Source organism: Mobula birostris, chromosome 19, assembly GCF_030028105.1.
Source record: "Mobula birostris isolate sMobBir1 chromosome 19, sMobBir1.hap1, whole genome shotgun sequence".
NCBI classification, from domain to species: Eukaryota; Metazoa; Chordata; class Chondrichthyes; order Myliobatiformes; family Myliobatidae; genus Mobula; species Mobula birostris.
The window spans coordinates 48881851-48953939 of NC_092388.1; the positions used below are offsets into that span (position 1 = coordinate 48881851).

General features: G+C 42.0%; 1 protein-coding gene across 1 annotated transcript; it reads right to left on the reverse strand.

Moving 5' to 3' along the window:
* Positions 1 to 46458: 46458 nt before the first annotated feature.
* On the reverse strand, positions 46459 to 56333 carry sox4b (SRY-box transcription factor 4b). The gene is made up of 2 exons (XM_072283561.1): positions 54804 to 56333; positions 46459 to 48579 (listed from the first exon to the last, which is right to left on the reverse strand). The coding sequence occupies exons 1-2, from the start codon at positions 55875 to 55877 to the stop codon at positions 48337 to 48339; spliced, it is 1317 nt and encodes a 438-aa protein (XP_072139662.1). The 5' UTR covers positions 55878 to 56333; the 3' UTR covers positions 46459 to 48336.
* Positions 56334 to 72089: the final 15756 nt, after the last annotated feature.

The following is a 72089-nucleotide window of genomic DNA, read 5'->3' on the forward strand; positions in this document are numbered from 1 at the left end:
GAGAGAGAGGTATTTAATGCCGACATCTTGTTTTGAAAAGAGAGAGAGAAAGAGAGAGAGAGAGATGAAGACTAACTTTTAGATTTCTGCTGAGTTGGAGAGAGAGGGCACCGAGCAGCTCATAAGTCACTATGGTGACCGAGGGCGGTGTTATTTGATGGACAATCGATGTTATAGTTTCTCTGGAGTATGTTTATACTTTCTCCAAGGACATTTACCTGCTAGTACACTCTTACACAGACAAAGAAAGGAGGAGTTATTTGAATGACAGTTGGTACTCAGTACAGTGAGATAAATAGGAGGTCAGATGATAGACCTGCAACACATGTTTCTAGACACTGAATGAGCTTTGTTGTGCCCACAGAAAAAGTGGGTTTTTGGAGGATTGATCAGGCGGATCGATCAGTGGCTCTTGTAGTGTGAAAAGGGAGTGACCGGTGGGGAGTTGTCCATGTGTCCACCCTTGCCTGGGTTGATGATTCCACCACAGAAAATGGTCCCCTTTGTTGAAGTCATAGTCAGTGACTTTTAAAGGATTTAGGAGGACAACAGGAAGATTGACGGCATCAGCTCATCTGAAGACACAAATCTCTCCCTCTCTCTCTCTCCAACACTATTCAACTCAATACCACAAACTGAACTGAACTTTACTCATCATCGTAAGATTGTATCTATTTACCCATAGACTTGAAGAAGCTTGGTTTTCATATATATTCCACACTTACTTATATATAATCATTGCTAACCTGTTTGATATATTTGTATTTAAATTACTGTATTGTGTAGTTACTAATAAATAATATTAGTTAACAGCAATACTGGACTCCAAAGTGTTTTCCATTACTGCTGGTTCTTTAACCTGTCACTGGGTACGTGACACTGGGACCAGATGAGATATACCCCAGATTACTGTGGGAGGTGAGGGAGGAGATTGCTGAGTCTCTGGCAATGATCTTTGCATCATCAATAGAGATAGGAGAGGTTATGGTGGATTGGAGGGTTGTAGATGTTGTTCCCCTATTGAAGAAAGGGAGTAGAGATAGCCCAGGAAATTATAGACCAATGAGTCTTACGTCAGTGGTTGGTAAGTTGATGGAAAAGATCCTGAGAGGCAGGATTTATGAACATTTGGAGAGGCATAATATGATTAGGAATAGTCAGCATGGCTTTGTCAAAGGCAGGTCATGCCTTACGAGCCTGATTGAATTTTTTGAGAATGTGACTAAACATATTGATGAGGGTAGAGCGGTAGATGTAATGTGCATGGATTTCAGCAAGGCATTTGATAATTTGATAAGCTACCCCATGCAAAGCTTATTGAGAAAGTAAGGACGCATGGGATCCAAGAGGACATTGCTTTGTGGATCCAGAACTGGCTTGTCCACAGAAGGCAAAGTGTGGTTGTAGCCGGGTCATATTCTGCATGGAGGTCGGTGACTAGCGCTGTGCCTCAGGGATTTGTCCTGAGACCCCTACACTTTGTGATTTTTATTACTGAGCTGGATGAGGAAGTGGAGGGATAGGTTAGTAAATCTGCTGATTACACAAAGGTTGGGGGATAGTGTGGAAGGCTGTCAGAGGTTACAGTGGGATATCAATAGGATGCAAAACTGGGCTGAGAAGTGGCAGATGGAGTTCAACCCAGGTAAATGTGAGGTGGTTCATTTTCGTAGGTCAAATATGATGGCAGAATATAGTATTAATGTAAGACTCTTGGCAGTGTGGAGGATCAGAGGGATCTTGGGGTTTGAGTCCATAGGACATTCAAAGCTGCTGCGCAGGTTGACTCTGTGGTTAAGAAGGCATACAGTGCATTGGCCTTCATCAATCATAGAATTAAGTTTAAGAGCCAAGAGGTAAAGTTACAGCTGTATAGGACCCTGGTCAGACCACACTTGGAGTACTATGCTCAGTTCTGGTCACCTCACTACAGGAAGGATGTGGAAACTATAGAAAGGATGCAGAGGAGATTTACAAGGATGTTGCCTGGATAGGGGAGAATACCTTATGAGAATAGGTTGAGTGAATTTGGTCTTTTTTAAATCGGAGCAAGCGGCCAAGAGTGAAGGAGTAAAGAATCTCGGAGAGAAGCGTTTTTTTTTGCTCCACTGCTCAGGGAAAAGAGGCTAGACTGCACAGGCGTGTGACGTAGAGCACCAAAGGTTTAAAAAAAAAACACCATTTACAGCTGGCAGCGCTGAGAGCGGGCAGCGGAGGGAGAGGGAGCAGAGTGGGAAGGTTTTGGCTCAACAGGCTTCGGCGTAAACAGGCAGAGGCGAGGGTAGGTTCCAAATTTCAGTCCTGGGTATGACTCTATACTGCAACCAGTAATGAGGCTCTGATTGGGGACTTTCAAAGCTTTGGGGAAAGTGGAGTCATTCACCTGCAAGGGTTCCTGCTCAGGATACAAGCGAAGGCCAACAGCAGATCCGGCAGGTTCAGTAACTGAACTTATGATGGAGAAGGTGGATGAGCTATGACCTCAAATGTCAATGGCTATAGTATAGGCGGATGAACATTTGGGAACAGAAATGGCGATTTCTTTAGTTCACCCAACGGTAGGCAATAGCAAACCACCGTTGCAATTTTCTAAGAAAACTCACAAAATGTATCACACAACAACAGTGTCAAGAGGATCTTCAAGACAACTCTAAAGATGTTTCGCTTGGTAGGGTTGATTCTGGCCAGCAGGGGATCCCCGACCGTCATCAAGCTACTGCTCATAAAATTAAAGTAACACAAAAGAAAATTATTGTCACTTGGAATGTAAGAACCCTATATCAAGCAGGAAGATTGGACAATAGGATAAATTAAATGGAAAAACTAAAGATTAACATCATGGGAATTAGCGGGGTTCGTTGGATAGGTGCTGGAACCTGTCAGATTAGAAATAAAATACTAGCTTATTCTTGTGGAACATCCCATACTAATGGAGTAGGAATTCTTATGGATGAAAACATGGCAAAAAGTGTTTTAGGACATTGGGCAATATCAGAAAGAATGCTCCTTATTAGATTCAGAGGACAACCATTTGATTTAGCAATTATACAGCTTTATGCACCAACAACAGATGGAAAAAATGAAGATATAGATAAATTCTCTGAAGAGCTTGAACAAGTAAAGAATGGATGCAAATCTCAAGATACTGTTATTGTCATGGGAGATCTAAGTGCTAAAGTAGGACAAGGTGCTGATGGAAATACCATAGGAAAATTTGGACTAGGGGAAAGAAATGAAAGAGGTGAGAAATGGGTAGAATGGTGCAAAATAAATAATCAGGTCATTATGAATACCTACTTTAAAAACCATTCAAGATGCTTGTGGACCTGGAAAAGTCCAGGTGATAACACTCGAAATCAAATTAATTTTATTACTATAAACCAAAGATTTAGAAACTCAGTGACTCAATGCAAAACATATCCAGGTGCAGACTGTAATAGTGACAATAACCCAGTAGTATGTCATATAAAAGTAAAACTTTAAAAAACTAAAGAAACAAATACCTGAACAATCCCTTGACTACTTGCGATTAGTTAAAGAAGAAAACTTAAGACAAAAATGTACAATTAAAGTAAGGAATGGATTTCAAAGTCTACAAATAGAATCTGTTGAAGATGATAGCAATCATTTAGAAATGAAATTTAACTCTCTAAAGGATGCCTTGGTAGAATCAGCAAAGTCAGTGATTCCTAAGAAAGAAAAAAAGCACAAAGAATAAATGGATGACAGATGAAATCAAAAATCTAATGGAAGAAAGGAGACTGAAGAAAGCAAATCCAATAGAATATAAGTCCTTAGATAAAAAAGTTAAAAGCTTATGTCAAAAAGCCAAAGAAGAATGGTTAAACCAGGAATGTGAGCAAATGGAAAGAATCCCTATTATGGATCCAAGAAAGTTACATCAACAAATCAAGAATATCACTGGTGAAAAGCTCCTCTGTTCTTCAGGTGGATGTTTGAAAGCAAGGACGGTACCATTGTCATGAAAAAAGATGAGGTTATGAACAGATGGACTGAGTTATTCAGGAATTGTTTGAAGAGGATCGAGGCAAAAAACCAGAAATTAAGAAAAACATTGAAGATCCAAGTATTTTAAAATCTGAAGTTCGTAATGCAATAAATAAGATGAAGAAAGGAAAGGTAGCAGGTCCTGATGAATTAGTAATAGAACAAATTATTGCCCTTGAAGATTATGGAATTGAAAAACTTACTGATTTAATCAATGACACTTATGACACTGGAATAATAGCAGAAGAGATGAAAAAAATCAGTATTTGTCACTCTTCCTAAGAACTCTGGAGCAATAGAATGTGAATTACATAGGACCATAAGTTTAATGAGTCATATCACCAAGATACTTGTAAGAATTTTGATGACAAGAGCTAAAAGTTAAGATACAAGCTGAAATAGGCAAAGAACAATGTGATTTTGTGAAAGGCAAAGGTACAAGAAATGCAATATTGATGTTAAGGATACTATCAGAACGAGCTATTCAAGTGCAAAAAGATTTGTTTGTTTGTTTTATTGATTACACAAAAGCATTTGATAAAGTGAAGCACAGTGAGTTATTTGAAATATTACAGAAAACTCTAGATCTAGATTCGAAAGACCTCCGCCTAATCAGAAATCTGTACTGGGAACAAACTGCCGCTGTAAGAATAGATGGAGAAGTGAGTCAGTTTATGAAAATCAAGAGAGGCATTAGACAAGTGTGTGTTTTCTCCCCTGATTTATTTAATGTGTACAGTGAAACAATATTACAAAACATAAAAGACATCTTGGGAATCAAATTTGGCGGTGAAAACATCAATAATTTCAGATATGCAGATGACACTGTGTTAATTGCAAGTACGGAGGAAGAACTACAAAACTTAATTGATATAGTTGTTGAAGAAAGTGCAAAAATGGGTCTATCTATCAATTGCAAAAAGACAGAATGTATGGTGACATCCAAAAAGAAGGAGAAGCCTGTCTGCAGGCTGAGAATAAACGGGGAGGACATAAAACAAGTACAGAACTTTTGCTACTCAGGAAGCTGGGTGATATCAGATGGCAGGTGCGACACGGACATCAGAAGACGAATAGGGATGGCAAAAGACAACTTTATGAGAATGAAGAGCATACTGACCAATACTAAACTAGGCATGACAACCCACCTCAGAGTACTGAAATGTTATGTTTATCCAGTTATGTTATATGGCTCAGAATGTTGGACAATATCTAGTAACATGAGGAAATGAATTGTAGCAGCAGAAATGTGGTTTTTGAGGAGGATGCAAAGAATATCATGGACGAAACGAGTATCTAATGAGGATGTCATAAACAGAGCAAACACAAAAAGAGAAATAATGTATAAGATTATGAAAAGGCAACGTAACTTCATTGGACGTGATTAGGTAAGAGGAGTTAGAATGCACTGTAATTATGGGAAAGATTGAAGGGAAGAAAGCAAGAGGAAGACAAAGACAAATGATGATGGAGACAGCAGCCAGAGAACTGGAAATGAATACCAATGAATTGATCCACTTTACCCGAAACAGGAGTGTGTGGGCCATGGCAGTCAAAGCTCAAACTGGGCATGGCACCTGATGACGATGATGATGATGATGGAAGTAGGTACAGAGGAGATGTCAGGGTTAAGTTTTTTCACACAGATAGTTATGTGTGCGTGGAATGGGCTGCCAGCGACGGTGGTGGAGGCAGATACAATAGGATATGTTAAGAGACTCCTGGATAGGTACGTGGAGCTTAGAAAAATAGAGGGCTCTGTGTAACCCTGGGTAATTTCTAAGGGGAAGACATTTCAGTATAGCATTGTGGGCCAAAGGGCCTGTATTGTGCTGTAGATTTTTTATGTTTTCTATGTAAAAATCTTCAACTGAGATCTGCTTTTAATTTGAATGAGACACTAAACATCATAGCTACAAGAACCAGTGCATCATTTTGGGATTTTTAAAGAAACACTATCGTCATGGAAACCTCCTCCTATTGTTTCTGCTCATGCTGTACTGACATAAATCACATAGAAACATATCACTATGTAATTTGTGTGTGATGTCATAATCTCATGAGTCTACCACCAGTATCCCCTTATTCTCCTGGCGAAAGCATATTCGGCAGCCAGGTTTTTCACTGACCATGCTTGTTACTAAGGTATATAATCTGGAGGAAAGTAAAGGAACAATGGCACAAATTTCAAACACATCCCTACCAAATTACTGATAATTAATTTCAATAGCTGAAAACATTTGAACAAGTAATGAGATGAAACATTTAGTCTTTGTAGAAATCAAAGACTCAAAATGTAGCATTTTTTCAGTGTAACAGATCCACTGAAGTACATAAAATACACCTCTAATTCTGTTTAAGAGTGCTGGCCAGCTCAGGCTGTGCAGAAATTTGTGTAATTGGGAGGTAGTGAGGTTAAACTTTGTGACACACCAGAACTGTTAAATTTAGTTGATGGAGGTCAATTGTTGGTGGGAGGCTAACTCTGCCCCATCCCAACCCCTGCGTTCAGAGTGATCTTCACTGGCCAGATGCCTGCTTGGTAAAATTCATCGTGAAGTGAATTGGCTGGGCTGATTAGGTGCCCGTTTCATTGCTCAGAAACCACTAGAATTTCAGGACTCCAGGTTTTAGATGTGGCTTAAGATCTAAATGAACACACAACAGTTTCATCCAGATGTGGAGCAGCTCCACAACTAGTGGGGGGAGAAAGACAAAAGTATTCAGAGAGCAGTCAAGGGAGGAGGAAAGGTAAACAGGATCTAATCAAAATTTCCCAGGAGAGCGTTCTGTATATTAGCTTGGTAGGTAGAACAATGCTATACTTCTCCTTGAGAAGATCAATCTAAACCTGTAGCTGCTCAGAAGGGTCAGAACCATCTTGCCAGTAACACTGCAGTCACAACTTTGTGGACTCTCAATTCCTCTAGCTCTTTCCTAACTGATGCAGTGGAAATAAAATCAGTTCTAGCTACTTGCGCTGAATGAGCAAGGTCACGGCTCCCCATTCATGTTAAGGAGGTTTGACTCCTTGTACTAACCTGAATGGTGACTTCCTCATGCCACCTCTTTGCTACAGGCCTGATTGTTTCCAGGAAGAGAGCGCCACTCAACTTTAATCCATGGGGACGTTTACAAAAGAGAGTGTGAAAATAGTGAAAATAGCCACTCTTTTCAATGCTCCCTTCTGGGGAGGTCATAACGTTCCCACTCTTCACTTTCACTGCCAAGATTTCCAAATAGAAGTTAAAAAAAACAAGGCCTGTGCGGTCTTAAGGAATGCAAATCTTCATGTTCTTTCAACGCAGTTTTGTTGTGGCACTCACTCCTCCCCAGATGTTTACTTCAGGGGGTATAAGAAGCCTGTAAGCATTGCAGATCAGCATTCAGCAGTGCAGGATAAAACTGTGCAGCTCTAACTACTCATGAGTTTGGCTGTCCAATAATGCCTGCAGCCAATGTTTCTCCCATAGCTCCAAGCTAGCTTGCAAGACATGATTTCCATGATACACTGGAAGCTGGAAGCACTATCCTCTTGGTGCAGTGGGTATAAATTCTATCAGCACTGAGTTCAGCTAGAGATAGCCATTCACAAACCAGGACCTTTGAATCAACCAGGGCAGTTGAGAACTAATATGAAAGTTGACTACTGATGTCATTTTATTATAGTTGCATTTGCACAGGGTTCACAGATTACTATCTACTAGAGACTTTCCTTGTTGTTCCTTTAATTCTTCCCTAATTCCTCCAAAGGTTGTTTTGAAAGGAGTTATTTATGCATCCAAGAAGCAGAGTTTAACAACTCAATCAAAAGATGAACTTTATGTCAGGGCAGTTGAGAACTACATATGAAAATATGTGAAAGAGATATCTGCACCCCCTCTCCACCGTCCCCACTTTGAAAATGGAGATTCCTTAGCTTAGTTGCAAGAGCCATGATGAACCCTTTGGCCGGATCGTGCATGCAGCCAGTACTAGCTACTGGCTGCATTCACCAATGGGGAGCCAATACCGTGAGTGGCCAGCCCTGAAGAAAAGCAGGATGTAATAAAGATTGCTTTGCACCCTTAAAGGAGAGCAGCAGGATCTCAAAAAAAAAGCTGAAGCTGAAGAATATAAAGAACTGCACGACATAAGACAGTGTGGGCTCTGTGGCTTATGTGCAGCCCAGGACTCCAAGTTGCTGGAAGCGAATAGCAGGAAAGTTGCAATCTATCAAGTAGAGGCCAGCAATTATGACTACTTCACAGATTTGGCATGCAGCACCAGTGAACTGCACCCATTCGGTCACTGACACCCTTCATTTTGGAAATGTTAATAATCCTTACAAAGCTGCAAGCACACTCAGCTCATTTTCTCTGTCAAGGAAGGGTTACACCTAGGGTGCTCTTTTTGAATGAAATGCTGTAGTTTGTGGGGAAAAGGGCAGAAAATTCAGAGATTTTCCAAAAATCTTCAGAAACAGTGATCAAGCAGATGACAGACATCAATGCCAGCATTCCTACTGAAATTTCAACGTCTCATTCATTGTCCTCTACTGAGATTCAGGTCAGAATTGGTGAGGTCAGAACTCACTTGACTGTCAGCAGAGAGACCTCTCCCATCAGGAGTCTTATGTATAGACAGAACCACAGTCCCACCACACTCTGTCCTTGAGATCCAATTATCCACCTCCACTTCCTATACATTTCTAAACAAGGCTTGATGCAGACTGCAGTGGTCCTTGTTGAGGTGTGCCTCAAGCAGAAGATTCGCTGACCTAAGGGCTGTTCCCTGGGACATCCACTGAGACAAACATCAGAACGTCATCAGCTTGGTGAAAGACCCACTTCAGTCTGCCTACAGCTTTTTGCTCTTCCATTTAAAGGAGTTGTCTGGTATATTCTAGGGTGCAGGAATATGTGCTGAGGGATGCAATGAAACTCAGAACAGCCACTGGAATCACTTTTTTGGGGAGGGCCTCATACTCGGGTGCTTGGTCCTTAGTAACAGTATCTCAAATGCTTCCTGGTCAGAAACATAGTGGTGTTGATGCATTGTAAGTCAACATATTGAATTGAGGGTATGACAAATATAGAGAAAGATGTGACCCAATTGTATACACAATATGACTAAAGTGTACATTTGAAATTTTAAACATTAGATGAGACATTCCCCAAACAGACTTGGCATCCTCCTGACAACATTCTCCTCTCTCTTGTTGTCATGAGCCTTGCAGGCCTGTGCTGACAATATGCTCCTCTCTCTTGTTGTCATGAGCCTTGCAGGCCTGTGCTGCAAGCCACAGAGCATTGTGCTCCGAGGTTTCGAGAGCACGTATATTTGTTAATTGTTGTCTTAACTATGGTCATTAAGCCTTTGTGCTTTCTGTTAAATCTTATCAACTTTATTTTGACTAGCACAAGTTTTCTGCATGCTGTGATTATTTAAAGTGGACTCCCAATTAGTGCTTATCGCAGGGTCCTTGTTTTGAGAATGATTTGTCTCATAGTGTCGCTCAATCAAGCCACCAATTTTCTATTGGAATTCCTACGAATGAACTCTTCTTTCCATCTCTACATGGAGTCTGGTGTTACTCCTCATTGGGATTCAGTTGTTGCCAGAGCACACCATGACCACAATCAATGAACCCAAAGGAGGTTCAGTAGTGGCTTGGACATTGGTTAGCTGGAGGTGAAGATGCCTTCTATTGCAAGTTTCCCAAGTCTATATATACAGTGCTCTGAGTCTGCGTTCTGAGTTCTGTCATTCCTCCACACCTAAATTCAGTCATTGGCAGCACACACAGTGATGTTTGTAGATAGCTGCTTTCTCTCTGTTTCCAAGGCTCATTCTCCCAGAAGTGTGCACTCCAGGGAGAATGACTACTAATTCATTCATAGCTGTGTGACAGTCCTGAGATTAAAACAAGTTCCTGTCGCTGAAACTAACACCTGTTGCATGACTCAGTGCAGGCTTTCAGAACTCTTTGTTCCAAAAAATACCAAACACCTCCACATTTAAAGCAGTGACCAGTAGAAATTAATCAGCAGCTGTTCTGCTTGCAGCTAATGAGCCATTTACTTCCCAAAAAAGGACACCAAATGGAATCTGATGAACCAACTATAAACGCCAGACAAAATTTTCACAGAATGTTACACATGCTAAGTGCTAGTTTTGTATAAATGCATATAAGTTTCATGTCACATATACTTGTTGGACACCATATAGCTTTTAACGATAGCAATAAATTGCAACTGTGTTAGCTGAGTTTCCCAAAATATTCCTGAGCAAGTAAAGGAATATGAATGAACAAACATAAATTTACATAGATTTACATTCTCCCAAGCAGTATGGAAATGCAAAATAAATTTCTGTTCATTTCTTTTCATCTGTCTTTTTGCCTTTCTAATTATTCTAACTTAACTGTGATAGGACCCATTGCATTATCTCTCTGTTGTGTCATTAAGAATTCTCATACTTCCCAAGAATCAGCCTACGTAATCCACCAACGCAGTTCACCCAATATACTTAAATTCACTTTAACTTTCTTCCCCAATAGTCTTATTCTCCAAATACTAGTTCAATAAAATCTACTTTGCGGTTTCACATAGAAATAGACATTAAGGAAATTAAGCAGTAATATCAGTAAAGCTATTTTGCTAGGAGTGAAACAGGACATAAACAAAAACAGAAAAGGAAGAATAATTAAAAGTTATTGAGGATTTCCTCTATGAAAGAACATCAATTCCTGAATACAAGATAAATTGTGCAGTTGCTTATTTATCTGTTTTAATGTATAACTAAATTCTTACACAATTCTACATTACAAACAGCAGTTGGTGATAAAATTCTGCATCACCCACAGCTGACTGTCATATTTACACGGAAGATATATGAAAATGGATTTTCATGATTATCATATGAAGATGTTGTTAAGCATATAGAAGGCATACCTCATATTCATCCTGAATCCAGCTCACTAAAGTTATACAGACAAATAATATTTTCCATTTTTGAAGTTAAGAATATCCCAGATTCTATTTCCAAAAATAGTTGGAAATGGGGCAAGTTCAAATATATTCCATTTTTGGTCAGCTATCCTGAGTCCAAAGTTCTTCATATATATACTGAAAGCTAAAGTAAACCAAATGATATGTTTTGGAAATTCTTCCACCATCTTCCAAGTGTACAACAGCAAACATTTAAATCCATTTGTCATTAGGCTCTCGGGATTTGTAAAGATCCATTCTATTCATCCAAATTATCTTCCGGGACTGAGTAAGAAACCTCCTATGATATCTCCCTAGCAGAAGAAAAATATTTGTTAGCTTCTTAAATAATTTGAATGCATTTTAAGTTATCTAAAGGTAAAACTTATTTTACTAATGTTTTCTTTCCAATGAAAGATCATTGACTTGAAATGTAAACACTGCTGAGCTCCTCCAGCATTTTGTGTGTGTTTCTTTAACCAAACCTGCTACTTGTTTTGTTGAAGATTTCCAACCTTTTCCTTTTTATTTCAGATTTTGGAACATCTCCAGTATTTATTTAACTTGTATATGGCCTAAAGTTCAACAACATCAATAAATCAATGATCCAAAGCATCCTGTGAAATGATTAATAAATAATGCTTTTAAATATGTTGATCCAGCATTATAAAAACTTGTAAATATACATAATACATTCAGGGAGAAGCAGCAAAATCTCAAACAAGCATTAGAAGCTATAGAATTTATTACTTTTAGTGAGGATATTTTTTACAAGGACTTCCAGAGGATAAAGAATTTGCTACATTTAGTTACAGAAATTCAAGGTAAAGTTTGGAAGCAGGTAAGAAACAGATGATGTGACTGATTTTGATTAGTGGATGAAATAAGGCAGGTCAAAGAATATTGTATATGCATGCATACCTACATAATATGGAGAACAATATCCCAGATTTATTTACTGCCCAGTAAGTAATACTTGAATGATATCTAGTTATAATGCATTGCAGTAACATTTCCTCCAAGAAATTTGGATACCATTATCAAGGCTATCCAATCTTTCAAAAGTGTTTTCTTAAGCAAGAAACTATTCAGATTTTTTAACTAACTGATGACTTTTACTTAGTCAGGCTGATGATCCTCTTCAGAAATACACTTATCATTCTCAGTTCTGTAATATATAACTAGAGTTGGTGAATGATTTACATATTTAAAATAGACTGTCATAAACATTAGCGTTAGATTTTGACTGCATCACACGGAAGTGCAAAGAAACCCCCCTCCCCCCCAAGTCCCCAATGTCCAATGAAACAACAAATGAATCCTTCTGCTTGTTAAGGGTTAGGTCCTACATCCACCTGACCTGATTCCCTGTAGCCTTAACTTCTCCAAGATATTCATATTATTTGCATTCCCAACCTCTGGGAGCATTAATATTCTACTATTTTCATTAACCTTTCAAATTAAGATTCCCTAGGCAGAGTAAACGGTTGTATTGAATTACAATTGAAAGCAAAGAAAAGTGAGAAAGGAAGAGAATCGGAACACTGTAGAACAAAGAGAGAAGAGGGGAAAAAAACCAGAGGAATAGAAGACTTGGATAATCTCCGTTTTGTCTTTACTGTACCAAAATGGATGAAGATAAATATAACTTTTGCTTTTGTGACTATAAGTACGCCTAAACAAAGAACATTGTTGTAACTTGAATACCCTTTACTTCAAAGTTATCAAACAATTTACCTCCACGCAACAGGTAGAAGGCGAATTCAAACCAAATTCATTGGGCGCCGGTATAAATGGGTAGAATTTCCCATTCTGGTTGATAGTTTTATGATATTAGTGAAGTACCACGAAATCTTTAAAATTCGATGGCAACAAAATGAACAGCACAGCAGCAAGGATATACTGTAGTCAATCTTTTCTTTAGCAGATGCTAAAGAGAAATATTGCAAATGCAGTTGATTATTAGCTTGATTTCATAATGGATATCTATTTGGAACGTTTTACATAGATTCTACAAGTAAACCTCTTCAATTGAAACTTCTTTAAATATAGTCCAAAAAAACAGGTCCCCCACCCAAAACTTTCTGTCATACAGGTATGTAGAAGATCGGAAATACAGTATGCAGTATTTGGTATATTGTAATGGGAAAAAACACTTTCTTTGTTTAAAACTTTTTTTGTGGCGAGATTAGTTTGAAACGGTAGATTTAAAATATTCTGAGGCATAAAAAGTGAAAGAGAGTAAAACAAGAAATAAACAAGTAGAAAAGGGACATTAAAGAATTAATCAAATAGACACGGTGCCACACAACTGTCCGTTATCACGAGGATTCCCTGGGTAACAAAAGAACAGGGAGTGGCTGAACTTACTTTTTAAAAAAGGCGAAACTGAAGAAGGACCAAATTTCAACAAGAAAATACATGGTAATGGATTTACCCCAAGTCCCATCAACTCGTACTAATATCAGGCTAAGTATGCGACGTATCGTAACTCCGGTCGCACAATAAAATCTAAAGCCTGTAATTAATATAGTGACCCCATAATCTATTGTGTAACTCTGGCATTATAAACCACGCCTGAGACAATGCATACAATCATGTTTGGCTAAATTTCCAAAGTTTCGTATAACCGGCTGAGTTTTATAATAAACCAGAAGGTTAAACATCACTGAGTGAGAATGTGGCTGCTAGAAGTTGCACTTATGCACACTATTAACTCTAATCCCACCTATTTAATAACATCACAAAGTATTTTCTTACACGAAGATTACTGGGAACGTGCTTCCAAACTTCTTGTTGAAGATGCGACATATGTTTGGATAAGTTCAAACTACGGTTCGTTGTCTATAGAGAAAAGCCAAATATTCTTCCAGTACGAGTGCCAAAACTATTTAGGTCGCTCTTTGTCCTCAAAGAAAAGCCGCACGGGCGGACAAAGCCTATGAGGAAGCGAGTATTAGACAAAGGCTGATAGTGATACGAGTTAAAGTAGTAAGATTCGACCCACAACACCAAACAAAGAACTTTGATGTCCTGGATTGGTCCTGGACGATATTCTATCCTCAAATTGTCCAACACAGTGCTCAAACCCCACGGAAAAGAGATGCCTATAAATGTTTCTCCTGTTGCTATCTCCGCATTCATCGCTAATACGAATAACATCGAATTTGATGCATCCCAGATATTAAACCACCCCGTTATATCCCAATCTTTTGGAGTAGACAAGCTATACTTAGAAGCTGGAATGTATTGACAATCTGGAGCATTAACTATTGCTCGAAGGAACACGACCCAACTTTTGTTCAAACCATTGTAAATGGATTGTCCTCAAAAGAAACCGGAGCGTTTAATTGAAGAGAGGGTGGGGAGACCGAGATAATGAGATTTTTTTTCAGTCCTTGTTAAACAGCGGCTGCTAGCTACTGTAAAGGTCCCAAATGCTCGAGAGCAAATACAGTACTTGTTTTCACAAGTTCGATCTCATAGTCAGTTTTGTTTTAAATTTCCGAGTTTTAAAATGATCCGCCTGTGCGATATTCCCCATCTGAAACAGAAGCGAAACTGTCAGGAACTCCTTCCGAAAATCCCAAATACAGGTCAGCGATAAAACCCAGACCTGAGATTTCTGCAGATATCATCTTTGTCTCACAACATCACCTCCTAAATATCAGCAGTTAATCACCTTGCAATTTGATTTAAGTGCAATTCGATGCCAGTCCGTGTTCGATGCAGACATGGTGAATGGATATTGAAGGCCGTGGCTCTTTCAGAAAAAGAATTAAGGACCTTGTTTCAGTGTGATGAACCTAGACAGAGAACAAAGACTTTCTCGGGCCTCCCGAGTACATTATCAGCAGCTACAAAGGAGGCAGCAGTTCGCACTCACTTCCTACCTGTTGCACGCCTACAGTGTATAAATATAAAACAAAATGTCTCTGATTCCCACTTTATTTTAGCGACGTCTGGCGTAGAATCAAAACGAATCAAGAAAGAAAAGTTTATCAGGGACCGCTTAACATCACCGCCCTGGAAATAGAAAGAGAGCCATTCCTTCAACTTTCGTTCCCTGCAGCGCCTTTTCTTTTTTAATTTTTCATTTTATACCGAAAAGATGTCAAGACATTAGAAATAAAATGTCTTTAAAATGAAACTTACCCCGGGGCATAGAAACGGTTATCACCTGCAACCCCAGATCGCAACCCCTTCAGGAATGTGGGGAGTGGTGTTTGAGGGTTAATTCTCTCCGATCTCTTTCAAGCCTTTGACTAGAACAAAGGAAACTCCTCTCGCCACTGCGTAAAAGGCTTTTGTATTTAACTTTGGTGCTGACGCGCTCACGCACTCTCTCCTCTCACAGCCGTTCACGACCCAACTTCTCGCCATCCTATGGCAGTAACACTCTCATCGGGTCCCATCTCACCCCTCCCTCCCACACATAGCAGGACAACACGCATCGTTTTGGAGTAGGTTGGGTTTTTTAGCTTTGAGTGTTATTTTTAGTGGGTCGTGGATTCACATATTTTAAACGAAGTTTGAAATTCTTGACAACAGTTTTCCTTTGTGCTCGTTTCTGAAGTAATTATGACCGCGCCCCTGTTGGCTCTTGGACGACTTGTACCTCGCCCTGGAAAGGGGAGGGGGTGAACACTGAGAGATCACTCGGAGAGTGAATGAGGGAGTAGAGACAGCAAAGGGGGGCGAAGTTCAGATCAGAAACCTGTAGGCTGGGAGGAATGATCGTGAAGATTACAGTCAGCTCTTCTGAGGAGCATGAAATAGAGGTCGATCGAAAGCAATACTGTGGCGAGGGACAACAGAGGCCATCCCGACATCACCTCATAAAAGAAAGACACGACCCGAGTTCCCGTTCAGCGCGCACCGCCACTTTAAAAACAAGGGTTCTCAAGAGAGATATTGCCAATGTAAACTGCTGCACCACGTAGGAGAGCCTGGACCATTCACAGAAATCTCTCTGTGGACTTTCATGGGATTACAGGATCCAGCATTTGGCCAAAGACCCCAGGAAAGCAATAAACTCGGAGAGCGGCTGGAGGGATTGCCACAATGCCGAGTAATGCCTTTGTTTAACGTAATTGCACCAAGAGATAAGAACAATGACAGTTTGCTTCGGATTGATTGATCCTGCCCCACTCATTCCTTCCCAGTGCTCCGGAGAGGAAACACCGCAAATCCAATACTTGCTGACACTCTTCCGCAACCCACGTATTGGAATGTAACACATAGTGGAGGAAACTTCGTGTCATCAAATGAAAAGTGACAACTGTAATAACTTGTATTTAAATAGCTTCCTCCCTGTTGTAAAAACAAAGCCCCACCGTGTTTCACGGGGGCATCATCAAGCCGACGAGCCGGTGAGGAGCTATTAGACCACTTGACCAAAAGTTGGGATGTAAAGGTAGGATTGAAAGACCAACTCGCAGCGTGGAGATGTGCACAGAGGAAAGTAGAGTAGGGGAGCTGAAGACACCGGAGCTAGTACGGGAATAACGAAAGTCGGGTTGGGTAACAGCACGAAAGGGGTTTAAAACAAATGTGAGGATTTTTGTGGCTGGATTGATAGATAATTTTAGGCTAACAAGCACGCAGGCAAGGCGCGAATGGAACAATGTGAGGTAGGACATGAACCGGGAGCTCTAGAGTGAATGAGCGGTAAAGGGATGGACAGTTGAGCACACAGAAGTGGAATAATAAGGACGAGTTAAGGGCAAGGAGGAGGCTGGCAGGAAATCCCAGTGATGGAGAGAACCTGGGTTCAAATGGCCAGATAAGGATCAGATGCAGGGCTAGATCACCCGAGATGCAGGGAGAATTGGGGTGGCTAGGACTTTATTCATTAGAGCGTAGGAGACTGAGGGGTAACCCTCAGATGTGTATAAAAATCATGAGGGGCACAGACAGGGTGAATACACACGGACAAGAGAAAATCTGCAGATGCTGGAAATCCGAGCAAGGGATTTCCTGACGAAGGGTTTCGGCGCGAAACGTCGACTGTCCTTTTTTCCCCAATAGATGCTGCCCGACCTGCTTAGTTCCTCCAGAGTTTCGTGTGTGTTGTTCGAATACACACAGACATTTTCCAAGAGAAAGTGGGTCAAAAACTAGAGGGCCCAAAGGAGTAACGTTTTTACGCAGATGACGAAGGGTATATGGAACGAACTGCCAGAAGAAGTCATTGAGGCTGGTAGAATAACAACATTGAAATGACAGCTGAACAGGGATGCATGGATAGATATGATTTAGACTCTAAACTTTAGAGGGATAAGGGGAAACTATCTTCTGGGCACCTTGGTCGGCATGGACCATTTGGACTGTTACCGCGCTGTATCGCCCCATGCCAAGTTTGGAATTGTCTGGGCTCCAGTCAGGGAGGAGACGGAAGTTCAGGGCCAAGGAATGAAATTTGCGTTATGTCGTTCCCAATATTTAATTGAAATCATTAAGAAACTAATTAAACGGATGGCGATCTAATCAAATAACTTCAAATGCTGAACTAAGTTCTTTGTCTTTAGCAACAGATGTAAAATTGCTGACGTTATAATTTTGGTTCCCATCTCAGAGATTCGTGATCCTTTAAGCTGAAGTCCTAGGAGGCTGGCATCCAGTAGTTCGGTTGTGGACTGGAATTACACTGTATACAACCAATGCCAAAGGTCAACCACCGCGCTGAAGAACTGTCATCAATAAAGCAGAATTCATAACTAACCAGCTATTTACACTGCTCTGCCGATGTCGCCCACGAGCCGTGATTGATAAAGTTAATTTATTTTTTTATTACTTTACTAATGGCGACAAGGGTTTCTTGACCAAAGTAATCGACCATGAGACTCCCATCGTCCCCTCTCATTTATACTCAGAATGATACCCTTGGCGCAATTCCCTCAGGCAACCATGACTACACAGCAAACAGAATCATCAATCACCGATGCCGCTGGTAATGTCCGACAGGGCCAAACACCAAGCATAAATGATAGCCGGAGTACAGGTATAAATCAGGTGAACGGAGGGATAAATAATTCTCTACACGGAAGTATGAAGGGCACAAACCAGCTGCAAATTACTTGTACATTAGTAGGGAGCAATGGTACCATATAAACACAAAATAGGGAGATAAGATTAAATATGATATGTAATACCAGTTGAAATATCCAAATATGACATTGCACTGAAGCGCAAGCAACTAATGTCGAATTCGCGTTCATATTTTTCCAGATGTCCATATAACAACACGTGAATATTTAAATTCTGATTTCTTCTAATGCCTCGGTAAGACATCACTCCACTTGTTAGTGGATGCATATAAAGTGCCATTTGTAAGTATTCCAGTCCAAAATTGAAAGCAGTACAGCAGAAGAAATTAGTTCAGTGAATCAATAAGAAAAAGTAAATCTTTTCGGAACACTCCGACTCCTGGAAGGAGCTGAAATTCTATTCAAATGTCTCATCATGATTGTCATATTGTTTGAAATATCAAACTTTGATTAGACATTAATGTTATCCCTTCATCCAAACTCTACTACATGGGAGATCCTCAGGACAATTCAAAAAACAGCGGGGAGTCCTTTAAGTTTTGTCACCAACACTTCTCCTTTCCTTGGGATAAAAGGAAATTAAGAAGACAAGGAAATGATGATCTGAAATTAATGTCAGCAAGGCAACACAAAACAAAGCTGAATGACTTACTCCCTGTCCTATCAAACAGCCAACACCAAATAAACTAGTAGATTATCTCTTTGATGCTGCTAGGACCTCACTGTCAATAATATGACTGCAATGTTTGTGAAATAACATGTTATGCTTCAATGTATTTGGAGCAATTTGAGACAAATCTAAGATCTGTAAAGAGTATTTCATACTCCCAGAGTAAGCAAGTAATAATTAATGGTTATGCCTAGTGTGATACGTTGCCTATTCCAAAACTACATCCACCCTCCAAATAGATGAATGTTGCTCCTACCTCTCCTAGTTTTTCATTCTTCTGGATTGTCCATCTCCTCACAATTCTGTCCATCCATCCATCCTAAATACTGGCCTTCATCTTACCAACCATACTCTGATTGTGACAAGCACCATTTTCTTTTGAAGCCATCAGAACCTCACCCAAATGGACAAGACCTGCTTTGATTAAGTAAACCGGTGACCAGTGGTGTGCATCAGGGATCTGTTCTGGGACCCATATTCTTTGTGATTTTTATAAATGACCTGGATGAGGGAGTGGAGGGATGGGTTAGTAAATTTGCTGATGACACAAAGGTTGGGGGTGTTGTGGATAGTGTGGAGGGCTGTCAAAAGTTACAACAGGACATTGATAGGATGCAAAACTGGGCTGAGAAGTGGCAGATGGAGTTCAACCCAGATAAGTGTGAGGTGGTTCATTTTGGTAGGTCAAATATGATGGCAGAATATAGTATTAATGGTAAGACTCTTGGCAGTGTGGAGGATCAGAGGGATCTTGGGGTCTGAGTCCATAGGACACTCAAAGCTGCTACGCAGGTTGACTCTGTGGTTAAGAAGGCATATGGTGCATTGGCCTTCATCAGTCATGAGATTGAGTTTAAGAGCCGAGAGGTAATGTTGCAGCTATATAGGACCCTGGTCAGCCCCAACTGGAGTACTGTGCTCAATGCTGGTTGCCTCACTATAGGAAGGACATGGAAACCATAGAAAGGGTGCAGAGGAGATTTACAAGGATGTTGCCTCGATTGGGGAGCATGCTTTATGAGAATAGGTTGAGTGAACTCGGCCTTTTCTCCTTGGAGTGACAGTGGATGAGAAGTGACCTGATAGAGGTTTACAAGATAATGAGAGGCATTGTTCATGTGGATAGCCAGAGGCTTTTCCCCAGGGCTGAATTGGCTAGCACGAGAGGGCATAGCTTTAAGGCGTTTAGAAGTAGGTACAGAGGAGATGTCAGTGTAAGTTTTTTATGTAGAGAGTGGTGAGTGTGTGGAATGGGCTGCCAGTGACTGTGGTGGGGGCGGAAACGATAGGGTCTTTTAACACATTCCTAGATGGCTACATAGAGCTTAGAAAAATAGAGGGCAATGGGTAAAGCCTAGGTAGTTCTAAGGTGGGGACATGTTCGGCACAACTTTGTGGGCTGAAGGGCCTGTATTGTGCTGTAGATTTTCTATGATTCTACGTTTCTAAATACTAATGTGCACTGGGGTGCAGAGTAGCAGAGTGAGTGTAGCTGTTTGTCTCACAGCTTCAGTGGCCAGGGTTCAATTCTGACCTGTGGTGCTGTCTGTGTGGAGTTTGCAATTCCCCTGTGACAGCATGGATTTCCTCCTGGTGCTCCTCTTTCCTTCCAGAGATGTGTACTGGTAAGTTATTTGTTCACTGTAAGATACCCCCAATGCATGGTGGAATCTGAAGGGTTATTAAATTGGGATTTGTGTAGGATTAGCTTAAATGTGTGATTGATGACGTGTGCTATGCAAAGTGCCAAAGGGCTAAGCTAAGACATGAAGCTACAGGTGTGTATGTATATGCATGTGTACCTAAGCTACCCGGTAAGCTAATCTAAATTCCACAGAGGATACCATATAGACCACCTATATGTTTTTCATTTTTCAATGATAAGATGCTTTATCCATTGTTTGGCAAATGTCGAAATTCACGTTATTACCAGCAAAAATAATTCCTTGCTGCTAAAGTTATGATTTGGCCCATTTACTCTGCAGATTGGATTATGCAACTTGCACAGTAATAAACAATCACTTCAATCTATTGCTTTAAAACAGTGCAATAAGTTTAGAAAGGACCATGCTTGAGGATAGATGCTTATCATTATACTTGATGCTCCTAATCAACATGTTAGTTTCATATTTCCCTGAGCTTAATTGGAGGAATCTAGTTTCAAGTAATTAGTGTCATTGTAAAGATCCAATAATTAATCTCAAAACCCAATGAATAATGTAACAAGTCTATGGAGATTACACGTTATGTTCTACAGTGATGATATCCTGTAAATGCCTTTAAGGTTGTGATTTTCAGTCCTGTCAATATTGTCCAATACTCAGCAGTGCCTAAGTGATGCTACTTTAAAAACATTTAATCTACACTCAGTCACAAGTAGCATCAATAACTCTGGAGGTGCAGGTAAATACCGTCATTTGGGGAGATTGCCCAGTGCTCCAACATTCACCCTTCAAAGAACTTGGTCAAAGGAGAAGGTGAATTTCCCTTGAGATCAAATTGAAGTCATGATTCCATGCCAGACAATTGAAGCCGAGAAAGATGTTCAATAGTGCATTCTGCTATACGATAGCAGAACAAAACAGGTTTGTAGTATTCCAATGTGCAGTTGAAAAGTGACTGATGCAATACGTTCTCTGAAGGCACCTGAGGATATAAACTAGTCATAAGACATTAGGCTTCCCATTAAGCCACTGGATATCCTGTAAGCATGTGATTAAGAAAATTCCAGTTCAGAACCATTCGTACTTTTTGGAGGTTGTAAACTGATTGCTAGGATGCTTCATAAGATCCAAGAAAAGGTATGTCATTAATTTATAAACACTCAGTGGCCACTGTATTAGGTACACTGCTTGTTAATACAAATATCCAATCAGCCAATCATGTGGCAGCAACTCACTGCATAAAAACATGCAGATATAGTGGAGAGTTCAGTTGTTGTTCATACCGAATATCCAGAATGGGGGAGAAATGTTATCTAACTGACTGACCGTAGAATGACTATTGGTTCCAGAGGGATGGTTTGAGTATCTCAGAAACTGCTGATCTCCTGCGATTTTCATGCACAACATTTTCTAGAATTTACAGAGAATGGTGTAAAAAACAACAAAAAAGATAATATTCCAGTGAGCGGCAGTTCTGTGGGCAAAAATGCCTTGTTGATGAGAGAGGTCAGAGGAAGATTTCCAAATTGGTTCAAGCTGACAGGAAAAAGACAATAACTCAAATAATGACATGTTACAACAGCGGTGTACAGAACAGCATCTCTGAATGCTCAACATGTCGAACCTCGAAGTGGATGGGCTACAGCAGCAGAAAACCATGGACATACACTTAGTGACCACTTTATTACGTGCCTCCTGTACCTAATAAAGTGGCCGCTAAGTAAGCTTGTATATTTATGTTTGTATATGTGTGCATATTTCCAAACTTACTGTTCTGATTCAAAATTGCTTCAACAACAAAGTGCTCTATAAACAACACAGCCAAAGCTTCAGGATCCAAGTGGGTCTATCTTCTAGAATTTGAACTCCCATTTTCCGAACAGCAAGAAACCCGTATGGATAAACTCTCTAGGTCTAGTAATGGGCCAAATGGCGTAATTCTACTCCTATATCCTATGGTCTAACTAAAGTTTTTCAACATCAAAACAGGCATCAAAGTTTCCCAGTAGTTTAAAATTAAGTTGGTCAGATTATTAAAAAATAACAAAATCAAACATTGTTAAAGATGCTATCTCTTTACATAAAGATTAGTGGTTTACATCAACTTGTCCTTGTTAAATGATAGTTGTGATCATGATAGTAGTAGTAGGCAGCCACCGATCCCAGGGGTTCATGGGATTGCGCCCCTGGTGGACTGTGTCCTCTCCAGGTTGCAAGCCTGGGTGGGAAGATTTGAAGAACCGGCTGTTGCCCATACAGTGGGATCCCCCTCTCCACGTCACTGATGTAGTCCAAGGGAAGGACAAGCACCGATTCAGCTTAGCACCAGTGTCATCGCAGAGGTTGCCAGACTGAAGTTGTAAACAACATCAAACTGCCCGGATTTCTTCCTCGGGGTTTACTCCCGAAGCCTTTCCCATGGGTGGCTATGGCCACAAAGCAGCGGAGGTTTAAGATCAGGTTTTCATTCTCCGAGGCGGGCTGCTGTCCAAGGCTGACAAGCCCCACCAGCCCGTTGTGATCATGATACTATTACCATAATAATATTGCCTTCTTGGTTGAGAAAAGCCTGAAAACTATCTCATCATATTACACATACGTTTTATAATGTATTATTTAGCCTTGATTATGCTATAATAAGTAGCACTGTTACTTCCAAATCAGAAGCTTCTGGGTTCGGGTCTCATTCCATAATTATGGCACAATGGTGTTGGTGCTTCACTTCATTATTGAAGGGATGGTGTATGGTCAAAGATACCACCTTTACCATCTGCAATAAACCAAGAGACCATATATTCTTCCAAGTGAACATAAGTTACCCTAGAGAACTACTTTGAAAGAGAGCAGGTGGAATTATCCTTCATTAATCCTTCAGCTGCAAATAAATTACCCAATTGTCATCAGATCACAGTTGCAACTGTTTCTTCTACACGTTCCTCTACGTTTCACTGGTGACTACACTTAAAAAGTACTCTCTGTAAAGTTCTACCAAACCTTTGGAAATAGGAATGAATGTATTATATAAATGTAATATGTGCTTTATAAGTTTTCATTCCTGTTTATTATTTCAAAGTGTACAGCTTTCAGACCATGATGGAACATGGGTAAGTGAATGCTTGTGAGGGGGGTGGTAGTAGTTGAACCTGATAATAAAGTTACCATAAAGGTCAGAAACAATCTAAACGAAAATGAATACAAAACACAAGAGGAAAATAAATGGACTGAGGGAATAATAAACTGAATGACACAGATAAAATGTACATGGAAATTAATAAACAATGCTAACCATACATGTTTTTACAATTATTTTTAGATTAAAATAGATTGTAAATAGGAATGTATGGTTAATAAAAGTGTGTCTGTAATGGATAATTAATACATAGCATTCCTATACAAGGCAAGACTGAAAACTTTTCCATGACTTCTGAAAATTGGCTCCACTCCTGCGAGAAATTTGGATGCGAAGAAAGCATTGCACCAAGAAAAATTGAAAAATGGTGGGACATTGTTGGAGCTTTGCTTGACGCCAGTCTTCACTGATATTGACTCTGTGCAGGTTCATTAGTTGCACTGCATATGAAAGATGGAGGTGAATTTCTGTGGGCGGCCAACTATGAGGCATCTCAATGCAATGAAAATGCACCACAAGTATTTTCTCCAAAATATGCCCCAAGTTCAACTGAAGGATAAGTGGCATGATGTCCCAGCTGAAGTCCCTAAAGCTCAGGTCCTGATTATACTCAGCTGGCTCCGATGGGCTGGCCACATCACCTGCATGCCTAGAACATGAACGCAAGACAAATACTTTTCTCCAAGCTCTGTCATTGGGAAGAGATTACCAAGTTCACAGATAAAAAGACTGAAGAATGTTCTCAGAGGAAACAATGCCCACTGACTCCTGGGAATTCTTGACCCATGTCTGATCAACATAGAGAAAGGTAGTGTTAAAAACCTCAAGTTCGTTTACTGGGGGCACACAGAAATCCTATGTATACAGCAGAAGAAGCAAGCCACCTCACACATGATCTACTATCCTGTGTATACAGTAGAAGGTGCACACCACCTCACATTCTCCACTAGCCTGTCCAGTCAGATACCTCGTGCCACATCTGCGAAAGGGGTTATGGTCCCATGTTGATTTGTCAGTCAGCTCAGAACATACCAAACTAAAACAGAAACAAATATTCCTTGATCCAAATGGACTACCTGTAAAAGCAACATGACTAGAGGAAGGAGAGGAAATAAAATAGCACAGCAGCAAGAAAATATTTAAAAAGCAAGTCAAATGGAAGAATTCAGTGGAATACAAATTTGAATAAAGAAATGTTGGAAAAAGTGATAATACCTAGCACAAAAGGCCATATTATTACCCTTAAATTTAGCTTCAAGTTCTAGACTCCCCAACCAACAAGACGAATATCTTTGTAACTGTCAGGAAATGCAGAGGAGGCTTGACCCAAACACAGATCAATGGTGAACGATAATTTTAATAATGAACTGTAATTGGGTTGTTTCGGATTTTTTGCTTTGTGACTACTTGTAAGCAAACAAATCTCAAGGTTGTAAAATTTACAAATACCTGGGGGTGCACCTGAATGACAGACTTGAGTGCAGCACCAACGCAGAGGCTGTGCGCAAGAAGAACCAGGGTCACCTCTACTTCCTGAGGAGACGGAGGTACTTTGGAGTATGCAGCCCTCTCCTTCACATGTCCTACCAGTCCGTTGGTCCCAGTACTATCTTCTATGTGGTGGTGTGCTGGGGCAATGGCATCAACACGGGTGATGCCAACAGGCTCGATAAACTGATTAGAAAGACAGGACACACAGGAGGCTGTGGTAGAACAAAGGACCCTACAGAAAATCCTAGCAATTCTGGACAATGTTTCTCACCCACTGCATGCCACCTCGTCTGAACAGAAGAGTATTTTTAGTAATAGACTATGAGAACTGTGCTGTTCCAAAGAGCACTATATGAGATTATTCTTACATTTGGCCATTGGTCTCTACAATGAGTCAACCTACAGCCTGGGAATGGATGACCCCATCCTGTTAGACTGTTTGAGGTAACTTATTTTTTATTCTTTTTTACTTCTCTTCTAATATTTGTATATTTGTATATCTGTGAACTTGTAATGCTTACTGTAACACTGCAATTTCCTTTGGGACGATAAAGTATCCATCTAGCTATCTTATACATTCTTTGACAATAAATGTACTTTGAATCTTTGAAATAACAAGCCACAAAACTAGGAGCAATTGGTTGAAGCTGGTTGGTTCAACGGGTGAACAAGGGCTGTGGATGAGCAAGCTGGGTTTAAATAAGCTGCAGGTGATATGTTGGAAAAAAGGGGAAGGTGACTTCTAATAGCTGGGTCAAGACAGGGAAGTGCCTACCTATGCAGGCCTGACAGGACACCCCCTTCTTACAGCTGGCACCCAATGGCTCAGGGTGATCTGGATGGGTCCAGTGGAATTCCTCAATAAGCAAAGGATCCAAGATGAAATGAGACAGCACCTAAAACCTCTCCTCCAGGCCCTTTGCATCTCAGTCAACCAGGTACTACACACCACCCCTGCCACAACGACATGGACTCATCAATGGCAAATCATGTACACTCGATCACCTTCCACCATCCTAGGTACCACAGGTGCATGAACATGTGCATGGTTGAGTAGGACATGTAAAAGTTAGATGAGATCCTGAAGGATAATGGCAGCTGGTATTTGAGCAGACTGATGCAATGGGTGATCTTCAGGGACCAATGAAATGGGTGAGAGCTTGCAGGAATCAATGTGCAAGGACAGATCTCGGGTGGACAGCCAGACATGGTCCCCAGGCCAGAGTGGTCTGGCTGGGTACTGAAGTCTGGCTTGGCAGGTAGGCATGGTTGGCAGCTAGAATGGCCTTCTATGCCCTCTTCCAGGCAATTCAGCAGTGGCAAACTAGGGCCCTGGTGGATGGGACCTCTGCCATTGGCTCCTCCAGCATGAAGCACTTTAAAGGGTGACATACCATGGTCGAGGAGGTGTGTAGATTGTTGGACAGTTCAGCCCAGAGCAGATATTTCTTCCAGATGGAAGGGCTCGAGGCAGCAAAGCATTGCAGAAACTTCTCCACTTGATGATTGGCTCTTTCTAACTGACCATTGGTCTGTGGGTGATAGTCGGAGGACAAACTCACTAAGGCATGGAGAGGGAGCAGGAGGCTCGCCAAAAGTGGGAGTCAAATTTTGGGCCCCTGTCCGACACAATGTCCTGAGGGAAACTGTGGAGGTGAACTACATATTGGAGAACCAAGTCCACTATCTCAGTGGCTGACAGAGGTTTGGGGAGGGCAATGAAATGGGCCACCATGGAGAACTAGTCCACTACTGTTATGATCACCATTGCTGCATTGGAAGGTGGCAAGTCCATAATGAAACCCATGACAATGTGGCACGATGGGGTTTGAGAGACTGGTAGTGGCCACAGGAGCCCAGGGGGCTGCTGGTTGGAAGAATTGGAATGGGCACATTGAGGGCAGACAGCAAAGAACTGAAGCACATCTACAATTATGGTGAACCACCAGAACCAGCATCACAGAAAATCCAGAGTCCATCTAGATGGCTGGAGAAGGATGAGGAGTGAACCCACGACTGCCAGCACATACATGTGGTTGTCAAGTGTGTCCTTCAGAGCAGGTTTGAGCTGTAGGGCCTGGCGGATCTGGTTCTCAAGATCCCAGACGACCGGGGTGGGTTTCGGTTATGATGGAATAATGGGTTGAGGAACAATCTCCATGTCATCTGGGTCAAACTGTGGTGACAGGGCATTCCCCCTAAGTGTTCTTGGAGCCAAATTGGTAGGAGACGATGAAGTTGAATTTCTTGAAGACGAGGGCCCAGCGAACCTGACATGGGTTGAGTTGGTGGATCTGTTGAATGGATATGAGGTTCTGGTGATCAGTCCAGATCAGGAAGGGCTCAGAGTTTCCCATTAGCCAAAGTCTCCATTCCTCCAAGACCCATTTGACGGTGAGTAGCTCCCCACCTCCTACCCCATAATGGTGCTCTGTAGAGTTGAACTTGCACAAGAAGATGGCACAAGGGTGCGACTTCCTGTCTGGTCCTCAGTGAGAGAGGATGGCCCAAGCACCCATATCAGATGTGTCCACCTCTACCACAGAAGATCCGGAGGGCGTTGGATGTTGGAGAGTGGGAGCTGTGGTGAAGTGCCTCTCAAGCTCATTGAAAGTGTGGTTCCACTGCAGCTGACTGGGTCTTCCATGAGCTGGGTAATGAGGTGAGAAAGTTGAGAGAAGCAGTGATTTGACTGTTGTTCCTGATGAAACAGCAGTAGAAGTTGGAGAAGTCCAAGAAGCACTGTAGCTGTTCGAGGGAGCGAGGTTGGGGCCATTCAATGACAACACAAACGTTCTCTGTGTCCATGGTTATTTCTTCACCTGAAAGGACATAACCCTGGAAGGAAAGGACTGGGGTGTGGAACTGGCACTTCTCTAACTTGCGGTACAATTGATTTTCAAGGAGATGCTGAAGGACCGAACGTACGTGACAGATGTGGCCTTGGGGTTCCTTGGTGTTGATGAGGATTTTGTGAAGGTAGATGAACACAAACCTGTGCAGCACGTCTTGGTGAACTTTGTTAATAAAGGCTTGTAAAACAGCTGGACTGTTAGAGATTCCGAAGGGCATCAGCAAGTATCCGTGGTGGGTGGTGGTACTATGAACGCCATCTTCCATTCAAAAACCTGGTAGATGTGGATCAGGTTGTACACACTCCGTAGATTCAGTCTGGTGAAGATCAGAGTGTTTCAAATGTGCTATCCATCACAGGGAGAGGGTAGTGGTTCTTAATGGTGATTTTGTTGAGTCCACAGTAGTCGAAGCAGGGATGGTGAACCCAATTTTTCTTCTTAACAAAAAAGGAATCATGCTCCTGCTGGGGACTGGGAAATCATGTTGTAGCACTTTGGTGATGCAGTCATTCATGGTTTGGGTCTCAGGAGGGGAGAGGGAGAGCAGGGGAAAGGTTATGCCCAGGAGGAGCTCGATTGCACAGTTATGTGATCTGTAGGGCAGCAGGGTGCGGGCCTCCCTTTTACTGAAGGCATGAATTTCCCGTGTGTGTTTGGTGAAGTTGAGGGTATCTTCCATCTCCACAGACTTACAGGGTGAAGTCAACTGAGGTTGCAGGCAGGTGGTCCCGTACGCAGGCCCCAACACAGCAGTGAACAGATGACCAGGTGAAATGAGGGTTGTGAGTGGAGAGCCAGGGGTAACCCAAGATGAGAGGAGTGTCAAGTGAGTCAATAAGGAGGAAATGAATGGAATCGCGGTGCTCTCTGATGCTGTCATGCTCTGACCAAATCAGACCCTGATGGACATCCATCACTGGCTGTGATGCAGAAGGGCTGAGAGGTAGGCTCAGTAGGCAGTCCAAGCTGTCCATACAAAGTCTGGTGAAAAAAGATCTCTGCTGCATTGGAATCCACCACAGCCTCCTCACATAGAGACGTTGGAGTGTGGAGGAGGACACAGTGAACCAGGCTATGGCGCTGGAACAAGGGGCTGGTGAGAGCTTACCAGATAGAAGGCCCCTCATCTCTACCTGGGTAGTGCCATTTCCCAGATGCAGTATTTGATTACCTGCTCCACAGTAAGCGCACAAATTGTTTCTCCACCAACCCTTATGCTCTTGGGGGCAGATAAGGGAGCTGCCTGGGTTCCGGAGGTGTTGAAGTTGAGGGTCCTTCAGACCTGAAATTTTTCTGGGAATGGAACTGGCGGTCTGGCTGGTAATCTGGAGGGTTGTTCCATACGACACACGTCAATTCAGCGGGCCAGAGTGATGAGGCATTTGAGTTGGTGGTGCACGGCTCATCTTTCTAGCATTCCAAGAGGCCTTGACAGTAATAGGCCAGCAGCACTTCTTCATTTCAGCCATTAAAGTATGTCACGAGCCTCGTGGCCCATCAGGCCGGTGCTTATGCCGGTTTCCGTGGCATGAAGCGACTGAGAGTACGAGACTCCATCCACCCACCCCCCAGATAGTACACCAGTCTATCGCGAGGTTAGCCCCCAGCATTTTTGCCAGTACCCATTCTCAGCTGGGTAGACTGGAGCATTGTGTGAATAAGTGCCTTTCTCAAGAACGTACATGCTGCCCCGGCCGAGGATCGAACCCAAAACCTTCAGATCGCTAGTCCAACACCCTCACCACTTGGCCACGCGCCACACAACTCAGCACCATTCAAGAGACTTAACACAGGTGAAGTGCTCAATCCACTGTCCCCCTTCCACTTCCCAGATGGTTGAAAACCCAGCGAATCTCAGTGATGAATTCCTCTATTTATTACAAATGATGGTTTTATTATCCCAGTTAGTGGTAGCCCAGATCTGAGTTTGGCCAGTGAAGAGACAGATGACAATGGCAATCTAGGCTCAGTATGTAGAATACAGAGATGGCAGGAGCTCAAAGTGTAAGACACACTGGGACAGAAAGATGCAACATTAGGTTGGGACTCCATTGAAGCATTTGGGCACCGGAATGCAGGGCTCAGAGGGAAGAGGTTGACTGTCGTGGGGTTGCTGTATAGAGACGAAGAGTTGGAAGAGAGTGGCAAGCAGATTGTTAGTGGTTTCCTGCTGCTTCTGAATCATATGCTCATGTCAACAGATAACTTATTTTGGGCAAGCAGACTTTGCTAGGTCAGTCGATGGTTCACCCATCCTATCAGGAAATGTAGTGGAGGCTTGACCCAAACACAAAGCAGTGGAGAATGATAACTTTAGTGATAAACTGCAAAGTAACAAACCATGAGAGATCATAAGAGAGAACAGATACTAAACACAACAGGGAACAAGGTAACTGATGGCGAGGAGCAGCTGGTTGAGACTGGCTAGTTCAATGGATGAACAAAGATTTTGGATGCGATCTGGGTTTAAATAGGCTGCAGGTGATGAGTTGTAAACAAGTAGCCAGTGACACTTGTTAGCTGGATGGAGACTGGGAGGTACCTGCCTGTGCAGGTTTGACAGTAACAATTCCCTTAAAATCTTAGAAAATCACTAACATGTGTACTTTAATCTTCTAAATGCTACAGGGTGCTTCAAAACATTTTCATTCATATTTTCAGCATTTGCACTCTTTTTAATTTTCATTTTGCTTTTTTCTGTTTGGATCCAATTGGCATTGGGAAAATCTATTGGTCAACTGTCCAAGTCACCCATTTGATGTTCTGATCTTTTACCTCAGTGCCATTTCATGCACTAATTCCATGTTGTATAATCAATGTAACATCTACAAATTTTTCTTGTTCTTGAATATGGATCATCTATAACGTGTGTTTCTATGAATTCAGCAAAGTTTAATTAATGGCATATTTGTGAATACTGCTTTCCTGTAGTGCTGTGTGGAACTTGCACACTCTCCCTGTGCTACATGAGCTCTCCCCGTGTTCTCTGCTTTCCTCCCACATCTTAAAGACATGTAGGTACTGTGGGTTAATCGGCTGGGAATTGCCCATGCAATAGATGGGCAGTCTGATTTGATACCCATATGACAAAATAGGTCATAGGAGAATAAATAGAAGAATGGGATGTGAGAGTGCTTAGAGAGGACTTTAGAGAGGAGAGTGCTTAAAGAGTGGCATAGAGAGGACAGAATTGTCTTCCTGTATCAAAAAAATCAGAAATATTCATATAATTTACAAAATTATAGTTGACAGAGCCAGCATTAATTGTCCACATTGAACTGTTTGCTAAGATGGAGAAGAGCAACTTACAAAGCTCACACAAAATGCTGGAGGTCAGGCATCCATGGAAAAGAGTGAAAAGTCGATGTTTTGGGCTGAGACCCTCCTTCAGGGCTGAAGAAGTATTTTTGAGACAGCTTCACAATTGAAGATGGAACATGCTGCAATTAGGTATGAAATTAAGTTAATCCTTTTCACTGTTTCCTCCATTTGCATCTTCTCATTCTCTCTCCTTCACATTCTCCCCTAGCCTTCGATTTGTTGTTATATTGTTTCAAAAGATGCTGAATTTGCAGCTGAGACAGCATTTAATTGGACAATAGCTGGTAAGTATCAAAAGTGCCAGGCAATGACAATATCCACAAGAGAAAATCACACCGTCACCCCTGGCATTCAATGGTATTATCATCACTGAATCTGCTGCTAACTATATCCTGGGGGTTACCATTGATCAGAAACGGAATCATTTAATAGCCCTTAAAACGTTTCTCAAAATATAAGAATCAACACTTTGCAGTTTAGTGATCATAAATTTGAAAGAAAAGAAAATTATGCACCTTCCACAATGGCACCAGGTGAACAGTACAACAGGGAACAATACAGGTTACATTTTCAGTAGGAGCTGTGTATCGAGGAGTGACAGATTTGGAGATTAAACCAAACTGTTTCAGCCAATGCTTAAAGTATAAGATCTCACAAATGCAAAATGCATTCACAATAATAAATGTTAACATTTTTAAAAATTCACTATTTTTGAATTAGTATAATTAATTGAATTTGTGGTTTGATGTCAATTATCTCCACTAGAGCCCTATTGGGCGGTGTCCAAACCATCTTCAGCTGCTTCATCAGTGATCTTCCTTCACTGGTAAGGTCAGACATAGGGATGCTGGGTGATAAATGCACATTGTTCAGCACAATTCAAATAACTAAAGAGTCCACCCCAAATGCAGGATCACTTGGACAATATGTAGGTCTAGAGTAATGGATGGTCAAAAACATTTGCACCACACAAATGGTAGACAATGTCGATATCGTCCAAGAAAAAAATCCAACCACCAGCTGATATTTACCAACAGCAAACTGCTCATTCATATATTCTGTGAAATATCTTAAAAACTCTGAAACATTAAGGCCAAGCAGATTGGCAGAAGCATTTTGAGAAAGGTCAAACCTAGAGTGTGAGAAAGTGTTCAGATGAGAAGACAAGGTGCCACTGAGTGCACTCCGGATTAGAGATATTGCTTAAAATAAAGACAGCCAAAAAATAATCATCTTATCTTTCCAATTAACATGGTATATATTAGCACTATTGAGAGCCTTGTTTTCATTCCAAATATTAGAAATGCAAGTTAAGATTAGACTTAATTAGGTCTGAGCATAGCTTTATGGAAAATTTAGAACTTTACAATAAACTCGGAAGTTAAAATAAAGGTTAAGGTTTAGGTTAGATTTAAAGTTATTGCAATATGTAATGAAGTACAGGAAAAGTACAGTGTCTGATGGCTCTGAACCTGTATTCACTAGAATTCAGATAAATGAGGGGTGACCTCATTGAAACCTATCAAATGGTGAAAGGCCTTAATAGAGTGGATGTGGAAAGGATGCTTTCGATGGTGCGAGAATCTAAAACCAGTGGCCACAGCCTCAGAATAGAGGGGCATCCTTTAGAATGGAGATGATGAGGAATTTCTTTAGCCAGAGGATGGTGAATCTGTGGAATTCTATGCCACAGGCAGCTATGGAGGCCAAAATTTAATGTATATTTAAGACAGAGGCTGATAGAGTCTTGAGTGGTCAGGACATGAAGGGATGCGGGGAGAAGGCAGTGGATTGAGGCTGAGAGGAAAATTGGATCAGCCATGATGAAATGGTGGAGCAGAATCAATGGGCCAAAAGACCTAATTCTGCTCTTATATCTTATGGTCTTGAAAGCTTGTCCTGCATACTATACACATTCATTACACCGTGCATTGAGGTAATACAAGGTAAGACAATTACTGAATGCAAACCAAAGTGTAACAGCTGCAGGGAAAGTGCCATGCAGGTAGACAATAATGTGCAAGACAAAAATGGAGTAGATTGTGAGGTCAAGAATCCATCTTATTGTGCTATAGAACCATTCAATTGTCTTCTAAGAGCTGGGTAGGTCTGTTTTTGAGCCTGATGGTACGTGCCTTCGGGTATCTGTATCTGAAAGGTGGGAGAGGAGAGACAAGAAAATGTCCAGGGTAGATGTTGAATGTTGAAGTGGATTTCAGGATATCTCCCTGATCTTTAAATGGAGGCTTTGTCTTTTTTAACACCACTACATTCACAGAAAGACTAGATCTTCATATATAAATTAAATTTTTCACAATATTTTAGAAGGGTAACATATGCCTTCAACTCCAGTAGTACAGTATTGTTCTCGTCTTCTGTTAAACACCTTTACGAGAATGAAGAGTATACTGACCAATACTAAACTAGGCATGGCAACCTGCCTCAGAGTACTGAAATGTTACGTTTATCCAGTTATGTTATATGGATCAGAATGTTGGACAATATCTAGTAACACGAGGAAACAAATTGAAGTAGCAGAGATGTGGTTTTTGAGGAGGATGCAAAGAATATAATGGACAAAACAAATATCTAATGAGGATGTCATGATCAGAGCAAACACAAAAAGAGAAATAATATATGAGATCATAACAAGGCAACGTAACTTCATTGGACATGTGATTAGGAAAGAGGAGTTAGAATGCACGGTAATTATGGGAAAGATTGAAGGGAAGAAAGCAAGAGGAAGACAAAGACAAATGATGATGGAGACAGCAGCCAGAGAACTGGAAATGAATACCAATGAATTGATCCACTTGACCCAAAACAGGAGTGTGTGGGCCATGGCAGTCAAAGCTCAAACTGGGCATGGCACCTGATGATGATGATGATGATGATCGTCCTCATCATCTTCTGACATGGATACCTGGGCATTGTCAGAGAGCCAGACTTAAAAGACCAAAGCAGACACAGCTGAATAATACTTCTTCAACCATCGTGCCTTTGCCTACTTCCATCTCCTCTCTGGTCATTTGCTATCAACAGAAGCATTCAATAGATTCTTACATAGGCACGTGAATGTGCAGAAAATGAAAGGACATTGGCATTGTGTAGGCTGAAGGGATTAGTTTAGCTGGACATTTGATTACTAATTTAATTAGTTCAGCACAATATTTTGGGCTGAAGTACATGTTCCTGTGGTGTGCTGTTCTATATTCTATGTCCTATGCAATCAGCCTCTCTTCCTCTGGCCTTTCCTAATCATATTTCTGTTGTCCATTCCCAGTTTGAACTTTCATCATGTTTTCTTTTTACCCAGCTGCACTCTTACAACTCTGACATTTTGTGAACTTCCAGTGTATTGTTCAAACGACCGGTGTTTCACAGCCCATAAACTGCAAATATGTTATTCCATATTACTTTTGCCTTTCCCTTCCAAGTGTTTCCCCAACAATTTTTTTCTGTCCAGTTTTAGCTCATTAATTTTGATACCACATAGTGTGAGCAACAGGATGCTTTACAATACTTAAATGTGTATAAATCAAAATTGTTGCAAACTTCCAGTTGAGTTACTGAGCAGAGAGACACAGAGAGATAAAAATACAATTAGAGATGTTACATGTGGTTTCATCCTGCCAATTTAAGCTTGGAGCTCTAAGTGACTAAGACTAATTAAATGCATCTACTCTTTCAAAGTGCAAACATGAGGAAATCTGCAGATGCTGGAATTTCAAGCAACACACATAAAAGTTGTTGGTGAACGTATAGTAGATATATCTACTAGTGGATGTCTACTATAAGCCGACTGACTCTCACAGCTATCTGGACTATTCCTCTTCTCATCCTGTCTCTTGCAAAAATGCTATCCCCTTCTCGCAATTCCTCCGTCTCCGCTGCATCTGCTCTCAGGATGAGGCTTTTCATTCCAGGACAAGGGAGATGTCCTCCTTTTTAAAAGAAAGGGGCTTCCCTTCCTCCACCATCAACTCTGCTCTTAAACGCATCTCCCCCATTTCTCGCACATCTCACTCCATCCTCCCGCCACCCCACTAGGAATAGGGTTCCCCTCGTCCTCACCTACCACCCCACCAGTCTCCGGGTCCAACATATAATTCTCCGTAACTTCCGCCACCTTCAATGGGATCCCACCACTAAGCACATCTTTCCCTCCACCTCCCCCTGCTTTCCGCAGGTATCGCTCCCTAAGCGACTCCCTTGTCCATTCGACTCCCCCATCCCTCCCCACCAATCTCCCTCCTGGCACTTATCCTTGTAAGCAGAACAAGTGCTACACCTGCCCTTACACTTCCTCCCTTACCACCATTCAGGGCCCCAGACAGTCCTTCCAGGTGAGGCGACACTTCACCTGTGAGTCGGCTGGGGTGATATACTGCGTCTGGTGCTCCTGATGTGGCCTTCTATATATTGGCAAGATCCAATGCAGACTGGGAGATTGTTTCGCTGAACACCTACACTCTGTCTGCTGGAGAAAGCAGGATCTCCCAGTGGCCACACATTTTAATTCCACGTCCCATTCTCATTCTGATATGTCTATCCACGGCCTCCTCTACTGTAAAGATGAAGCCACACTCAGGTTGGAGGAACAACACCTTATATTCCGTCTGGGTAACCTCCAACCTGATGGCATGAACATTGACTTCTCAAACTTCCGCTAATGCCCCACCTTCCCCTTGTACCCCATCTTTTCTTTCTTTATTTATTTATATACACGCATTCTTTTTCTCTCTCTCTCCTTTTTCTCCCTATGTCCCTCTCACTATACCCCTTGCCCATCCTCTGGGTTTCCCCCATCCCCCTTTCTTTCTCCCTAGGCCTCCTGTCCCATGGTCCTCTCATATCCCTTTTGCCAATCAACTGTCCAGTTCTTGGCTCCATTCCTCCCCCTCTGTCATGGTCCAGTCCGTGAAGTCCTCATTCCGGTTCACGGTCCAGTCCGTGGACTCAGGCCTCCGTGTCTTCCAGCTGTCCCTCGTTTGTTTGAGTTAATCATAGGCACCTGATTCCCATCTTGGGGCTTGGGATATAAGTGGCCTTGGTGGTGAGTGTGGGGGGTTGGTTTGTCTCGTTAGTCCCCCTTGGAGCAACCTGCTGATGGAAGGCTAGTGAAACCATTTGTGATCTCAAGGCCTGGTTGGAGGACCACTGCTTCATGAAGCCTTGTTGCCACTCATCAGAGTGGCTGTTTCCTGGGCCAGCTGAGTAGCTGCCAGCCACTCTGAGCTAGGTAGGGATCCGGCTGTTTCCATAGTCAGCTGAGGTTGCTGGTGGAACTGAGACTTGTAGCTACCCCGGAGCAGAATTGGAACTGTCTGTCATTCTTTGGTGTTTGTCTCTTCTTATCCTCACCTCTGTGGGGTAAGTCAGGCCATTCAGCCATTGCCCTGCAGTGGGTCCTGTCTGGTCTTGTCTTGTCCTTGCCTCTGGGGTAAGTCAGGCTGTTTTGCTGTTACCCTGCAGGGGGATCTGTCTTGTCTTGTCCTTGCCTCTGTTGTGTAAGTCTGGCTGTTCTGCTGTTACCTGATGGAGGGACCTGTCCCACCTAGGTGTGGAGATGAAATTGAGTCCCAGCTTGTCTTAGGATAAGTCCTGGCTCTATGTCTATGTTCTGTCCTGTCTCATGTTAGTGTTGTGTTAAAGATGAGTCCTGGCTTGTCGAAGGATATGTCCTGGCTCTATGTTGATGTTCAGTTCCCAGTCGGTGTCTTAGCTTCACCCTCCGAGTTATCAGCCTCTGCATTTCAAGATGAAGATCCCGCAGCCAAGCTCCAAGAACCCAAGCCTCGAGGATCCCGCAGCCAAGCTCCAAGAACCCAAGCCTCGAGGATCCCGCAGCCAAGCTCCAAGAACCCAAGCCTCGAGGATCCCGCAGCCAAGCTCCAAGAACCCAAGCCTCGAGGATCCCGCAGCCAAGCTCCAAGAACCCAAGCCTCGAGGATCCCGCAGCCAAGCTCCAAGAACCCAAGCCTCGAGGATCCCGCAGCCAAGCTCCAAGAACCCAAGCCTCGAGGATCCCGCAGCCAAGCTCCAAGAACCCAAGCCTCGAGGATCCCGCAGCCAAGCTCCAAGAACCCAAGCCTCGAGGATCCCGCAGCCAAGCTCCAAGAACCCAAGCCTCGAGGATCCCGCAGCCAAGCTCCAAGAACCCAAGCCTCGAGGATCCCGCAGCCAAGCTCCAAGAACCCAAGCCTCGAGGATCCAGCAGCCAAGCTCCAAGAACCCAAGCCTCGAGGATCCCGCAGCCAAGCTCCAAGAACCCAAGCCTCGAGGATCCCGCAGCCAAGCTCCAAGAACCCAAGCCTCGAGGATCCCGCAGCCAAGCTCCAAGAACCCAAGCCTCGAAGGTCTCGCAGTCAAGACCCAAGACCCCAGCCAGCCTCCAAGCTCCAGACCCAACCCAAGATCCCAGCTGCAAGCCTCAAGAGCAAAGACCCCAGCCTGTCTACAAGCTCAGGCCTCTAGACCCCAGCCACATCCTGTCCTGAAGCCATGTCATGTCCTTGCCTGGTTCTGGGGTCTGAGCCCAAGGCAAGACTCAGGTTCTGGGTCCTTGTCCAGTCTTGGGCTTGGAGTCCAAGCCTTGTCTCCTAGTCCATGGTTCCTAGTCCTGGTCCCGCATTCCCTAGCCCAAGTCTGTGTTCTTGTCCCTGCTCCTGGTCTGAATCCTGTCATGTCCCTACTCTAGCCAAGTCCTGTTCCTTGTACTTCAGTGTCTGTGTCTCACATTTGGGTCCATTCCTAGCACCCCATTGTGACACCCTCCTGTCTTCTCCTATCATTTTGGATCTCCCCCTCCCCCCCCATTTTCAAATCTCTTACTAGCTTTTCCTTCAGTTAGTCCTGATGAAGGGTCTCGGCCCAAAATGTCGACTGTACCTCTTCCTAGAGATGCTGCCTGGTCTGCTGCATTCACCAGCAACTTTTATGTGTGTTACTCTTTCAAGGCATTTTTTTTTAAACTGAGTACTTAGCTTGCATTTTGTTTTTGGGGGAAGTTGGTGTAACTTCTATTTCCTACACTTCGTAAATGGCTTCTGTTTTCTGAGTAAACAGATCTTCTGTGCAACCCTCACAGAATGCTGGAGGAACTCAGCAGGTCAGGCAGCATCTATGGAAAAGAGTCAACAGTCAACCTTTCGAGATGAGACCCTTCTTCAGGACCGAAAAACAAGGGGGAAGAGGGCAGAATAAAAAGGTGGGAGGAGGGGAAAGGGGCTAGCTAGAAGGAAACAGGTGAAGCCAGGTAGGTGGGAAAGGTCAAGGGCTGGAGAAGAAAGAATCTGATGGGAGAGCAGCATGGATACAGGAGAAAGAGGACGAGGAGGGGACCCTGGGAGAAGGAATAGGCAGATAAGAAATGAAAGGTCAAAGTGAGGAACGGAGGAATTTGTTCACTGGACGGAGAAATCGATATTCATACCATCAGGTTGGAGGGTACCCAGACGGAACGTAAGGTCCACCACCCTGAGGGTGGCCTAATCTTAGCACAAGGGGAGGCCATAGGTCAACGCATCTTCATTGCTGTGGTGTACACTACACACTAATTCCAACGCATTGGCTGACATTGAGTTAACGTTGAGTAGTGCCCAGCGGTTCAAATAATCTCAGTTGTATTCTTAACTCCATGCGTTAAAAAGTCAGCTGAATACATATTGATGCGTTTCGGATTTATTTTCTTTCTATACACGAACCTGTTGCGGAGGCTGGATTGGTGACCAAACACCTTATCAGTAGTCGGATTTGAAGAATGCAAAGAAGATGCAAAAATATATACTGTAAATTGGCAGATTTTGTCCCATCACGTAAAATAATATTTGTCTTTATATTTTTGGTGTCAATGTTGGACAGCGAAATTAATTATTTTTAGATCCGCCACAGATTTCAAAAAAGACTGTATCTCCTGCATTGTTGTACTTAATTGCACACGCCATTACACGGAGTGTGCAAATCAATTTCTTATGAACCATTCTAAAAATAAAGGCACCTCGTGAAATGCAAAATCGTAAAGTGATGGATATCCAATCTTAAACTTGTCAACAGTTAAGGCTGTTTTCTGCAAGTGGTTCGACATGGATGAGAATCTAAGTTCATACAAGTCACGTTTTCATAACTCGATTCCGGATCCACAGTATGCAGTCCCCCAATATCGATTAATTTCCTCTAAACCCGACGAATGTCCTGAAATCCTATTCTTGCCGAAACGAAAACGCTTTGCTTAGCAAGGTAACGGTGCATTTCGGAGCAGACCGAATTCGGCTCTTATTTCTTATGGTCTTAGGGACGAATTCGATAATCGTTCAGTTTCTTTGATCATCATTGCGATGATGATGGTTAAGCGATATTAAAAGTCGACTATCAATGAATACATTTTGCGTTGAATTTACCGAACAGGAATGAAGCATTCCAACCAAAGGGTATTTCTCATGCTCTTCCTCCACACGCCCCATATCCAACGCTATTAATCGGAATTCCGGTCCTCCCACGCGTATCTGTCTAGCTTCTTATATGTATTTGCATTGTTAAACTAATAAAATTTCTTTATTCGGGGTTATTCTCGATGTTGTTCCTCCCTCTTACAGGCTCGATTCCCGCCTCTTTCACGGCAGACTAATTCATTATAAGCTGTCCACATCTCCCCACCTGCTGCGAGTTAGTCGTGTGTAATCAGTACCCGAAATGAAACCCCAGCCTTTTCGAACTGATACCTGGAGTTAGGAACCAAATATTTTTACTTTGCTGGAGCGATAATTTGCACCACATGCATATTTTCTTAAACAAAATTAACTTAATTAATAAAAAAACTAGAATAAACCGTGCAACGCTGTTTTCATTATTTTATTCGTAAACATGTATTTAGTATTAAGTTACTTTGTTTATAACCAGTCGCACCGTTGCCCCTCGTGTGACTTTTATGATAATCGAAGGGCTTCCTCATCCAACCCGGCTCCTCCCTGTTCAGTAACAGACTGTAGTCCTCTCTCACCCAGCCTTTGCGATGGCTGCACCAAGCTACAGTGCGTCTCCCAGCACGTACTACTGTAACCTGGAATATACCAGTCAACAGCAGTCCGTCTACGGAATCTCGATATACTGACAGACCAGCCAACTTTCGGACAGACCAAAGGGCATTTTTCGCCGAGTAGATGATCTTCCAGCAGCAGATGATGTCCATCTCAGTGTGTGTCTCTGGGAACAGACCATAGATCCAAGAGTCCTCTGTCACGCATGACTCCACGCACTCGACCTACAGTCCCCTGGAGGGCAGCGCGCAATGTGAGTGATTTTTGGGCACGCTGGGATGGCCACGCAAGGCGCTGGTGCCTGTTGCTGAGATCTGGCGGTGAAGCATACTGCCAGATGGTCTGTATAGTCTGCTCAGAGAACCAACTCACTTCTTTAGACTCGATCCAACATCGAGAACTTCTTTTGCAGGTACCTGGGGGATGTTCCGTGCTGACCACTGCCTGGTGGACTTGTAGCCAAAGATGTCAGGCAATATCTGAGGAGATAAATACGACTTTTCCGGACGTGACCCTGTATCAGGACTGGGAAAGAAGGGGGAAGAAGTCAAGTTAAGAAGTTGGGGAGAGAAGGAGTACAAGCTGGCCGGCAATAGGTGGAGCTTGGTGAGGGGGAGATGGCTTGCGGTTAAAAGCTAGAAGATGATGGGCTGAGGAAGAAGGAATCTGCTAGGAGAGGAGAGCGGACTATGGGAGAAGGGGAAGGAAGACGAGCACCGGAGGGAACAGGATGGGCAGGTGAGGAGAAGGGGAGGGGTATGAGTCGAGCCAATGGAGAGGAATGGGAAAAAAGAGAAAGGAGGGGGGAACTTACCGGAAGATAGAGAAGTCGATGCGCATGTCATCGGGCTGGAGGCTACCCAGACGGAATATGAGGTGTTGTTCCTCCAGCCTAAATGTGGCCTCATTGAGGAGGCCATGGAACGACACGTCGGAAGTAAATGGGAAGTCGAATTGACAGGAATACCCACACTGGAAAATCCTGCTCTTTGTGGAGGTCGGAGCAAAGACGCTCGGCGAAACTCTGCGTTGGCTCCCACCGACGCAGAGAAAACCACAAGGGCAGCGCCGGATAAAATAGATGACTCGGACAGACTCGCAGGTGAAGTGTCGCCTCACCTGGAAGGACTGTTTCCGACCCTGAATGGTAGTGAGCGAGGAGGTATAGGGGCAGGTGTAGCATGTCTCGCTTTCCGGGATAACTGCCAAAAGGGAGATCAGTGGGGAGGAATGAGTGGACAAGAGATTCGCCTCCAGAGCGATCTCTGCGGAAAGTAGGGGGTGGGGGGGGGCGAACAGAGAGAAAGATGTGCTTAGTAGTAGGGTCGCATTCTGGATGGTAAAGGTTATTGAGAATGGTGTGCTGGAGAGGTTAAGTAAGGACAAGGGGAACCCTGTCTCAGTAGAGGTGGCGGGAAGATGGGGTGAAGGCGGATGTCTGGGAAATAGTGAGATGCGGCCGAGGGCTGCATCAATGGTGAAGGACGGAAAATCTCGTTCTTGGAGGAAGGAAGACATCTCAGATGTTATAGAAAGGAAAGCCTCATTCTGAGAACAGGGGCGCCAGAGATGGCGGAACTGGGAAAAGGAATTTATTATTTAACAAGTAACAGGGTGGAAAGAGGTATAGTCAAGATAGATATGAGAGCCAGTAGGGTTATAAAGTGTAAAAGAACAGAGGGACGTCAGTTTAGAAGAGAGGTAAGGAAGGATTTATTTAGCCAGAGGCTGGAGAACCTGTAGAAATCATCGCCACAGTAATTTGTGGACGCCACATCATTGGGTGTATATAAAGCGGAGTTTAAAAAGTTCTTCATTAGTAATTGTATCAAAGGATACGAGAAGAAGACAGGAGAATGGGGTTGAGAGGGATAATAAATCAGTCAAAATGGGCCGAATATTCTAATTCTGCTCCTATTGTATGGTGTTATATCAGTAGATAGTTTGTCTCCAGAGATGGAGACAAAGAGATTGAGAAAGTGGGGAGAGGAGTCATTACCAAATAAATTTGAAGACAAGGTGGAAGTGGAGGCAACGTTGATAAATTGACTAGCTCAGCGTGGATTACTCAAGCGTGCAATCTTTAAATCCTTTGCCTACCTTTTTTTCACAAATCTTCAATCATGTCAGAGCTATAGGCTTGAATCAATTCTCATCTCAACTGATCGCAGGGTGGGGAAGAGGGGAATTTGGCGATGGTTTGTTGTTGGCCAATTGAGTTTAACAGTCCGTTTAATCCGAGTGATTGCACATCCATCTCCAGTTCGGGGTAATTTAGTCAAAACAGCGACAATGGATGCAATAAAGCTCCTCTCATCAAATAGCAGCCTATGCACCTTCCCTCGCCACACGGAGAAGCTCCTTAAGATGGCCGTTTCCAAACAACAAGGTACATTTACAGAAATGTATGTTGATATGTAAATACGGCAAATTTCCAGTAGGAGGGGAGACCATAAATAGAACGGAATAAACACGATACACTTATCATAATCGATTCATTTACTTTATATAGCGTTTCTTCAGTTGGAAAATGCGTTGCGTCAAATTCAAAACTAAATGTCCGATTTTTGATGTTTTACGGCCATGCCTCCATCGGATATTCCTTATACCCCGCTGTGAGAACTCATCAGCAGGCGAAAACGTGATTGCGATTAGACAGTACCTTGTGAAGATGCCGACGGAATGGTCCCGCTGAAAATACGGGCCAGAGTCAGCAGAAAGACATCTGCACTCCAATTATCTTGATGTGTTTATGGACATTCGATTACACATTCGCATTTTGCACGATTGCACTACCATGTGTTAACTTTTGGTGACTACTGTAGTCGACAATAGATTTATTATTTCATTTTAATTATCGTATTTCTTTATTAAAATAATAATCCGGAACATCTGAGCATTTCTCCTCGCCGTACCGAAGTATATAATTAGCCTGCTCTTTTGTACTTCATCTCAGTCTGTGATCGGTAGTCATTTTTTTTTTGTTAAGTGTGTGTCCTACCTAACACTTTAATTCTCCCCTCAGATTCACAAAATTTCACGTGCAGACTTGGCGCGTCGTGTCAACTGTTCAAATCGAATGACCCCATTAGTCTCACTCTGCATTTATCTTCATTGCTCTGCAAAGATTTCACCTTGAAGCATACTGTATATCCGGGGGGAGCCATAGAACACGGAGTTCAATGTTGCCCTCTAAAAGAATCTCACAAACAGCACGCCCACTCGATGTCTTCCAAAAAGTCGTAAAACTGGGGAAATCACTGGCGTGGTTTGCACCCTGATTGCAATGATTAGAGAGCGATCCGCATAGATTCTCATGTTTGCATCTTCACCGCTCACAAGCGTATAGAAAATCTACAGCACAATACAGGCCCTTCGGCCCACAAAGTTGCGCCGAACATGACCCTAACTTAGAAATTAATAGGCTTACCTACAGCCCTCTATTTTACTAAGCTCCATGTACCTATCTAAAAGTCTCTTAAAAGACCTTATCGTATCCGCCTCCACCACCGTTGCCGGCAGCCCATTCCACGCACTCACCACTCTCTGAGTAAAAAACTTACCCCTGACATCTCCTCTGTACATACTCCCCAGCACCTTAAACCTGTGCCCTCTTGTGGTAACCATTTCAGCCCTGGGAAAAAGCCTTTGACTATCCACACGATCAATGCCTCTCATCATCTTATACACCTCTATCAGGTCACCTCTCAACCTCCGTCCCTCCAAGGAGAAAAGGCCGAGTTCACTCAACCTATTCTCATAAGGCATGCTCCCCAATCCAGGGAACATCCTTGTAAATCTCCTCTGCACACTTTCTATGGCTTCCACATCCTCCCTTAGTTCCATCCATTCTTAGGAAAAAACTGTTCTCCACGCACTATGGCGGCATAAAGACTTCCGTAAATATGAGCGAAAGCACCGTGAATAACTATATTTTTCCACCATTTGGTCACTGTGCTCCCACGAAATTTTCACAAACTGAGTAAATGTGTCCATGCCATGGCGCGAACTAGTCGCACAGATCCTTTCCCCGCACCCTACCACCTCCTCCCCCCAAAAAAAACAAACACTGTCCTTAATTTCAACTATTCCAACAAAAAAATATTGTGGGAGGAGAGACATCACATAACAAATGTAGGCAGCGTGCTCATGGAGGCATCAGAACTTCTTTGATCTACCTTTAATTCCCGCCACCCAGCCAACTTGTCGTGGGAGTTGCTCCTGCTTTAACTGGGAATTAAAGCCGAAGCTAGTTAGTTGAATGTTAGAGCGAGCGAGGCAGAGGTAAACGTGGCAACACGGTAGCGTCACCACGTGTGGGGACGAGGCTAAGCGAGTTAATATCGGGGTTTTACTCATTTTAAAGACGGGCCTGATGTGCACCTGGGGTTAGTATTATCGTGATGAAACGCGCTAGATTTCGGCATCAAGACGGACTTTACGTTCTTCAGTTTCCAGCTGCTTTTATTCCAAATCCTCTAGCGGACTTTCACCGGTAACTGGACCGATGGTTTGAAACTGAATGCGATAACATTCAATAGGCATGAAACCCTTATCTTGCGCAGTAGCGGAAGACAAACATACTTGACCTGGGTCCGTGCCTTTCCTGGGGGTTAAACAATTGCCACGCAGATATTTTATCACACAGGCACTAAGGTTAATTATAATTTCGTGCTTCGTACACACATGGCCTTGCCCATATAATCTGCCCTATTCGGATTTCACTGCTATTGAAGAAGCGTGAAGCAGACAGCGGAACAAATCCTCTTTTATATAGCATTTTTTGGAAAGCTCCCAGACATTTTACCCCTTTTGTTAGTAGATTAGGTCCTGCATGGTAGGCCCGTCTGAAAGGTTAGGTCCCATCGAATCCAGGGAGAGCTGGTGAGGTGGATTCAAAGTTGGATCGGAGGTAGAAAACAGCATGGTGGTTAGAGGTTTTTTTTGGAATGGAGGCAGGTGACTAGTGGTGTGCTGTAGAGTTCGGTGTTGGGATCTTTGTTATTTATAGAAATGATTTTGAGTGCAAATGTATAAGGCTTGATTAGTAGGTTTGCGGATGATATGAAATTGGGAGGTGTTGATAGTGGAGAAGATTATGATCAAGGAGTGGCAAATGGATATCAGTGCAGACTAGTGTGAGATGGTGCATTCTGGAAGGTCAAACCAGCGCGGGGCTTTAGCTATGAATGGTAAGACACAGGAGAGTGCAATGGAACTGAAGGACCTAGGAAAACAAGGGGGGTGGTGAGTAGATTTAGGCTAAGTGTGTAAAGACTTAAAGGGGATTTGAGGGCCAACTTTTTCACGCCGAGTTAAAGTCAAAGTAGTATCAAAGTAGGTATATGTCACCCTGAGATTAATTTTCTTGCAGGCATTTACAGCAGAACTGAGAAGTACAATAGAATGAATTCACAACGACACACAAAGACTAACAAACACCCAATGTACAAAAAGGAGATATACTGTGTAAATAATAGATAGATAGATAAAGAAACAAACTGAGGATGTGTTATAGAGGCATTGAAAGTGAGTCCATAGATTGTGGAATCGGTTCAAAGTTGAGAGTGAAGTTATCCACGGTGGTTCAGAAGCTTGATGATTGGAGGGTAGTAATGGTTACTGAACCTGGTGGTGTGGGGCTTCTATACTTTCTTCCTGATGGCAGCCGCGAGAAGAGAGCATGGCTTGAATGGTGGGAGTCCTTGACGATGGATTCTTGAGTTAGCGCTCATGGCCGATGTGCTCAATGTGAGCAGGGCTTTGCCTGTAACGGACAGGGCCGAGTCCACCACTTTTTTGTGAGTATACAGAAGAAGCAGCCGGTAGAAATGGTTGAGATGAATACAATGTATCATTTAAGAAGCACTTGGGTAGATGTGTGTGTGTGTGTGTGTGTGTGTGTGTGTGTTGGGGTGGGGGGGAGGGACTTAGAGGGATAGAACATAGAACAGTACACCACAGGAACAGGCCAATGTTGTGCCGAAAGGCAAATCAAAACCACCCAAACAGTAATCCTTCCTACCTACACATTCCTCCATACTCCTTATATCCTTCTGTTACAAACTCTCTCTCTCTCACACACACACACACTCACTCACTCACTCACTCACTCTGGATCAAGTATATATTTGGCATGTTCATCTCGTGCCAAGTCTGTGGGGAAGAGCTTTATCTTAAGCCCAATAACTGGCCTTTTAAATAAAGGAGGTTTATTCCGTTTATTGAATGGGCGTTCCACAGACACGCACAATAATACTTTTAACGAGCTACTTGGCGGCGACACAGTCCTCGAGTGGTTTAATTCAGCACACAGCTGCGGTTCTGCTGAATCTAACCAGATCGCTCCTAGTTCCCTTTGAGAGAACGTCCACACCCGAGTCACTATGCCATGTAATAGAGTTGAAAGTGCGATTTCAGCAGCTTCGTGCCAACTGTTTTTGAATAATAACGCAGACTCCGTGGCTGTGCCTTTGCTACAATATGGTTGTCGTTTGAAAATCATTCAAAGACATGAAAAAAAAAGCGTTTTGTCCTTCTCAGAATCTTCTCGATTTAAAACGTAAGACGATACGAGTCTCCGGACAAGCTCTGCGTGATTCGTTTTTCAAGCTTAAAATGGGTTGGGGACCTCCCACTTGACCCCTGTCTGGGAATTCAGGGTCTAAGGGTCATCGGTTCTCAGGACAATCCGTGAACAGATTTATGCAAATAAAACTTTAAGCAAGAAATCGCAGCCAATAACAGATATGTCAAAATGAAAGCGAGATTGTAAAAGTGTCATACAGCGTGAGGATGGATTATAGTAACTTGAACCCCGATACCATTTGGGCAAATAGTAATAACATCACACACATCATGAGATTAGTCAAAAACATAAACAGCACCTTGAATTATGCACCAAAACAGGACTTGGGCAGTTCCTGACGGGCGCTTCCTTCAGAGCTAAGACAGACACATTTTTGCCAAGCTGGTCACTTTGGAGAGCGCCAGGATTTAAAGAAATACTCCCCATGGCAGCCACAAAGGCAAAAATGGGGGAAGGGTCTCATCTCGGCTGGTGTGGCCGCCCCCCGTGCAACCGTCTGCCCTAACGGAGTCCTGTGCTAAAAGTGTCCCTCATTGTGGAATGAATAGCGACGCAGGGGTCGTGGCGTGTGGCTCTGGTGTGTATAGAAATTAAATAGAGAAAAAAAAATAAAATATACACACAAGCAATTTAGTGCGCAGATGCTGATCGAAAATGAGCTACTCAGTCTGATCCTGCCGTCCAGAACCAGATTCATTGCATTGCAGAACAAGACTTGTCAAGTACTGTTTAAATGAGGGTTTCTGCCGATACCACCCTTTCAGGAGCGCCAAACGAGTACAACTTGCTTAGTGGTCTAGGAACATCATAGATTGCAGTCAAAAGCTTCAGTTCATGTTGGTAAGGGAACAAATGTGCCGTGCGTGTCTTGGGGTGTCATTGGCTGCACAACTGACGGCAAAAAGGAAAACATTTGGCACATCAGGATGACTTGCACACAGAAATACCCAAGTAAATCTTCTACTGCTCCGTCTTGCGTGGTGTTTATACATTCTTTTGTTTGTTTGTGTGTGTGTGTGTGTGTGCATGTGCGTGTGCGTGTGCGGGCGTGGGCGCGCGCGCGTTCCCTGTAAGATATGCGCATTAATCTATCTACCAAATGGTTTCATCAAATTTATCGCCACAGCAACCGCGGCTCCACTCTGCCGCTGGAATCCTTTCCATCCTTTCCCTGCAATCTCTTCAACGAAGAACTGACCCGCTTCTCTCTTTCCCAGCTTTGACAGAAGGTCTTCGACCAGAAACGTTAAACTATTCCTCTTTTTGCCATTGCAGCCTGGCCTGCTAACTACTTCCAGTATTTTGCTTTTATTCCGAATTTCCAAACGGACAGGATTTCACCCGGAAATAATCACAAACGTGATCTAAACCGGGTTAAGTTAATTGTATGTGCAAGTTAGCGCATGAAAAAACCTGGTGCCAATTGTTCAAATTTCTAGTTAGGGACGAGACATGGGATTCCCAACTGGACAAGCGACGAGATATTAGGGAGCGAAGGTTTGATGGAAAATAACAAAGGGCGCAGACAGCTATGCAGAATGAGGAAGCCTAGTTTACAACGTCACCCACGCAGAGTATTTAATGTTTGACCTTGAAAGAGACATTTCACTTCTGCGGGGTGGGTACTGGAACCATTTTGGCGTGGGACACCGAATGTCATTCATCATCATGCCAGCTTCGTCTGACAGCAGCAACAATGGTTTCATAAGCAGGGTGCGGCAGCTGCCGTACCCCAACGTTCCCGCACCAGAGAGCACGAGGGGCAACCGGTGCTGGGAGGCCCAGACCTCGAGATGCTGGAAAGAAAGACACAGATATTAGCCGTGAATGAAATGCATCAATAAAATATGAACGTTATTGGAGCACATGTAACTTTAATTGCTTACTTATTCACAAAGAATGCCTTCAATAAATTAATCTGCCATCCGCCTTTCCAAAATTACAAACTATCCGCAAATATGTATTTTTATCTTTATTGTGTTTGTTTTTAACCAAACATTTCAGATCCTGGACCCGCGCAGTTTACAAATAGAACAAATTCATCTACAAATTTCCATCGTTACACGACACTCCCATTGCCAAATACCATGCACATCTCAACGAACTACAAAGTTGCATACTGACAGCGCAGGGGCGGGGGTGAGGTGGTGGACAGAGAAAATGCTCCTTTTCGCCAAGAGTGAGAAAGTCGAGAAAAATAAGTAAGACAACCCCAGTCCAGTTGCGGAGCCAGTGCGAAAACTATACAAAGAAAACCATTTCTAAGCGTTTCCTGACAGACCTTGAATTTGAAATGATCGGATGCTGTTAATTACAAGGATCAAGACATCGAAGGGTTCCAGTTGTGGTTTGACAGACACAGAAAAGCTAACACAGTGACATTTTGCATTCTGCAAGGGATGACTTTATGTAGAGACTGGTCTGGAAACTTCAAAAATTCTTTTCCTCTCATAGATGCTGCTTGACACACGGTGTTCCCCTACCACTTATTTTTGCACTAAATTCCATCATCTGCAGCCTCTGTGTGGTATATTCATTCTGCACTAATGTTGCATGTGCATTATACACACATCTCACACCTATCTTGCCCGTTTTATTAAGCCTCTCCAGAATATTTGAGGTCATCAATATTACTGGTGGTGTACTGTGGTTTGTAAAATTTAAGATACCAATGGATGCAAAAGAAATCACTTTGAGATTATTAGACTTCCATGTATTACCCTGCTACTCAAAATGTCGAGTTATTTTATTCACGAATGTAAAATCAGTATGTAGGATTGTGCCACATACATGTATCATAATCTTTATTTTCTTCCATCATTAATTATTGTATTACTATGTATTCAAAACTGCCCATTCTGGCAGCCTTATATTATAAATCGTTTTCACTCTGTTAATTGCAATCTCTTCAAAATACTACAGTTTGTTTTCACTTAAACGTAATCTAAGTTTAAAACAATAGAACTCTAAGCATGATTTTACCCCAACACTTTCTTCACAAGCACAACACATTCTTCACAACCATTCTTAGCACTGAATTTAAACCAGTAATAGCCACAAATACTCTCCCAATCCTAAATCTAAACAAAGAACTAACCATAAAGTTGAAGCAGAAACTAGTTAAGATGCTACAGTAAACTGAACCTAAGTTTCACTGCAATTTAAACACATGCAAGATCAATCATAACCCTAAAAAAGGCCTAATACAAAGTTTGAAGTTTAATTCTTCTCCCAACTGTAAACCCAAACAAGATACAACAAAAGCATACAATGTTAACCCTCTACAAAACTTAAGCTTCTCACAACCTAAGTTCACACCACCATCCCTAAATTAATTACAGCTAACGAGATATACTGTTTTCTGAACCCTAAGCCAAAATCTATAATTTCCTATTACCCACCCCTGCAATTTTTACTGATCTGAAAGCAAATTCGAAGTAAGATTGCAGCTTCTCACTCTGAACTCTAAGTCTAAGGCTAAAGACTATGTATCTAAACGTAGTCTTAAACAATACTGTGGCTTTTCAGTAACTGCACTGAGCCTTTGACCAGGCCCAAATAAGGCTACAATTTATGTTAATTCTAACGTTATAAACAAGGTCTGCTTTAATGGCCTCCTGCTCAGAATAAGAGGGAAAATAAATTCGATTCTATCAATTCCACATGAAATTATATTTTCCTCTAATTTTCCACATTAAGGAGTCACAGAGAAAAATCACTGTTTAAAGTCCGTCCCTAATCATGCTGACATTTGTTAGATAGCAAGGCTGTAATGTTTTAGTGAAATGTACTGTACATGCTGTGATTTAAAGTGCATTTGATTACAACTTTATATCAAAAAGTCTCTAAATGACATGAGCAATTTGAAATTTTAGATTCTGACATTTCTGTAAAGAGACTGGGTGGGTTCAGTTCATCGTGTTTGGAAATAGGGCTATTTTATTTCGGAATTTGTCCGCAATCTTAAATTCTCATTTGCTAACTAGCTGAATGAAACGGGGCTATGCTTTCTGCTACCTCCAAATGTATGTAAAAGGGTGGCCATTACTGATTCTCCCACTTTCTTAAGAGATGGCTGCCGTTTCGGCAAACCGTTTGTTTAATGGGAACTAGAACAAAACCGTGACAATACCCACAAGTTTACATTAGTAGCGTCCTTCTCTCCAGCAGCTAAAAGCTGGGCGTGCACAATGTCACTGATTTACAGGCCTTTTGTTAGACAGAATTGAAAATCATATAGTCCTTATAATTCTGATCCTTTTGTTATCCACAGTTCTTTTGAATGCAACCAAAGGTTCAGTCCCGCACTAAAAATAAATCGCAATTTTCTTTATATTAGCAAACACAGTAACTATTTTTTCATGGTAATTTAGACATCAATACATATAAATTCTGGCATTTTTTTCAAATGTTTCTTCGACTCCCCTGAAACATTGTGCATCGTCTAAAAAAAGGGGCGGTCTTCAGAAATTCATAAGTAGCCAACATGATCGTTTTATGGCTGTTTTATAGGGGTCTGTCTCAGCAATCCAGGCGGGTGAACTACTCAATATTTTGTCAATAAAGAATGGACCTGCAACTGCAATCGTTAAAATAAAACAAACCTTTATCAAAAAGTAACGTTCCATCCCAGAATTCGCATTTTTTCCACTCGGTTATGGTTTATAGCGAGATAAAACTTCGCCAGGAATTCTTTTGAACTGATTACTGGTCGTTCTGCTTTAAGTGTGTTTGGGACAGAGGAGTTGAAAATGGATACGGCTCGCCCTCGCAATTCCCAACTCAGGAAAAGCCAGCCTCTCCCGTTTACCTCTCCAGGACACCCCGCCCCGCCCTTATAATTAATTCGCCAACTGCTGTTTGCTGCTTCGCTCAAAAGATTTTAACGTTCGTGTACCAGAGTTCCTTACACCCAATTGCAAAGAGGTGTGACGGCTTTTTTGGAATGGATTGTGTGACGAGAGAACGGAGTTGGGGGAAGGGCTCAGGCCGAGTGGGTTCAAATATACCCTAATAGCTTTAAGATGTGGAGGAACTTAGACGCTGCATTATTCCTTTTTTTTTGTCAACGTCCAATTGCACCGTTAAAATGCAAAATGTTTAGCTAACTTTCAAAAAAATATATTATAAATACAAAAAAAGAGCTGCTGTCAAAATGCTGAAGCAGTTCGCGGTAACATGCACAGGCCAGTGAAATCCTCCGGCCCCCGTAGTTGGAAGGTTATTGTGAAGCTTTATGAATAGCCCTATATCCAGTTGCACTGCACAGACCACACGTTGTTCACACTGCATTACCTCTTTCTGGTCCAGACGATACAATCTCCCTTCCCCCCACGCCTCCCAACTGTCTAATCGCGTACTTCCTGGGGAAATCAAGCAGCATTCATACTGAAGTGAGTATTTAAATTTACAGGATTTGAAAACCTCCGGATGGGAAACTGACATCAAATGCTTCCAAATGAACTCCTATCTTGAATCTTTTGACTAGTTCAGGACCAGTACAAGAGAAGGGAGAGATGTGTTTGTACTTGGAAGCGGGAGATATACAAGAGTGAGATGTGGCGGGCACAAAGACTGTTTATGAGACCTCGTTTATATCTGGTGGGACGTTTGCTAGTTAAGATTCCAGTTTTTTTTTACTTAATCCTTTTCAAAAGACCCTTCTCTATGCCGCAAGAGTTAAAGACACCAGTCAGACAACATAGAGAGATGTGTGGCTTGTTTATTTCGAAATTGACAAGAAATAACGTGAAAATTAACAATTTTTAACTTGTTTTGCCCCCCTCCCCCTCATACACACATAAACATAGACAGTGCTTCCGCTTTCGGTTCTTGGAACCTTATTTTTGCTAGCTAAGTTCTTAGTGTTTGGAATGACTTTTTAGAATCTTTTTCGTCACGCTAAGTGCGTGTACACGTTTAGTGTACGTAAAACGGCGTTTAGCAGATTGGCGCTTTTTTCCCCCACCCGCTCCCTAGTTTTCTGCATTAAAACAGGGACTCAGTGGTTAGGGTTCAGTTCCAGCTGATTTTATTTCCTTCTCTCTCTCTCTCTCTCTCTCTTACTCTCAAAGAACTATTTACAAGAGTTTATCAACAATCTGACAGGCAGTGACTTGACACGATTAGCTGGCATGAATGTTCTTTTTAAAAAAAAGTTGTGTTGAGGCATGATCTGACAGACTATACACAGCATATTGCACAGGATGAGTGAAAATAAAAAAATAGTTAAAATAATAAGATTTAAAAAAAAACTAACAATCGGGCAGCTACCAAGATTCTTGTTTCCATGGTTGCTGCCTTAATGCCTGTCACGGTCATTTTGGACACAGACAAGTAACACAGTCTCATGTTTGTATAATACAGATTTAAATATACAAAGGCGTTCGCACTTTTTTCCAAACCCCTTCCCTTCAATAAACCCCCACAACAGCTATACCTGATTTTGGAATTATATAAGCTAGCTTCATGCCAAAAAACAATAATATTTTGCCGACAAGTTATAAGAATTAATACTAGTTATTATTACAGAATGAGAAACACAATATTGTGTAGCGAACTCAAATCAATGTTTGATATCCAGTGGTTAAGCGCCATTAAAGGAGCGCCACATAAATGTGCAGCATCCCTTGTAATTTACGTTGGTGCTCAACCTCAGGAGACTTGGAGTAAGTACAATATCCTGGGTACCCCCATTACATTTCGCTAATTTTTGCTTACTTGGAGCCAATACAAAGTTTAAAGGAAGCTTTAAGGTCACCTGTTTCAAGGTAAAAGTGTCCAAATCGTTTCCCACGTTTAAATACTATAAAGGAGACATATCAGCTATAATAGACAGGAAGGGACGTTGCCAGTTTTAACGTCAAAAACAGCCGCGAAGCCGACATAAAGGTAACTGCAGCCTTACGTTACAAAACTTGCAGATTGAAGTGTGTAAACATGTGAAGATACAAAAAAAGAGGCAACATTGTGATATCAGCCTCTTTGTTCATGATCAGGAAATTCAAACAGCGATAAACACCGATTAACACCCCCTTTATATTTTTTACAAAAATACACTGAGAAAATAATCAAACGTCTCATCTTTCTCTGTCTTTTTTAAAAGTGTCAAAGTCTACATTTAAATATAAAATTAAAAGTTTAACTCTAGCCCTTCAGTGAAGGAGATAAAACGGTGCAGGTAATTAACAGGCCTACGAAAAAAAAGTCAAAATGTTTGGCCAGTATAAATACATCCATATAAAATGGTTTTTGATTACATTTACAAGGGAAACAAAACAATACGAGGATGAAACATCGGTGACAAGAAGTTCATTTTGTTTTGTAGAATTTGTGGAATATGGAACTTTTGAGGAAATTTGGTCCAGAAAATGCAGTCCGGCGGAGATTTGAGTTGCGTTAATGATAAGAGGGAAAAAAGCTGGTGACTTGGTAAGAATCATACAGAGCGCCATCTATCTGGTTAACTCGTCCTAACAATTTTGACTGTTTCAGTCTGTACAGAATCTGGTAGGTACAGTACAACATGCTATGAACCCAACGATATACAGTAATCCAACACGGTTATTCTTCTATGAAACGCTGTCTTCGCGTATAGATCTCTCTTCGCCTATGTCTATATGTCTGTACCAATATGAATTGTTTGGCGATTTCTTTCCACAGTTTGAAACGACCTGTCCTAAAGCGAAGCCCGTGTTCTCTCCCGTACGTGCAAATCAATTTCAGGTTTTCCTTTTCAATCCAGACTCGAGACTCGGCATTTTTCAGCGGAATATCAGTCCCTCCTAAAACACGTCGGCAGATTTGTTTGATTTTTTTTCTCCGCTGAAGGCTTGCGATCGGACATTACGATCACGCAATTTTACAGCACTTGGATCACAATTACTTTAATTCACGATCCCTTTATTTCCCTCCAAGATAAAAGAGCAAGTCAGTTTCTTTCACTTGCCGCTCTTTAATACGTGAACACAAGGTTTGAAATACTTGATTCCAGCCAGTCCCCTGAAATCATTTCGCTCACCTCTGGCGTGCAGTAATCTGGGAACTCAAAGTGAGACGCCGATTCCTGCTCAAAATTAAACTCCAAATCTCTGTCCAGAGACGAACTCAAGTTGCCCAGTGTCATGCTCTCGAAAGTGGGGCTTGAACTAAGGTCCATAAGGTCGTCCTCGAACTCTTCGTCGGAAGACGAGGCCAGAGACGAAGAGGAACAGGAGTGGGTCGTGGAGGGCGCCGGTGAAATCGACCTTAAATTGCCTGGGTGTTTGCGCTGACTTACTGGCGAATCGGGGACCCGCACCCCTGTCCCACCCGCCAGATCTTCATAGAAACTGACCGGGTCGTTGGGCTCGGCTGAACAACTGAGGGTCGGGCTGGCTGGCACGGCGGCTGAAGAGGTACTGCCCTGGCCCCCGAACGACCGCCTCTCTTTCAGTTTCTTATCTACAAGGTGCTTGGAAGCGGGGCTCGTCCGCGCTTTGTAAATCGAGTGTTGGCTGCTAGTGTTTGTGTTTGAAGTAGTGGTGCCTGACTGCGGATGCTGGTGAATGGTCGGAGTCTTGGTGAGCGAACCCAAGATGATCTTGTGCGTTTTGCTGGACTTGCTAATGCTACTATTGCTGCTACTGTTCTTTTTAGCCGAGGGTTTAGTGTTGATTTTCTCGCTTTTCTCTCCCGGTTTGCTGCTTGCACTTTTTGCCTTCTTTCTCGGCCTGTATTTATAATCGGGATAGTCCGCCATGTGTTTCAGGCGCAATCTTTCGGCTTCACGGATAAAGGGGATCTTATCACTGTCTTTCAGTAACTTCCAGCGCTTCCCCAGGCGCTTCGAGATCTCCGCGTTGTGCATGTCCGGGGACTGTTCCATGATTTTCCTCCTCTCGATCTGCGACCACACCATAAACGCGTTCATGGGTCTTTTGATGTGCCCACTGGCGGTCTTGCACCAGTTTGGCTCGTCCGTTTTCTCTCCATCCGATGCCACGGAGTCCGCCGCTGGTGAGCAAGCTATGCCCAGATCGGAAGCGCCGGAGTCGGTGGACTCTCCGGCAAGCACTGCTTCCGTGTTCTCTGCGTTGTTCGTTTGCTGCACCATGATTTCTTTCTAAAATATATTGTTGCTCTATGGGCACTGAGGGAAAAAGGCTTTTATACTGTAGCAGTTTGGCTAGCTTGCACTTTTCTCTGTTAATTGCAAAAGCCGCTGTGCTTTACAAGCTGCTCCTCGCGTTCGCAGAAAAGAACCTGGTTTCTTGTAATAAAATGTGTATATACTTTGGCACAACCTTCCCCCTCTGACCATGCGGGAAGACTGTGTTATATAAAAAACTTGTGTCTGCTGCTTAAACCAGACCCGAACTCGATTCGCCTTCTTATCCAGTCCCAGCCATTGTGACGTCGAGTTAAAGGTGTCCACGTTCCAGCCAATCGGCGGGTGCCTTTCGCCCAGACCGCGTCTGTTTCCAACGCTTCCACGGCCCCGCTCCGCCCACGCGCCACCGGATTGGCGGCCGGCCCCGCGGCGCGTGCAATGAGAAGCGGCGTGACTGACCTCATTCGAGTTTACACTAGCAACTTAAAGGGGGCACGGCTGCTAATGTACTTTTCCCCCCTTCCCCCACCCCTCCGCCTCCCTCCACCCTCCACCCTCCAGCATTAAATTAAAGCTGCATTATGCCTTTCCCTCTCCCCAGACTGGCATTTGCCCGTCGTACCGACTCAGACACAAATCAACTCGATCTTGTGCAATACTATTCTCCCTCCCCTCTCTCTCTCTCTCGCTGTCTCTCTCTCTCCTTCTCTCTCTCTCTCTCTCTTCCCCCCTCTCCCCCCTCTCTCTCTTCCCCCCTCTCTCTCTCCCTCCCTCCCTCCCTCCCTCCCTCTCTCTCTTCCCCCCTCTCTCTCTCTCTCCCTCCCTCTCTCTCTCTCTCTCCTCTCCTCTCCTCTCTCTCTCTCTCTTTCGCTCTGTGTGTGTGTCTGCTTCCCTCGTTCGCTCTGGCTTACACCCGACAACCAGTGCTCATTTTCGCGAAATTGACACAAAATCGAGCGCTTAAAATGAGATGCTACAGCTTCACTTCAGCGAATTTCAGAGGTTAAGGAACACACACAAAATGCTGAACGTTTAAGGAGTTTTTTTTTCATCTACACCTGCGTGTAAATCTGCTCCTTAATATACAAATCGGTACAGAGAAGTCCGTTCTTTTTGTTCTGTAATAATATTAATTTAAGTAGTTTAGTACAACATAAATAAATCCCGCTAAACGCATCAAATTAGCAGCTTGCAGTTTTTATTCTCTATTTCCACCCGTATAGGAGAAACGTATGAACGTCAGGCAGCATGAGAAACTCATTAAGTGGGTTGGCCATGGCAAAAGGAGGCGCGTCAAATGCTTTCGCTGTAGATCACCTTCTACCGTATTGACTGACGTAGGTGACACACAGGGTGCTCGACACACAAATCGGGTCTGTGCTGAACCGGGAGTAGGAATACGAAATGTTGATAGAAACAACCTATTTTCAGGGTCGATAATAATTGTGAAGATTTTCATTTTCGCAGAAAGTAAATTCAAAATTTAGTCCCATTGGTAGATTCAAATTAATATCCGATAAACTAGTCCATATTTAATAGGACGCTGATCCAAACAAATACGCTCTGCAAAAAAGTTACTGACATGGTATAGTATGCTAAATTACTTGAGAGTTTCAACTATTTGTACGTAAGCGCGTATAGAAAAAAAATTAAAACGAGAAACTGACATATACATACTGAATGTACTGAATTGCGTTGACTTTAACTGGTGCAAAACGGTAGGTGGCAGCACTACGCCTATATACTTATTAGACAATAACTATAATTTTTTAGCCCAGCTTGGAGTCCTGAGATTTCGTTTTGTCAAAAGGTCAAATTCAGAATGCAAAATTAGCTTCCATTGGATTTTTTTTCCCAATTTCACTATTTTAGCCCATCGTTCTTTCTTATTGCAACGTTAGGTTAAAAAGACTACTACACTTGGAGTTCCTGTTTCTATGAGGCTGTATGTGATCTTCAGAAATGGTGAGAGTGGACAAGTGCACAGAGCCCCATGGCTGGGTGACATCACTAAAAAATATAGCATCATCAAGGTTACAGATAAAATGAAAACTTTTGATTTGTTGTGGCAAAGCGACATATCCAATCATTATCTCTCAAACAGAATAATGTGGTTCATACTAATTACATTCTTATATTTTGAAAAAAAGGCTCTACCCTGCTAAACCTAAGTTTATGAAACTCTTAGGCACATGGACACTAGAAACATCGAGCTATATTTAGGAGGGAAAGGCCTGATCAATCTTAGAGTATATTAAAAGGCTGGCACAACTTCATGGGCCAAAGAGCGGTAATGTTGTACATTCTTAAGCTAATGGAGAGCGCGATCATTGTTAGTATTGTAATTTATGTAAGAATGGGTGCCTTCTAATACAGCTCTACTGAACTGCCATATAATAGGTGCAGTAGTCCAGCATCATCTGATGAGGTACAGGTCTGAGTGACAGAGGGAGAGAGAGGGAGGCAAGTGACTCACAGCAGGTATGTTGTAAGCTCTACAATGTAACCAGTAATTGTTAGGACACATTGACCGAAACAAAATGCATTCAGCAAGCCTAACCACATGCATCGAGAAGAGAAAGCAAGAGCAAACACCTTATGACCCAAAGTCAGAAATGCACATGCCAAAAGTAGCAGACTTTCATGATTCCTGTTGAACAGTGGGAAGTGTAATTGACTGCTGTACTGTGCCACACATAAGAGTGAATCAAGCAGCTTGAAGCAGGGGTGGACAACTGTGCAAAACTGATTCTGGGCTCAGTGGTCATGGAACAAAATCAATAGTTATGAAAATTGGAGTGCTTCCCATCACTGACTACTCTTACTTTCTCAAATTCTAATTTTTAATTATTATTTTAAAATATCTTTTCAGATAATTTCATGGAGTCACAGAGCTCTACAGCCACAGAAACAGGCCAATGAGTTGAACAATCGCCAACACCTGAGCCTCTGTACTTCGCTCTGCAATTGGATCCTCAGCTTCCTCACTGGGAGACTATAATCGGTGAGGATCAGAAGTATCATCTTCTCACCACCATCAATACAGGGGCACCTCAGGGCCGTGTGCTTAGCACCCTGCTCAATTCTCCATACCTATGGATGTGCAAATAAACATAGCTCCAAGACCACCTCAAAAGCTGCTGATGACACCATGGTTTTGGGCAGAATCGTGGCTGATCGGGCAGCATACGGGAATAGGTCAGTTGGATACATGCTGTTGCAATAACAGCCTTGCACTCAATGTAAGCAAGATCAAGGAAATGACCATGGACTTTAAGGAGGGGATTTTGGAGAATCACACACCAGTTCTCAGTCAAGGATCTGCAGTGCAAAAGGTGAACAGCTTCAAATTCTTGGGTGTCAACATCCTGAGCCTAGCATATAGAAACAGCTACAATGATGACATGCTAGCGTCTCTATTTTCTTAGAAGTTTTAAGATATCATCAAAGATTCTGGCAAACTACTTGAGATGTACAGTGGAAAGTATGTTGACTGGGTGCATCAAAACCTGCAAAAGTAGCTTCAAAGCACAGGAACACAAGAGGCTACAAGTAGTGGTGTACCCAGCCCATTCAAAGTCAAAACCGGGTTTGCTGTCATGTGCACAAGAATATACTGTAAATGCACAGGTGCAATGATAAACTTACTTGTAGCAGTATTATAAGCACAAACCATTAGAGACAAAACATTCACACGAGAAAAACATAAATCAAGTATAAATTATACAAGAAAGAACACCATTGGATCAAAATAAAAACACAAGATCCAATGCAGAGCAAAGTGGTCATAGTGTTGCCTTACTGAGTGATTTGGGTTGTGCAGGTTGGTTCAAGAACTGAATAGTTTAAGGGAAATGCACACAATGTGCTGGAGGAGCTCAGCAGTTCAGGCAGCATCTACGGATGGGAATAAACAGTTGACGTTTTAGGCCGAGACTCGTCATTGGGACCAAAAGGAAAGTAGATGTTCTTGAACCTGATTAAGGTTTCTGTACGTTCTGCCTGATGGTAGCTGTGAGAAGATGTCATGGCTCAGATTGTGGAGATCTGTAATGACAGATGTTGTCTTTTTGAGGCAACCTGTTGTAGATGCTACCAATGATGGGGGAGTATGTGCCCAGGATTGGGCTGAGTCCACTACCCTCTACAGGTTCTGATGTTCCGACACACTCACATTCCCATACGGGACCATGATTCAACCAGCCAGGATAACTTCCAACAGTACATCCATAGAAGTTTGTAGAGAAAGTTCAGTGACATGCTACCCTTGTAAGAAAGGAAAGTTGGTGGTGCACCTTCCTTGTGATTGCATCTAAGTGGTGGATTGGTAATTTGGTTTATGTATCGAGATACAGTGAAAAACTAGTCCATATAGATCAATTCATTACAACAATGCATTGTGGTAATACAAGGTAAAACAGTAACAGGGTATAGAGTACAGTGCTCTCTACGATGCATCTATATTACAATAGGTAGTCCAAACTGCCCAATGTATCACTGGCACCAACCCACCCACCATCAAGGACGTATATACAGAAAGGTTCCAGAAAAGGGCTAGTAACATCAAGAAAGATCCCACACACGTCATGGACTGTTTGTCCCACTCCAAACAGGGAGGAAGCTACACTGCAATCATGCCAGGACCACCAGACTCAAAAACAGTTACTTTCCCCAAGCAGTAAGGCTGATTAACACATCCGCTCACTAACTCCACCACTACTTTATTATTTCCAGTCAGTCACCTTATGTACAACCTAGTGCCACTTTGTGGGCATACAACTAATTTATGTATATGACTTATGTATTTATAGTTATTGTGTTTTTATTATTATTATTATTATTGTGTTCTTTATTTTTTTTGTGTTGCATTATATCCAGAGTAACAATTATTTCATTCTCCTGACATCTGTGTACAGGAAATGACATTAAACAGTCTTGAATCTTGAATCTTAATTCTACAGTAGAGAGAAAGTGCAGTGCAGACAGTAAGATAGCCGCTGGGGCGATGAACCGATGGCACGCATGCCCAAGTTGGCATGTGCAAATTGGCACGTGGCCTGCAGTGCCACCCCTCAATCCTTTAAACCCCACCCAATAGAAGGATACATAATGATATTTTTCTTGCCAAATGAAGCAGCAAGTGATTTTTTACAACCCAAGAGCAGTGAGATGTTTTCACAGGAATTGTCTCACGCCAGCTTGGCACCAGCTAGACGGTTACAAGACTATGTGACACTGGATGATACATTTTGAAGTCCTTGTAGACCTGGTGAACACAGCAGTATTTGGATAGTAAATGGTTATAATAACGATGCTATTTGGAAATCATTTTATTTCTCAATTGTCTTTTTAAAATATTAATCTTAATAATTTTGAACAGGTTTTCTCTTTCAATCTGTTTATTAATAGTAAAACATATGAATATTGTACATGTAAATAAGCAACAGGACTCATCCTTTTTCCTGAAATAAAGTCCATGACTATTGTTACTAATTCCTTAATCAATGATAATCTCTGCTCAAAATTACAGGAGACATTTTTTAAATAGATTATCACCAATTTAGGCATGCGTTCTTAAAAAGGTGAGTCATTCTTGACCTAGGGCATGTCATCCCATATGTTAACACCCAGGATTTCAAAACTTCTGATACTCTGCACAGCCAATCCACCAATATAGACTGGCACACGTTCATCCTTCCTGAGCAAACAATCAGTTCTTTAATATTATTGGCATTAAGTGAGAAGTTGTTGATGCAGAACCATTCAGCCAAGTGTCCCAACTCACTCCTGCACACTGATTTGTGATTCATTCAACAACAGTGGTGTTGTCAGCAAATTTCTGTATGCCCTTGGAGTTGTGGTTGGCCACATGGTCGTGTGTAAATAACATGGAACAATACAGCACAGTACAGGCTCTTTGATCCACAATGTTGTGCTGACTCTTTAACCTACTGTAAGGTCAGTCTAACACATTCCTCAAACATGCCCTTCCATTTATCTTTCATCCACTTGCCTATCTAAGAGTTCCTTAAATGTCTGTAATACATCTGCATCTACCACCACCCCTGGCAGTGCCTTCCACGCACCTCCCACTCTCTGTGTAAGAACCTACCTCTGACATTCCTCCAAAACTTAATATTATCCCCCCTTCATATTAACCATTTCCATCCTGGGAAAAAATGTCTCTGGCTACCCACTCTATCTATGTCTCTTATCATCTTGTACACCTCCATTGACCTCTCATCCTCCTTCACTCCAAAGAGAAAAGCCCTAGCTTGCTCAACCTATCCTCATAAGACATGCAAAAAGAGTAGAGCAGATGGGCTAAGCATACAGCCTTAAGGTGCACATGTGTTGTTAGTCATTGAGGAGGAGAGTTCATTACCAATCTACTGATAAGGAAGTCAAGAATCTAGTTGCAGAGAGAGAGGTACAGAGGCCCAAGTCGTGAAAGCTGATGATGCAAGTTTCAATGGGTTGATTGTGTTGAACACAGAGCTATAGTCAATAACCAGCAGCCTGACATATGTTTCTGTTGCCCAGCTGGCACAAAACAGAATGAAAATCCAGAGGTATTGCATCTGCTGTTGACCGGTTGTGGCATGGGCAAATTGAAGCAGATCCCGGTACGGCTCTTCCCACCTTGGAGGACATCCACAAGAGGCAATGTCTCACGAAGGCAGCATCCACCATCAAGGACCCCACTATCTAGGCCAAACACTCTTCTGGATGTTGCCAACACGCAGGAGGTACAGGAGCCTGAAGACCCTCACCTCAAGGTTTAACAATAGCTCCTTCCCCATTGCCAATAGGTTCCTGAACTGACCTGAAAGATCATAACACTAGCTTAGGCTTTATATTTTGTTCTCCCTCCCAGTCTTGCACAGGTGTCATTGTGTTTATTTTGTTTAGTTTGCATATGCATAATTTATGCTAATATAAGTTTATACTAATTTATGTTTGTCCTTTGAATACACTATGCTACTGCTGCAAAACAACTAATTTCCAGTATTTATACCCTATTTATGTACGCTGATGACAATAAAGTTGAATTTGAACTTGTCCAAGTCAACCAACGTGCTTTCCTGAGCAAGTCCCACTTATCTCTAAACCTGTCCCAAGTGTTTTCTAAACATACATACTAATTGTCCTTGCCTGTAACACTTCCTCTAGCAGCTCATTCCATATACCCGCCATCCTTGTCAAAAAACTTGCTCAATAGGACCCCTTCAAGATTTTCCCCTCTCTTCTTAACCTAGGCCCTCCAGTTTTAGTTCAAGTTAGCCATAGAATTACAGGAACATTATTATGCTGACATTAGAATTGTGATTAAAATGAACTGCAAAGAGTTTATAAAATACCACAACACCCTTCATAACCTTTTAAAGCAGGGGTTCCCAACACAGGGTTCACAGACCCTTTGGTTAGTGGTAAGGCTCCATAGCATAAAAAAGGTTGGGAACCCTTGTAAAAGTGTACTTCACAGTAATGTTGGAACTATGACAATCAATGGTTCAAGAAAATGGTGCCACATCAGTATGATCTAAAGGGCAGGAACAGAAGAAATAGAAGTTGGGATAGACCAGTTAGTCACCGGAACCTACCCACCAATTCTGTAAAATCAAGACTGATCTTAAACTTCCAGACCCCTATAGTACCCATTCTGTATGTTCTGTGATCCCTTAATGTCCAAACTTCCCATCCCAGCCTTTAACTTATTCAATGATTGAGCATTAAGTGAGTAAGGGAAAGTTTCAAAGAGTTGCATTTCATTAACTGGAAGGTATTTTATCTTCAACACAAATGGCCAATTCCTAATCCCAATCCTAATCCTAATCCCTATCCTCAAAATTGAGTCTCTCTAACCGGAGAAAAGTACTTCCCAGTAACTACCCTCTTTCAGAATATTACATGTGTTATTAAATCACTCCTCCAAGCCAACATAAATACCTCTTCAAAAGAAATCCTTCAACCACAGGAATTAGTCTACGCTATACCAATTTACATTTCCGTATGCCTTTGTAAACTTACATTTTATTTGGGTAATTTTGGAAAAATGCACTGCTTTTTTTTTCAAGATTATAACTTGGTGCCAGCAGTTGCCTCCTTTATGACATTATTTAGGAATCAATCCATTTGATACATCATCCATAGCATGGCACCTTGAATGGTGCAGTGCAATCTCAGCACGGCACTGGGTGGTTTAAACTGCTGGGCCTGAGACACATAGTCTATCTAGAAGGCATCTGATCATGCCATGCAAGAACCACTGGAGATTTCTATCTGTGTTAGAAATCCTGTACCAAATGTTATTAAACTTTTCAGAACTTGTGCACTGAATACATTGTAATGTACAAGTAAAATGAAATATTAGAAAAAAATATTGAAATGTACAAGAGATATAAACCTGGTAACATAATTAGTAGTGACAGGAATGAGGCCAGATTTAAGGAAGACTGGTGATATAGGTACACACACAGCAATTAACCTGACTGGCAATAAGAACATAATGATGCACTTTGGGAAGGACAACAGATTCTAAATGATAGTAGCATATTGGAAGGTTTGAAACAGACAGACCTTCGGTACATATTCATAAATATTTAAATGAGGTAGACCAAGTTGAGGAGGAGATGAGTGGCTTTGCAAAATAGAGATATTGAATGCAAACTCAATGGAAATATATTAGACATTTCCTATACGCTGGTTAGGCCTCTGGTGGAGTACTATGTATAAATATTTTCAGGCACCATACTTCAGGATAGATATAAGCATCAGAGAGAGAGAGCATAACAACATAAGAAACAGGAGCAGGAGTAGGCCACCTGGGCAAACCTACTGGGAAGGTAAGAGAGATGAGAGGCTTCAGTTATCTGCAAGATTGGAACTGAAATTAATACAAGATCATAAGGCTGTAAGATATAGGAGCAGAATTAGGCTATTCTGCCCATCGAGTCTACTCTATCATTCAATCCCACCTGATTTATGCTACCTCCCCTGCCTTCTTGCCATAACTTTGACAACCTTACTAATCAAGAACCTATCAATCTCCACTTTAAATGTACCTGATGACTTGGCCTCTACAGCCGTCTGTGGCAATTAATTCCACGGATTCACCATCATCTGGCTGAAGAAATGCTTTAGCAAAACATGTCTTTAGCCTACCTTAGGCAAAGAGGTTAAGAGAAGATTTGATTCAAAATTATGTGAGGCTTTGATACACTAAGGGTAGAGGTTTTTACAAACTGTTTTCCTGGACAACAACTAGGAACTATAGAAATGTAATAATCAGAAAAGAGAACCAGATGATAATCAAATGGGGTTTGTTTAGATCTCAAATGGACTACCTGAAAAAGAAGGAAATTCTCTAGCTACTGGTATTCCAGGTCTTTGTATTTCTTGGTGGTGAGGATCACAGATTTGGCATAGTGTCTATCATTTTGTAGATACTAGACACTGCAGCTATATTAGATACAGGATTGTGCATTTTAAGAAGATACCTTAGGTGCTAGTTAAGCAATGCTTTTGTTGTTTTATTGTTCCTGACTCTAAATAATTTCACTCTTAAAAAGAATAAAGTCTCTCCTTCAATACAGTTGATGGCAAAAAATCCACATTCTAGACTCGAGGCTATGGTTCAATTCTCTTTAGATTGAGGAACATTTATTATCTTAAATTTGATGCACTTTAGAATGGAAAGTGAATCTTATTTTCTGGGGCCATCACCCCTCCCCCCTCCACAGTGCCCCACTTCCAGGAACCCAACCCAACTCTTGCCGACCAAATTCAAGCAGGTGTTCCCTTTGTACAATGCAGAGCCACAACACTACTCCGGACCACACACATTTGTAACTGTACACCTGGTGGATTAAAGTAAAATCCTCAGCCTTACTTAGGAGATCTCTACCAACAAGCAACCTACACACGTCTACTAATTCCAATTCATATGCATTTTTTTATATTGAGTAGCAAGGCTAATGAAAATTAAAGCACAATTCAATGGTTTATGCAAAATTTTGGTTAAAAAAACAAACATTCTTGAAAAGCAGCAGAATTGGCCTGTCAGTCCTTGACTCTCAAAAGGTGCAACCTGATGCTTGATAAATACCAGCAGGTAACTGCTAATTCCAAATTAAGGGATGGATTTAGATGGAATACTCAGTGCTCCTTTGCCTCTGCGGAACGCCACCGGGCATGTGGCAGCCTCAACCAATATTGATAATTAGCGGGCAAGGTCACTCCCTCTTCTTTCCTGATCGAAGCCAGAGATCACAAAGGCATCGATCCAATCTAAATTTCTCAAACTCCTAGCTTATGCTAAGAATCCTAATACATTAATCTGCAACCCGCTTCTCCAGCAAGTTAATTGACTGGCACCCAAGGTACCATCTTAAAATTTACACTCCATTAAATAATGTGCCTGCAGTGAGTAATATCTACAAAACACACTGTGGGTGTATTTTGAGGCACCTTCCAGATCCGTGACCCTCACAGTGGGCACTTACATTACATGCATATATACAAATTCTGGAAAATTATTATTTTAAAGGGATAGAAATTGTCTGATAGGCCAAAGATAATTCAAATGGAGCTTGTTCTAATTTAAACAAAACAGCAGCTCTTTTTTTCCGCTGCTAAATGTCAAGATATTAAACAAATGTCAACAGGCCAGAAATGTCAAATGTGGCAGCGTAGGTAGAGTAGCAGTGCAGGGTTAAAAAAAAGTAGTCATCACATTCAGTACAAATCGGTTCCAGAGTTTGTCTAGTTAGCTAGATAGTGCTATTTGTAATTCTGCCGGTAAGATTGATGTTGATTTATAACTATCTGAGAAAATTAATACGTTGCCCGGTTTCCGAGCAAATTTGTCACATCCACCCTATCTGATTTCACTGTGCGACTTTAAATGTTTGCGATGTGTTACTAGGGCGGTTAAATCTAAGAAACACTAAACTAATGGCTGCAAAAAAAAATTGCACAGAGATATAAGTAACTCCAGGGGTTAAGATTCAGGCAGAACAGATGTTTTCTTTTGATTGTGCAACCTCAACCCGCCTAAACCAATTGATTGTGCCTTCTTCAAATTACAGAGTGGTAGGGCAGCGGGCGCCTGGCATACAATGGTAATCTTTCTTGCTATTGGCGAGCGCTCTTCTATTCAGCTGTTGCTGTGTGCGAGTGACAGAAGAGAGAGAGAGAGAGAGAGAGAGGCGCCGCAAGGAGACCGAGAGGCAGCTGCCACGCGAAGCCTGTCAATCAAAGGGCCACGCGCAGTCCAGGAAACAACAGGTGCGGAGCATGCGGGGCGGGGCGAACAGGTAAGGTGCTGCACGTGCCCTTTCCCTGAGGGAGCCAATAGGCGTCCGGCTCAGGTAAGCGATGTCCAGCCGCTCTGAGAGCTTCTGGGTGAGTGTACGGGGGCGTTCTTTTCATAGTGGATGCAAGGGAATCGCCCACGTTAAGATCCTAACAAACTAAAAGCAGCATTAAGTACATTGCACTGCTCAGCTTTCAGCGTCAGGCATTTGCTACTTATATTTTCTACTCTTCTGTTATAAAGGATTGTAAGAACTTCAGGTAATCCAAAGAAATAATTTAGAAGAGCCCGATTCTCCCTGAGGGTTTATGTTACAGTCACACAAATAATGCTTTGTCCTTTTAGTAGTTAGAACTCAGGCTGGAGAAAGGAGGCAACCGAGTTCCCCCCACACACAGCCACGACCCCTAAAATTATAGTTACTTTTACATTGTGCTTGATCACTTCGTTATTTATTAATAATCTGTTGTGTATTTTTTACAAAATCAAAGACTGATACCGACGTTATCATATTAGTTGTCCCTGGACATGCCTCACTCCATCTATGGTTACCATACACTTGCAAAATATTCTTACCTCCAGTCTGGGCTAGTACCATGCTCCCCTTAAACCCATCATTCTCAGCTTGAGCTTATCCATTACCTGCCCACCATCACCACTCTATCTGCAGTCTAGCAATACACCTGGCATTTGTGTGTTCAAATTTCCCTCCTCAATACCTCCTTAATTCTGTGATTTCTCTTCATTCCTACAAGCATACTTCTCCAATTCTTGCCCCCAGTGAAATTCCCAGTTCTACCATTGCACAGTCAGTGGCTATTTTGGCCCAAATTCTCATTTTCAGGGGTATCTTCCTCTTTAAAAAAAATTACTCCTTGAAACTTCCCTCTTTAATCAATATTCAAGAAGCTTATCTTAATGTCTCTAAGACAACTTGATGCCAAGTTACAGTCAGATAACAGTTTTAGAAGGCACTTTCAAGTGATCACAGATACTGCCCATTTGTTATTGCCTGGAGGAACTCAATGGGTCAGGCAGCATCTGTGGTGGAAAATAGGCAGCCAATGTTTTGGATCAAGACCTTTCATCTGAACTGGAAGTTAGAGGATAGATATCTAGTAGAAAGAGACGAGGGGAAGAGCTGCAGGTTATTTTGGGTCAATGCCTTGATATGCCCTTAACACAAGTCACAGGACATCAACGAGTCCTATTTTTATGGAGTGTACATCCTCCAGAAGCAATGTACAATCATTGTTATTGGTCACCTTGCTTAAGATGTTGAAGTTTCCAAGGCATGTTTCTCAAGGCAACTAAAATTCTAGAACACTTATTTAAGCTGTCTTCTGATGTTATTCAATATTAATGATCTTAATATTACTTCTCATGGGAGATTTGAAATGCTAACCACAGAATGAGTCTGTCCACAAAAAAGTCAGAATTGTAAGAAACTAAAGGTTGTTATTTGGACAAGGGTAGTCCAGGTACAACTCAGATATTTGTTTGTAAGTTACCATAATTAGACATGTCCACTGTTAAGTGATTACATTCCTTTTACATTTCCCTCAAAAATCAATATGCACTTTTACTAATATAAATTAACTTCCAAAATGTAAAGTTAAATGCTCTTCATACTGTCCAAAATCCTTACAAACAAATGGTAACTTACAAACAAATATCTGAGTTTGAAACTGATGGCTTCTGATTTAGCCCTACAGCTTTAATTTGAACTGAATATTGTGAAATATACACAAGTACAACATGTACAAACTTAACCGTGGTTCAATTGTTTCTGATTTTGTTATTGCAGTTGTGTGTATATTTGCTTTGCTAGTTGGGATTGCGTTATTAAGAAGAGCAGACTAGGAAAACCTGAAGATACTGTACGTTCAATAACACTGTGAAAATAACCTGGATTGCACTCTGAACCTCCCCCTCCCCCATAAAAATAGGAGTGAAGGAAATCTGAAACTGAATTGGAAATTGCAATCTGGAGCTGTTCAATCAACATCAGAAGACTTGAGTCTGATAAACAGAACTTCCAGATTTATTTAATCACAACAGAAGCACAAGAATTCTCAGAATATAATCAACCCTATGATAAAAAATTATCATCAGCCTTGTAATTATCATGTAATTTTACAGAATTCCAGATGTACTTTGTTTAATATATTATCAGTAGGCTTGTGTTATGCTGAAAATACTTACACAGATGAGTTAGGAGCAGGTGTCGACTATTCGGCCCCTCAGGCCTGTTCTGTCATTCAGGAAGGTGACATCTGATCTGAGTGCAACCTGAACTCTGTATTGCTGGCTTAATTCAGGAACATTGCTAAGTAATTATATATCTAGTCCTGTCAAAAAATATATTCAAAGACTTTGCTTTTACAACCCTTTGAGGAGGAGAGTTCCAATGACTTTTGGCCCATCAGAAATAATTGCTTTATCTCTATTAATTGAGCCACCTATTATTATTAAAAATATGAAACACTCTCTCCACATTCATTGTGTCAAATCCCTTGGCCTTTGAGACAATCAACTAACTTCTCTAAACTGCAGCTGTTGCAAACCTAACCTCTCTCATTTTTTTTTCATAAGCTAACCCATCTATTCCAGGTATTGATCCAGTAAACCTTAGGTCAGTGACTTATAAAGGTGGAATAAAACAGAACATTATTGAATAAGTGGGATGAAGTGTGGAGGAAAAACGTAGAGGTGTACATCTACAGATTTTTAAAGGTAACAGGTTAATAATGTGATTAAAATTGAATACTGATCTTTTGTTAAATTGAGGAATACCATTAACGTAATGAACAAATTGTATTAATGGTTGTTAGTGTGTAGAGTCATAGAAAATGTGATTGGATTGGAGATGGTTCAGAGGAGGCTTACAGGAAATGGTGCCAGAGTTCAAATCTCTTAGCAATGAGAAGAGTGTTTTAAAATTGGAACAGAAGGCTCAGGTGTAACTTATTTGTTGGCCTCGTTTCAGTAAATAGGAATAACTCTTTTCCCATTAGTTTGGGGATGTACAGTATGCTGACAGCATTTTAGTGTTTAGATGTAAAAAGCTAAGTGCCAAGTGCTGGAAGATTGGATTAGTATGAATGGATGCTCATTGGCTGGAATGGATGTGATGGACTGAACAATATGTGAACAAGGATACGCAGATCCTTCTACATCTAGTTCTTCAAAATTTTAAAATAATTGGAAAATTTGTGTTCAGTATTTACATAATCATGTAAGTAAAAACACTTGCCACTTTAGTTTCAAATTTTGTTTTGGCCACAAGTTTATTTCAGACCCAATCTTTTCTTCCCCCGCTCAACATTTCCCCCCTTCTTCCTCTACCTGACCACTCAATCCCTGCCTCTTCCCAATAAACCCACACATCAGCCACTACGACATTACTCTGAGTTATGAATAGGCTTCATGAAACTTCAGGCGCAAGATTACATCCACAATTTTCAGGTGCTAGTTAATTTGCCATCTGTATTTCTGTTTTTATTGCAGATTTCTGGACATTACTGTTTAACTGAAAACATTCACTGGACTGTTCTATTCAGTGCAGAGGCAAGTTTACAGTGCTATTTTTAATCAATTTATGAGTATGTATATTTGTTAAATTAGATGATCATTTGGAATTAGATGCAACAAACTTATCTGGTTATCCAACTTTTTCATGGATCACTAGTTCAGGCAATTAAAGTAGATGGGCAAACCAGTTTTTAAAGCTTATAGAATGTTGCCATTTTCACTGTAGCAGCCCATTAATGTTGGAGTAAAAACACTTGACAGTGAGCATAATTACAATGAGCTAATATGTTAATTATTTTTCATCTGGGAGATGAGGAAGGGTGTTTATGTTTAAGTTTCTGTTTTGCAGAGGGTGAAGGCGGGCCTAACATTACTGAAAGGGAACAAAACGCTTTATTGTGTCAGGAAAGTCAGGCTGGAATCACACTGAAAAGAACCCCTTATGAAAAGTACTCCATCTGCAATCAGATGAATAGGCTGCATGCGTGTGTGCCTCGGCCTCAGGTCTAATAGACTGGCAATCTGATTTTAACTTGTAATTTGTGTTTTCTTCTGTTGCCAGGACTGGCAGATGTAAGAGGGTGTCCGTTAATGTTGAAGTTCATTATTCCCTTCCAAAAGAAGTCTGCGCTGATCATAATTACAGAAGGAGTTTGATTGTGAACTCTTTTGTATGCGTATTGCAGCTTGGCTTCCTAATTTAGTACAATTGTGCCTCTCTTTCTTTTCCTTTTAAAAACAAACTGTTACAAAAAGTGATCGTTTTTCATTATTCGCTACGTCTACAGCAAACTAACAATGCCAAAAGTGTTATCAATGTCAAATATATTTCTTGGATTAGATTTCGCTACCCAACTACTTTGAAATCAACAGTACAAAATGAATCACTTAGGCATGAGGTATCAGGATAACTGTCTGCCAACTTAGCTCCAATGAAAGCTAGCTTCCTGCACTTACTTTTCACTGTTGTCAGAGATGTTGTAATCAAACCCTGAGAGTCGGAGAATCTGACAATTGCAGAAGTAAAAAGAAGCCAGAACATATTTGACATCTCAAATAGCATTGAATTTAAAACAGAAAACAGTCATTTTACAAAAGCAGGAATTATTTCTTTAACAAACTGGTTATCACTGTTTAATACTGGGTTGATTTTACTTTGAGAAGCTAATTGAACTACACTTCATTTTATTGTTTCCTGTTTTTGTTTAAACCATTTGTACTTATTTGATTTGATTTCAATGTGCTTCCACATGCTACAATTTTCATATGAAATGCTAAGTGCATTAACTTTGAATTATCTGCCTGGAACCTGCATTTATATAGTGCCATTGAAATTATGAAAGTATTTTAATGTGCTTCGTGAA

What these genes read in the sequence shown, in the direction of transcription:
- sox4b (XM_072283561.1), bottom strand. Translation starts at nt 55,877, where the DNA reads ATGGTGCAGCAAACGAACAACGCAGAGAACACGGAAGCAGTGCTTGCC. An exon ending in CAGATTACTGCACGCCAGAG is followed by an intron (nt 48,580 to 54,803) that starts GTGAGCGAAATG and finishes CTTTCTTTCCAG; the next exon opens with CATCTCGAGGTCTGGGCCTC.